This window comes from Bombina bombina, chromosome 2 (genome assembly GCF_027579735.1).
Source record: "Bombina bombina isolate aBomBom1 chromosome 2, aBomBom1.pri, whole genome shotgun sequence".
NCBI classification, from domain to species: domain Eukaryota; kingdom Metazoa; phylum Chordata; class Amphibia; order Anura; family Bombinatoridae; genus Bombina; species Bombina bombina.
The window spans coordinates 1,165,777,273-1,165,849,361 of record NC_069500.1 but is presented as its reverse complement, the minus strand read 5'-3'; positions in this window follow the sequence as shown (position 1 = coordinate 1,165,849,361).

Sequence of the window (72,089 nt, the reverse complement as noted above, 5' to 3'; positions counted from 1 at the left end):
TTCACTTTTTTACCCTGTTTGACACGATGTATTTGATATGGTTAAAATATTTGAAATGTTATATATGTTGTTTTTACTCTACTTTTCTAGTATTGAACAGATTCACCTCCTTCAATAGTTATTACCCTTCATGTGTATTACCGCCCCTAAGTTACTTTCCTAATTTACTTCCCCTCTTACTGATCTTAATCCATTAAGTGAAGCAGAACCCTAATCAGGCACCCCCCCTCTCCCTTAGTTCTCCATAATATACTAACATTGTCCCCTCCCTCTTGCACTTAGCCCCGCTCACATTGGTCACGGTAGGACCCCATCCCCCTGAAATCCCGCTGATAATAGTTACCACGGATAACACATCACAGTAAATATCCTTACCCTCCCCCCTTTCAGTACTAGGCCATCTCGTGGACACCTTCTTACCTCTCCCCTCTCTTATATCTTTTCTTCCACTTTAAGGTCTGCATCTCTATCTCTACATCACGAAACACACTAATTAAAAGTCCATTATCTAAGCAACTCCAACCTCCCATTGCTTCCCCCTCCTATCACCCTTTATCCCCCAATTCGAGCGGCTCTTGTCCGCTGCTTCCCTCTCCCCTCACTCTTATAAGTGGGCTCTTCACAGTTAAACCAGTGACTCTTCTCTAACCATACCGCTCTCATAGTTACACAAACTAGGAACCGGAGACATATAGTTTTCTTTCCATGATGTCAGAATTGAAATTTTTAACCCTTAACACTCAAGGACTTAATTCCCCGACCAAACGTAGTTTATTACTTAACATGTTATTGCGCAATAAGATTGATGTGGCTTTTATTCAGGAGACACATTGGCTAGTTAACAAAGATTCCGCATACACATACAGAAAATTCCCAACAGTAGTTACATCATCTTTCCATTCCAAGGCTCGAGGGGTCGCCATTCTAATCGGCTCCTCTACCCTATATGAAGCAATTTATATTGAAAAAGATTCCCAGGCACGCTTTATTATTTTAATCTGTAAACTCAACCACAGACTATTTACACTAGTAAACGCATATGCACCTAACTCGGGGCAAATTCGATTTCTTAGATCACTGCTTGAGTCGGTGGCAGCCGTGACCCAAGGAGAACTGATTTTGGAAGGAGATCTCAATCTTATCTGGAATCCCTTAGTAGACAGGACAGATCCCCCGATCTCCACTTCAGAGAGGACATTGCGCCCATTATCTTGCGTCTTCCAAAACCTAGTCAAACAGTATGATCTCTATGATGTTTGGAGAGCTGTACATCCAAATAGACGAGAACACACTTTCTATTCAGCTCCTCACAAGTCCCATACACGGATTGATTTCTTCTTCTCAGGCTCACGTCTCTTAGATATGATCTCAGATGCAACGATATCGGCAATCTCTTGGTCGGACCATGACTCCTTGACAATCGAACTAGGCAACCCTCCCCTACATGGGGTAGGCATGTCATGGCGCCTTAAAGATTTTCTGGTCACTACCCCTGAAGTTAGGGCGGAGACTTTATCCACACTCGCCACTTTGAGTACTAATCGCACTCCCCTTATTTCGGAAGAGGTGTTATGGGCCACACTTAAGACATACCTCAGAGGTTTCTATATTGACAAATTTACCCAGATTAGAAAGGCACGAGGAACCTCACTTGCGTCACTTAACTGTCGACTCAGGACCTTGAAACTTGAGCTTTCTAACTCTTATTCCGCTACAACTAATGCTCAACTATCGGAGATTACTAAACAGATCAAGGAGTTGGAAGTTGGCGAATCCCAGCGCATGTTAGACAGACTTAAACAGGTCTACTATCATAATAACAATAAGGTCTCTACTTTATTAGCCAGAAAACTAAGAAATCGGACGGCACAAGCTAAAATTACTTCCATAAAAACCTCAGGTGGCCACGTGACCTCTCCAACAGCTATAGGGGAAGCTTTTAGACATTTTTACCACCAGTTGTACAATTTGGGCTCTTCAGACCCCGCGAAAACTCTTGATCCTATTAGCATTCGTAGATATCTCTCCTCTCTTGATCTCCCTCGATTAGACCAGAACGAAATATTGACTCTGACATCACACATCTCTCTTGAAGAAGTCACCTTAGCCATTAAAGACCTTAAAATCGGGAAGTCTCCGGGTCCAGATGGATTCACAAGTCGATTTTATAAATCCTATTCCCTTCAAATCTCCCCAATTCTCTGTAAGGTCTTTAACAAAGTGTTTATCAAAGGTAGTTTCCGAAGAGAATTTCTTGAAGCCTTCATCACCACTATACTAAAAGCTGGCAAGGACCCTCAGGACTGTGGGAGCTATCGCCCAATTTCTTTGCTTAATATCGACACCAAACTCTACGCAAAGATAATAGCAAATCGACTTGCCCACATCACCCCCACTCTGATACACCCAGATCAAGTGGGATTTATTCCTCAGAGAGAAGGTCCGGATGCCACAAGGCGCATCCTAGACATACTAATGGAGAGCGCAAAGGGAGATACCCCCACGTTAGCCCTATCATTGGACGCTGAGAAAGCTTTTGATAGGGTGAGGTGGGAGTACTTATGGGAAACTCTGCGTGTTTTTGGGATCCCTGAAAAATTCGTTGTTGCTATTCAGGCTCTATACTCCAGTCCATCCGCTAGGGTCAAGGGAATAGGGTTTCAATCTAAGAGCTTCAATATAACCAATGGGACGAGACAAGGTTGTCCCCTTTCCCCGCTCTTGTTTGCTTTCTCCATTGAGCCATTAGCCCAAGCCATGAGGACAGCCCCGGATATTCTCGGTGTTACCATTGGCCCACACCAGCACACCATTTCCCTATATGCGGATGATGTAACTCTCCTGCTGACTAGCCCTCTCAAGTCACTCCCTCCCGTCTTCAAAATCATTTCTCAATTTAAGGCCCTAAGCTACTATAAATTAAATGTTGCCAAAACCGAAGCATTACATGTCAATGTCACACCCCGAGATCTTCTCATTCTGCGTGAAAGATATCGGTTCCAATGGTCACCCCACTCCTTAAAAATTCTAGGTATCCACCTCTCCCCAAATGTTTCCACTGTCATTCTTAGGAATTTCACAGAGAGACTCCCTGATTGGAAAAAATTATTAGAATCTTGGGACTTTCGAGATATCTCATGGACTGGCAGAATTGCCGCCATTAAAATGTCTTGTATTCCGAAAATTATCTATCTATTCCACACTATTCCACTGAATCTGCCTCGCCCAATTTTGAATAAGCTTCAGAGTCTTATTACAGGTTATGTCTGGAAGGGCAAGCACCCCCGAACGTTGAGACAAACACTTCAAAGAACGAGTGATAGAGGAGGCCTAGGAATGCCTAATATCATCCTCTACTATCAAGCGGCGCGCCTAACCCACCTGATCGACTGGGGTCGCACTGATGACCCTCCCCGATGGAGAGAAGTTGAACAGTCTTTACTCCCTCTGGGAACGGGGTTATCTGACCTCCCTTGGATCCCCTCTCACTATTGGAAAAACCTGGGTACTGCACACCCAGTGATACTAGACACCCTTAAGTTCTGGGATCAGACGAGACACTTAGATTCGATTGCCCCCCACCCCTCCCCGTGTCAAACCATAGCTAGTGCTCTTTTCTGCCTTCCTGATACTCATATCTCCAGCTGGTCCTCTCTTGGAGCGGACCGTGTTGCTGACCTCTATGGACATACCGGAGGTATCTCTCATGCATCGATTTGTAGTAAATTACGGATCCCAACCCCGTTGAAGTTTGAGGCCTTCCGACTCTCTTCCATTATCAGATCATGGGGATTCCCCAGAGAGCGCCTTAGAACTGACACAAAATGGGAACAACGATGGTCCCTTCCTCACAAGCTCAAAGGAACCTTATCGTTCCATTACGAGATATTATTGGATCCCTCCTCTCAACAAAAAGTCTCACAGTTTATAGCTTGGGAAACTGAACTTAACTTCACGGTTGACGCCGACTCTTCGTACAGAGAACTCAAGTTTACTAGAAAGTTATTACACTCCACATCCCTTTGGGAACTCCACTATAAAATCACAGTGAGATGGCATCTAGTCCCAGTTACCCTTCATAGGATATATAATTCTCACTCTCCTGTCTGCTGGAGGGGCTGTGGACAAATTGGAACTCAGGCACATATTTGGTGGTTTTGCCCGAGACTCTCCTCTACATGGCTCTGGGTAACTAACTTACTTAACTCTCTAGGCATAATTATACAGCTTAACCCCCCAAATTGGTCTACACCACCTCAACTTCCCGGCCCTCACACCTACACAGAAAGCCTTGTCCATTTATGTTCTGATGGCCACTAAACTAGAAATCGCAAAAGCCTGGAAACAAGTCTCTCCTCCTAGCACCCCACAGATCTTAGCTACAGTTAACTACATATCTAAGATGGAAGCCCACTCCCACTCAGCCCTAGATAAACTAGATTTTTATCATGCAACTTGGGCCCCTTGGTGGGAAAAATTCTCTGATTAAACTAATTCTACATTGCTTAGACCTTGACCACTTCTCTCTGACACCATACACCATCAACATTAGATACTACTGCCTTGTTATAGTAATCACCCTCTTCTTATTCCCTTTCCTAACCCGCTACTTTCTCCTTATCCTCTTCTCCGTTCCTCGCCTCATTAACCTTCTCCAGACTACCCTATGAGAGCATATATCCCCACTTACTTACTATTAATATAAAATTGAGGAAGATACTTTCTCTTTCTTCTTTTCGCTTTACGTGAAATGTCATACAACATTAGATTAGAGCGTTAATGATTGTTGTTATTTCCCTGTATTTATATTTTTCAAAATGTTGCCTTTGTATGATATTTTTGTATTATGTGTTTTCCTCAAACAAATAAAAATATTTAAAAAAAAAAAAAATGGCTGCAATCAATTTAATAAACTCATGTGTTTAAATAAAAAATAGAAAAAAGGTGCTTTTTGAAAACAGTGACCCCCTAGAAAAAATCCCACATAAGTAATTTATCTATAGGAAAAACAAATTCTATAAAAGGTTTCATTTAAAGTAATATTTTAGTGCTTGAACTAAAAAGCTAGGGTGCGTTAACATCAGCAAGTTAGATAGCACTGGTGAGCTTAATTGCCCCGCATAATATGAGGGTGCACTGAAAAACTAAATTTTTGGCTATTTGAGCACTAAGCTGAAAGTGTACTAAACTACAGTTCATATAGTGGAGTTCTTTAATTACTTTTAAACCATGGATTTGTATTAAAATATGTTTCAAACTTGCACACATACATAGAAATAGATGTACACACAAATACTCACACATACATATACACCTTTGATCCCTTCCTAGTCCAGCACCTGATCATAGACCAAATCACTTTAAAGCACTGTTAAAACATATTTTGTTATAATAAACCATGATTGTATGTATAATATGTATTTAAATACTTTATTTGAATGTATTTTATGTGTGTTGTAAGATAAATTCAAGCATTAACACTCCAGTTCTATTTGTGTTGTGCTCAAATTAAACACTTTATTACCACTAATAACTAGTAATATAAGTGCTAATAGCACACCCTGTGTTATGCATTAAATGTGTAGAGTGCACTAAAAATAATGGCTGTGCTAAGATTCTTTTTTTTACCATCCACTTGTATACAAGATCGTGTGGTACTTTTTGCAGACGTTTGCACTAAGGATAACACGACCTGTGGTATTGGTTGTGCTACACTTGTAAGCAACCAAAAACTATTTAGCTATTAATTCACAAAACTTTAGGTATATATATATTTATATTAAACAAAAATAATGCACATACATTTTTTTAAAAAATATTGAACATTCTTCACCACTATGTTGTTGGTTAAAGGAACATAAAATAAAAATGTTCTTTCATAATTCAGATAGAGCATACAATTTTAAACAACTTTCCAAATTTTTCCTATTAACAATTGTGCTTCATTCTCTTGGTATCCTTGATTGAAGGAGCAACAATTTACTACTGGGAGCTAGTTAAACACATCAGTAAGCCAATGACAACAGGCATAAATGTGCAGCCACCAATCAGAAGCTAGCTCCCAGTTCTTGAGCCTACCATGGTTTGCTTTTCAACAAAGAATACAAAAAGAACAAGCAAATTAGATAATAGAATTAAATGGGAAAGTTGTTTAAAATTGTGTGCTCTATCCAAATGAGGAAAGAAAAAAAATTGGGTTTTATGTCCATTTAACCCCTTAACGACGCATCTTAAAAGACCAGCGACGTACCCTGTACGACATTAGGGGTTTAAAGCGGCTCGCTTCCAGCCGCTTTCCGGTTATTGCAGTGATGCCTCGATATTGAGGCATCCTGCAATAACACCCCTTGGCCATCCGATGCAGAGAGAGCCACTCTGTGGCCCTCTCTGCACCGGACATCGATGGCCGGTATCGTTGGTGGGTGGGAGCAGACTTGGAAGGCGGGTGGGCGGCCATCGATGGGCCGGGTAATGTAGAGGGGGGTGGCGGGTGGGCGCGTGCATGGGGCGGGAGCGGGTGGGAACCTCTACACTACAGAAAAGTTTTGGTTATAAAAGAGGGAGAAAGGGGTATTTTTTTTTTTTAAAACAATTGAAGGTATCTAGGAGGGGTGGGGGGTTTGTCTTTGGTGGGGGGGGGAGCTACACTACAGAAAAGGGGAAAAAAATTAAAAAAACAACAATTTTATTCTAAACTGGGTACTGGTAGACAGCTGCCAGTACCCAAGATGGCGCCCATTAAGGCAGAGGGGGAGGGTTAGAGAGCTGTTTGGTGGGGGATCAGTCAGGTTGAGGGCTAAGGGGGGGTCCTACACAGCAGCATATTTAAATATGCTTTAAAAAAAAAAGCCTAAATGTACCTTTTATTTTAGTACTGGCAGAGTTGCTGCCAGTACTTAAGATGGCGGGAACAATTGTGGGGTGGGGGAGGGAAGAGAGCTGTTTGGAAGGGACCAGGGGTCTGCTGTTTCAGGTGGGAGGCTGAGCTCTACACTAAAGCTAAAATTAACCCTGCAAGCTCCCTACAAGCTACCTAATTAACACCTTCACTGCTAACCATAATACACGTGTGATGCGCAGCGGCATTTAGCGGCCTTCTAAGTACCAAAAAGCAATGCCAAAGCCATATATGTCTGCTATTTCTGAACAAAGGGGATCCCAGAGAAGCATTTACAACCATTTGTGCTATAATTGCACAAGCTGTTTGTAAATGATTTCAGTGAGAAACCTAAAGATGTGAAAACATTTTTTTTTTTTAATTTGAACAGATTTGGCGGTGAAATGGTGGCATGAAATATACCAAAATGGGCCTATATCAATACTTGAGGTTGTCTACTACACTACACTAAAGCTAAAATTACCCCAAAAAGCTCCCTACAAGCTCCCTAATTAATCCCTTGACTGCTGGGCATAATACACTGTGGTGCACAGTGGCATTTAGCGGCCTTCTAATTGCCAAAAAGCAACGCCAAAGCCATATATGTCTGCTATTTCTGAACAAAGGGGATCCCAGAGAAAAATTTACAACCATTTATGCCATAATTGCACAAGCTGTTTGTAAATAATTTCAGTGAGAAACCGAAAGTTTGTGAAAAAATTTGTGAAAAAGTTAACTATTTTTTGTATTTGATCGCATTAGGCGGTGAAATGGTGGCATGAAATATACCAAAATTGGCCTAGATCAATACTTTGAGATGTCTACTAAAAAAAATATATATATACATGTCAAGGGATATTCAGGGATTCCTGAAAGATATTAGTGTTCTAATGTAACTAGCACTAATATTGAAAAAAAAATGGTTTGGAAATAGCAAAGTGCTACTTGTATTTATGGCCCTATAACTTGCAAAAAAAGCAAGGAACATGTAAACATTGGGTATTTTTAAACTAAGGATAAAATTTAGAAACTATTTAGCATGGGTGCTTTTTGGTGGTTGTAGATGTGTAACAGATTTTGGGGGTCAAAGTTAGAAAAAGTATTTTTTTTCCATTTTTTTCTCATATTTTATAATTTTTTTATAGTAAATTATAAGATATGATGAAAATAATGGTATCTTTAGAAAGTCCATTTAATGGTGAGAAAAACGGTACATAATATGTGTGGGTACAGTAAATGAGTAAGAGGAAAATTACAGCTAAACACAAACACCGCAAAAATGTAAAAATAGCCTTGGTCCCAAACGGACAGAAAATGGAAAAGTGCTGTGGTCATTAAGGAGTTAAACATAATGGGTTGATCACAATTATTTAATGATTTTTCTACCAAATTCACCATTAAAGTATATGACATTTTTGTAGATTAATTATTTAATAAGCTTTTTCAAAGAATTGTGATCGACCACAATAGGAATTGTAGACTTGTTCCCATACCTTCAGTAGTTCCTTTGATTTTGTTTCTGTTATACCATTTATTTCTAAATTATGCACCAGGAGTAACTTTTATATTTACTATGTCTTGCTGGGAACTGAGCAATATACCTTGAAAGTCTCAGTACCTAAGTTACCACAGCACAACCTAAATACTGGGCATGCTTTACATTACTTCCATATTTAGCTGTTGGCATGTTTGGTTTCAATCTGCCTCCAGAGGGCAGTATAGCTATGCAATTTGGCACTTCCTGTTAGTTGATGATAGCTTTGCAAATAACTAACTCAAATAGTATCCAGAAAATTACCCCATCTAAGAGCAACTCAAGCAACAAATCAGCAATTTTCATTGTTTATCAGAAGCCCTTTTTCACATTATTGGTTCAGTGAAACTGGTCCCATTCTTAAAATATACCTGTCCTATTTTGTTGATCACAATCCAAGTTCTGGATACTCAACACATTTACACAACTAATTTTTAACCGAATTCCACAGCTAAAATTAAACATTGCTTTTGCGCATGGGCAAAATACACTGACGTCAATATATAGGACCTTTAACCTGTGATAAAATAACTAAACTAAATCAACATTTTGTCTATACTTAATCCTAGACCTAGAAAAAGCTAAAATGCATTTGTTTATTCCCTGGTTCTTATGTATGTTTTTTTTAATATCTTATCTGAATCAATTTCAATCCTTTCTCCCATAAATCCTATTTCTAATTGCCGTTTTAAATATTTATTTATTCTTTCAGCGACATTGACAATGTATAGACAATACACTTTAAATATAATACAATAGCAATCATTGTTGTTTTGGTTCGTTTCTGTCAATGTTCGATACAATAGTCCTTCCTGTAAGGATTGAAGCGTAAAATTAAAGCCAATGTCTTCTGAGGTTTTTAGTTTAGTATACAAACAAACAAAACCTATTTCTAATTGCTATTCTCTCTGAGTACCTTATGATTAAAAGGTTTTCCAGTTTGGAGAGAAATTGTAGTGCAGATTTCACAGTAGCTGAGTTCACCGAACGCTCAAAAAGAAAAAAGGGTGGAGCTCTCCAGTACTGCGAGATCTCTCTCATTTCTGTATATGAAGGAAAGACAAGCCCAGTGCAATATAGCACTGTGTGATATGAGTTTTGCTACATTTACACTTTGTGCTTTGTATTTTATAGTACTTTACACTTCAGATTTAGTCCTTTCAGTATTTTTACATTTAAGCTTTGCACTATTTTATATTTTAATACATTTAGATTTAGATCCAGCAGTGATTTTACAAATTCTGATTATGTTTTGAAAGTTTCCGTGTTACTTCAGTGAGAGCAACATATATGCTTACACTGTTGCATTTGTACTACACCGGACTGTGCAGAGCTTGGGACTCACCCAGGCATTCATTTGTTATACAGGTCAGACTGAGGCTAGTAAGAGTGACGAGCCAAAAAACTGCCCTGTGTTTGTGTATTGTGCTTATATATATCTTATAATTGCTTGAGGGTGGAAAGTGTAAGTGCAAATTTTAAAGATACGGTTTGAACCAATAAACTATTTATATATGTTTTAATGCACTTAGATCTGTTTTTTGCGCTATTGTTTTCTTCTTTTTCTGTATCTTTACCAGCACCACCTGTACCTGACTTGTGGCTACTACGAAGTAGCAAGGTGGTAGTGTGATCTGAATATTTACGTGTCCAAGCAGCATAAATATATCCTTTCAATATTGGATTAATTTTTTTGATTATATGATAAACACTATACATGTTATGAATATGTCATGAACCTGCTATAGAGTTATGTAAGACAAAAAGAAAAGAGCGCAACCCACTCTAAGAGTAAAATTATTTAATACACAGAAAAATAGGGCATATAAAAAAAAAACTACCAGATAATACAGTAAAATGTGCACTGAATATGAGTCACAAAAAGTCCTCCGCTTTAAGCCCGGTCAGTGTCAGTTCTTAGACCACTTGTTCTTTTCCAGGTAATCCTTCCACTGAGTAGCGGAACAGTTCACAATAGTAGATGTCTGTATTGGCAGGACCTAAGGACTCTAAAAATCCTCAACGCATTTCCTCAAGTTCCGACCCGACTTTCTCAAGAAAGCTCTACTTTTTCTTTTTTGGTGCTATAGAGTTATACTGCAGATAAAAACTGTTTTTTGTATATGCTATATATCTGTGTATAAATTATACAAGAGGTAATCTTAAAGCGCTCCTTGGTGATTATGTATCACAACACGTTTTTTAAATTAGGATCGTACTTTGCAACTTACATTGCACTTTGCATTTGCTCCATTGCAAAACTAACAGGGCATTTATAGGACTGCACAGGAGAGTTCCTAGGGTTTTTATGAAGCGCTCTCACAACTACTGTGAAATTATGTAAGCATTTTAAACAAGCTAATCTCACTAATTTATATCGCCAGCTGTATGCAGGTGAAATTTACAATACACTTATTTTAACTAACAGAAAAGTAATATGTACTTAAATAGACAAAAGCAAGTTAAATTGTAGTGAAAAAAGTTTAATTTGATGCAAACCGAGCATTTATATCAGCCCCAGGGGTTCTCCAGTTACCCGCTCTCTCCCATGTGAAATTTTTTGTATCCCAGAGAGCTGCATTAATTTCTATGGAAGTCATATCTCATCTCTCTGGGACTTCCAGGTCCCGCCCCTTTTCTTTGAAAATTCAGTAAATTCAGCCCCAGTGAAGTCTGCATTATAGCTGTAACAAAAGCAAACTGCTTTCCAGGCCAGGAGCAGGAGACACTGGCATTAGATGGTGAGACTGAGGTTCTATAATAAATCCAAGCAGAAATCAATAACTAAGTGGCCCAGGAGGTAAAAGAGTGATAATGACCAAAATTGTTAACTGAACTCTCGCAAATGCTTTAATCAGAAACCTTTAAAGCAAAAAAAGAAACTAATCAATATCAAAAAGAGTAATCTAAGAGAATATGCAATTTCTATTACATATATCTATAGCTGTCTCTCTCTCTGTCTATCTATCCATAAAAAAACACAATGAAATGCACTCTCACTTAAATTAACAACTTGTGAGAGTGTCTGTAAGGTTATTCAAACAGCATAAAAAAATGGGTTGGCACTCACTGGTCCTTTATAAATGACAGTGTTTAATAATGTGACATTTCCTCAGACAAATACGCACTGTGAGCAAGTGAATATTAAATGCAATTATATCCCACCCCCTGCGTAGCAACCAACAAAGTTGATATACAAAGTAATATAAAGCAAATGCATATGGTTATAGTAGAAACAAATCAAAACATAATTCCTATTGGTAATATGCTGTGAAAACAATTGTGGCACATTAAAGAACACGTATTCATAACGGAAGTAAAGAAATACCTTTCCATAATGCTACATTAATAAGTTTAAGCAGCTACTCACATCAGAAATAGGGACCAAATAAGCTTTATTATGTAGTAAATTCGGTGTTGTGAAACATCCAATAACTTCAAACATAAGGGTAATAATTGACATACCAAAAAAAGAAGAAACAGATAAATCAAAGCTAATAAAATAAGAGGCATATAAATCAAAAGAGACAAAATTTAGAAAAAACGTATTAATGAATACAGTTATAACCGTGGCCAATGTAGAGCCATATTATAACTAGGACTAATGTTCAGACGGCTCTAACAAACAACGGAAGAAAGCAGTACCAATTCAAGGCACTGTTCAATCCGTGAAGGTGTGTAGTAGCGTGAAGATCCAGTGGGCCTCTAATTGTAACAACATTCTGTAACAGTCGTCACCGCTCTTTAGAGGGGGGATGTGGTCAATAAGTATAAATCTTAAGTCCCTGATTTTATGTCCAACAGCACAACATTTTGAGCCACTGGTTGTTCACTGTGGCCAGATTTGATGGCAGCATTTAGAGCGGATCTGTTATTTGCCATGCGAGTCTGTGCGCCATCAGTGGTATATGTATATATGCTTATATGCATATAATGTATATTTAAAAAAAAAAGGATGCACATATTTATATTTTATTTTAATGTCATCTATTTTGGGGGCAATTGGGGCAACTTTTTATTTTTAAATGAGAGGGCTGAACTTTGGTTAATTGCGCTTAGAGCAAAGTGAAACTGCTAGTTTTCTTTAGCATTAACCAGCTTTTTGTAATGGCTGGTTAATTAACGTGTGGCCATAAACAGGCAAATTTTCCCCTTTATGGGTGTATTTTAACATAGCCATCCACTCCTAATCTGGCTCTTTGTGTTTTAGCGCTCTCTATTAACTGATTGCTTAATGATATTGTAGTCATATTTTTTTTCTTTGTTTTATTAGTAATAGGGGAAGTTGTCCTTATCAGTTATTAATAATTAGAAGGAATTATAAAAGCAATACTGCACTACTAATATTTTACATTTAATGTAATAGCTTTAACTTGGCAATTTTGCTCTTTCAAAGATATTATGGAAAATGTGAGTATAGTGTCCCTTTAATTAGCCTATCACATTTATCCTGTGTTACTGGCTTTTTTTAACTGCTAATATTTTTCAGTATCTACTTCCCAAAGTTTAAAAGTTGAATTAATATCCTACATTTTTTCTCCAGCTAATGAATAAATTGTCTGCTTCCCCTATCTTGTATATGTATTGTACCCACTGTATAGCACTGGGAATCTGTTGGTGCATTATAAATGATAATGATGATGAATAGTGTAGCCTCAGTTATTGGGGCTGATTTATCATGTCCAACAGACATCGATGAATTCTGACAGCATACGCTGTCTGCATTTATCATTGCACAAGCAGTTCTTGTAAACTGCTTGTGCAATGCCGCCCCCTGATTTGCCAATTGGCTGCTAGCAGGGGGTGTCAATCAACCCGATCGTATGAGATAGGGGCGGATTGATGTCCGCAGCCTCAGAGCAGACGGACCAGTTATGGAGCATCGGTCTTAAGACTACTGCTTCATAACTGCTGTTTCCGGCGAGCCTGCAGGCCCTATTGTCCTTATTGCTCCTTTATTCTTATCTCATTAAGTACAATATATATAATGGACTTCCAGAAACAATTCTGTTGAATAACCCCCTTAACCTTAACTAATCTTACATTTTTATTGAGTTTATAGAGATTTAACTTTAAAATGAATATTTATTTTTACAGTTCACTTTTTTACTAACTATTTATACTGCCTCTAGTCTCAAAAACGTAGTGTTCCTTAAGCTTACAACTTACTTGAAGATGTCTCTATTACTTAAGTTTACCTGTACTTAGAATGTAAGCTCATGAGTTCACCTGTTCTGTCAATCATTTTATGTAAAGATGGTTTACAGTGTGCAGTGACTCAAGGGCAGAGCCCTCCATGATATATTTAATTGTCTTCTTAACATTGTACTCAATAACTGTATACTTATGATACATGTAAATGTCTTCAGTTTATTGTACCCCACACCTGTATACCATATGTTACATCGCTGACTTAGTATGTTGGCACTATACAAATAAATGATAATAATAATAACTATACCTACTTATAATACTGAGTATGTAAATATCTATATATTACAATTATACATTATAATATATAATTGCTGTTTACTTTAAATGTTATTTACAGTTGTGTGAGTATTGCCTGTCTGTAAATGTAGCTTAATAATGGAACATTAAAATGACATATTCAGTATTCGTTAGATATAACAGTCTATGTACAATAGTAATATGTAATACATTGTCCAACCTACTTACTGTAATGTCAATGGTTTCACAACTCTGTCAACCAAGAAAGCTTTGGAATAACAAATCAAATTATGGATCAGTTCATGAGCACCCTTAACAGCATCAATGATATGTTACTCCAAAAACAAGCACTGCAGGAAATACCTTAACTGCAAACTTTCAGGGTCAAAGAATCAATAGACAGTTTGTTATTTTGAGGAGTGACCTTAGTTCAGTTCTGTTCCAAACAAACTTTCAGATGTTATCTTTGTAGTCTCTGAAGATATCTTATAACATACCCTCCACAGATCAACAGTAGCACATTCACTAATGTTTACTGCCTCACATGACTAAATCATGTATACATACAGCAGAAGTTATACTTACATTAGTGTGAATATTCAGTCACATTAATATACAGAAAAATTAACCATATTGGAGTACTAGCACTGGCATCCATTAAATATATTATTAGGGTTTAGTTAGATATGATTAAACTATAATAGATATTTAAAAATAAATGTTTAACAAAACTCTACATAGCAATGTTATGTGAAATATACTTTACTAGTCCTTAAGAGCTGCAAATTTCTTTTGACTGTTTTATTCATATTTGCAACCAGTATCCCAATTCTTCAGAGTATTTTATTATTTTTTATTGTAAAGCATCAACAGATTCCACAGTGCTATATATACTATTATTTTATCACTAAATATTAATAATTGTGAAAACAATTATATAACAATTTATATTTAAATTTCTATATAAACAGTATACACATCTACATATGATCTTATTTAATGTTGACTGTTAAATATCCTAGATGTTTTCAGCATCAACCCTTTATATTTTTATACCATTTTAAAAAGCGAATTTTTAAGAATGAGGCAGAACAGTTACAAATGATTCTAATTGTCCCATTTCTATGCTTGTTAAATTCCAGCTGCTGTGTATTCCCCTTGATGTTGCTGAATTTTTTAGGGGATAATAAAACCTGTTGTCAGATAACTATCAGTGACAGAGTGATATGTTTGACAATATGTTACATGGTTTAACTAAATAATGATTAAAATATGTTGTAATCCTCATTTTTTTATGTAAACTGAGTTATTGTCCCTAGAAAAAGCTTGGCTCTTGTGTTTGTTATTATATAGCCACCATAAAATATGTAACATGTTATGGTACTTTAGAAAATCATGGTATATTTAATATGAAAGCAAAAACAATTCATGCTATAAATTAGATATTTAACTTTCTTTTTAAATAATTCTTCAAGACAATATGTTGTCTTTCAAGAAAAATACCCAAATATATATATATATATATATATATTCTTATTAGGACCAATCATAACTAAACTAGCAAATTTCAAATTTATAAAAATGTAAGTTATTAAATAAATACATAAATTAAACAAATAATAATGAAACATAATAAAATGCTAATCTTAAGTACTACAATTTTCATTTCACTGCCATTACTGTATGGAGGTTTTCTCCATAGTAACCTGATCCATTCCCTATCTGTATATAGTGCCTTAACACAGTTGATTTGTGCAATCTACTGTCTAAGCAGTGTAATTTGTCATTCTTATCTCTGATAATATGAAACTTATACAACAAAATTGTTTGACAAACATATCTAAAGTTGATATAAACCAATGTGGTTTTTATTTATATATATGTTATTTTTTAGTTTTTGAAATAAATCAAAACATAGATTTATAGCTCTGCATTATAAGTTAAAATAGGCATTTTATGTCTAAATGGCTTCTAAACAGGATGTCATTTAACAGTTTGGCCATCCAAATTCTCCCATAGGATCTAACCTCCAACCTCTACTTCCAAACCAACCCCCACGTCTAAACACAAACGTTCAACTTCAATAAAGACAGATAAAGTGCTTTATTGAATGTGTAAGCTTTTATTACAGTAAAACAATTTGGTCTCATTAAATGGGAAACACCTCTATAATTTTGTGCAGTTTCTTAGAATACCATAAGAAATACAGAAGTTCCTCTATGAGAAAGTTGCTATAGCAAATACAGCCTATAATATTAGTAAAAAATCCTCTTGAAAGTAACATACACACGGATAACATCTGTTTTCTTTATAAATGACTGTCGGTTAGTACCAATTTCTTTAAGAACAAATTACACCTATTTATAATTATATTTATCAAGTTTGTGTACCTCTTTCATGGCAACAAAAACTTATCTTTCAGATTTATTTTCACTTTTGTATCTTAGTTTGCAGTATTTTCATTGTCATTTATAGATAAGTTGGACTACTATTGATAATTTCTAAATATTCAACACTTCCTCTCAAACCTTTTGACCCATTGGATGCTAGAGAGTGCTGCAACATATGGCCTAATAATGCAGATATGGATAGCGCCTCCCAATAGGATAATGGGGATTTGCAAAACCTATTTTGTACACAGCAGTTGGGAATGCTTATGAGCGTTACTTCTTAGTGACTTAAATCCTTTGACATACAGATCCCAAGGAAAACAAAATCAGTTATGTAATATTACTTTATTTTAAGCCAAAAGCATTTAGTCTATTTATTCAGTAAAATATGTTCCTCTGGTTATACACTATTCTAAAAATGTGGGTGCTGTAAGAAAACAATAAGATGCAAACAAAGCACACAAGGGCAAATAAAGGATTCTAAAATATTACTATATGTAAAGATCAGCAATATATGGCAATAATACATTGTGTGGCATTTGCAATGGAACTTAGAACTGCACTAAAGGGTGACAAGGCTTTTAATACGTCAATAGTCATATCTTCTTGACAGTTAGGCAGTGTGGCAACTAAACCAAGCTGTGTCCATCTCCTCTTACACAGACTCTGCATGCATCACTTTAGAGATAGAACACCCCAATCAAAAGAAACCAATACAGCAGACTGATGGTCAGGGCCACCATCAGGGGGTGACTCCCCTCAGGGGCCCGATGGTTCAGGGGGGCCCCATGAGGCAAGAACTAAAAAGAAATGTGTTTTTTTTTTTAAATTTTGGCAGCCACCAGTGGGTACTACAGCAGAGTGCTAATTGAGTATGGGAAATGTTATTACAAGGAGTAGAGTATTAGCATTTGAGAGGATTTCTGAGTGTGTACTAAACCACTATGCACAGTCTGAGACAGACTTGGCACTTTGTTTGTACAGTGTGTGCCTTAGTCAGACTGCAGATCACTTTCATTTTCAGAGGTGGTAGGACTTACTTAGTAGTTGTATGGTGGGGCCAGGGGTCCATAAAAACACATTTTTTTTAGCAGCAGTGTATTGATGATTATTTGACAATGCTGTCGAAATTCTATATTTAAAACCATGCAGAAATGTTTCCTCCTCAATACACAAATGATAGGTGCCCTTTTGTCAGATATGCATTATATATATATATATATATATATATATATATATACATATATACATACATATATACATATATATATATATATATATATACACACACATATATATATATATTACATTCCAGTTTACTGCCCCTTTATGCAAGGACTTTCCAGAGGCAAGGAGGAATTTTATCTAAGATTTTTACATCTGCATAGCATGTTATACTCTAAAACTAAGATTGCTCAGTGTTTGAAATGAGACAGACTAACTTAAAACTGTCCAGTTTACACTACAGCTGACTTAATTTTGAAATACATACCAACAAGCCTAAATCCTGCATTTAACCATATCTAATGGTATGAGTACCACAGCTTATGGTTCCACCAAGACCATATAGAGTACAGCATTTTCAAAATCCATAAGTACAGCTGACAGATGGGAACATTTGTACACTATATTTGAAGTGGTGCTCTTGGTTGGGGAAAATGGGGGAAAAATCAAACAAACATATGTCAACTTTTTAAAAGTACTTTTCTTCATCTAGCCATCTACCCAGATCATTAATGTACAATTTTGAATTCACAGATTTATTTTTGTTTGCATATTTACAAATATGATTGTTTAAAAAGTGATCTCTTAATTTCTGCAATTTTTTTGTCATGCATGTCACACACTGTTGATTTAGGGGATGCAAGGTGAATAAATGTTTCCTCATGTGAGTGTTTCTGTGGGTGTCTGTGTTTATGTTGTTGTGATTTGGTTTGTGTCTCTATTAGTGTGTATGTATTTTTTTTCTGTGGGTCTCTCTGTGAGAGTGGGTGTGTATGTCTTTGAGCATTTTCTGTGGATGTCTGCGAGGGTGTGTGCATATGCCTGAGTTTTTTCTATGGGTGTCTCTGTGAGGGTGTGTGTATGTTTGTCTTTGTGTATTTTTTCTGCATGCCTCTGTGAGGGTGGGTGTGTATGTCTGTGTTCTCTGTGGATGTCTCTGTGAGGGTGTGTGTATGCATGTCTTTCTGTGTTTTATGTGGTTGTCTCTCTGTGTGTATGTCTGTGTGTTTTCTGTGGGTGTCTCTGTCGGTGTTTCCTTGGGTGTATGTGCAAATTTGAGTGTGTGTGTGCGTGTCCATTGTCTGTTCCTTTTTAGGACATTTTGACATTACTACTGATTATTCACATCTTTCTACAGACTTTGAGACTAATGAGACCTTTCCGGAAGTCGCCAATCTACCATTTAACCTTTAAATTATTGTTTAGGCAGTTCAGGGCCCTTCCTTTCAGCCACTGCATGCTGTTATCATTTAGTTGGCATCTTCCTTTACAGAAAGATAATCAGAACTCCATATTTTGTTTTCTAAATCTCCTTTTTTTTACAAAACTGTAGTTTACCTCATTACTTGTCAGGTTAATGTAAACAAGTGCTGAGTATCTGTTTGGGTGTCTGTGTCTGAGTGTGTTTCTTTGCGTGTCTGCTGGAGTGTCTATATGTGAATCCTTATGTGTGAGTGTGTGTGTGTGTTTCAGTGTATGAGTGTGTCTGTAGGTTACTACCTTTACAACATTTCCTAGTTTAAATAGACACTTAAGAATAAAGTGCATATACGTTTTAGTCACTTGGTCAAAAATTGCACATGTCAAAGGAGGGGGGGGGGGTGGCCTGATCAATGGTTAAGTCAGGGGCCCCAACATTTCTAGTGGTGGCTCTGAACATGGGCATTTTATTTTTCACATCTTTTTCAAGCCACTTGATACAAAGAAACAACTGAGTAAAAGTTTCAACAACTCATCAAATTAGTAAGTTATTTAATCAACCATAAACAACCTACATGTATAGTGCCCCTGTAGGTATCAAGATGCAAACATTATAACAAAAATACAAATGCATACACATTTAGAGTAAATGCAAACTTAGTTCTCAGTAAAAATATTGAATAGCCAGTTCTTTAAGCACTCAAATACTCTTTTTACTTGTTGGAATAATATTTCCTTTTAAGGTATTCAAACCAAACAAATAAAGAGGTGCACCTTGTTATGCTAGAATCATTTAGGGAACTGTATGAGAAATATAACCGTGGTTCTATTGCCTGCTGACTGCGGCTTTCGCCGCACACAAGGTCTATAGGCTTCAATCTTTCAGATTACCTTATGACTTTTGTTCATTTTGTGATTCCTCACAATCAGCGGATCATACTTTGTTAAACAAGAAGTATATTATGGCACATACCACCTCCACCAGAAGGCCTTTTTTCGTCTTGTTTCAGGTTTGTTGCAAGAACAACAGTGATCTCACTGCTCACCATGACCTTGCTGGATTCCCACAGCTTTGTTTGATGCAGTTTGCTGCTGTTAACTCAAGGACGATTCCGTCTTTACTTTAGATCTTGTGGTCCACCAAAGAATGCCCGGTTTGTGACATCATCTCTGCTAGTGTGCCTGCTTGTAAGTCACGGAGATCCTGCTGTTGCTAAGAGCTAACAGATTGCTTCTTGCCTGTTTTGCTCCATAAGGGTTCCCTTTATTTCTTGCTCAGTTTGTTTCTCAAGCTCTGTCAATTCTTCTTGAGAAAAAAATGTTTGCATCTTGCTTAGACGTAGCCTTTATTCAAAGACTGTTTTAGCCAATGACATGTTTGTTTCACCCCTGCATACAACCTGAATGGGGCTTCATCAGGGCTTACTCATCACCTGTGCGTAATTATTTAAACATTTAGGCCCTGTTCAAATCAGCCAATAGGATTTAAGCAGCTCTCATTCTATTGGCTGGAGTCACTCACAGAGAAATAACAGAAGGAACCCCTACTCTAGAGGTAGATCACACAGTAGAAATAGAAGAGGTAATAATCATAGATTATTTAGTAACAATCAAAAAGCAGTCTCAGATAGTGAGGTAGAATCTGGGGAAGATACAGAAGCTTCAGGGGGTGAAGATACACCCAAAGTTCAGACAGGTATCCTTAAGAATACAGGGAAACAAAAAGTGAGAACTAACAAGGTACCCATTATACAAGTTGTAAGGCCAAAAGAAATTAAACAACAACACAAGAAAACACATACACAGAGTTCTAAATATATTAATCACATTGATTCTCCCATAGTAGATAATATGGTTAATCCTTCTGAAGACAAAAGAGTATTTGAACAGGTTTTTTACAGGGCAGTAAAAAACAGGGATAGGCCAAGAACAGAACAGGTATCAGTTGAGGGGCCAGAAGGCAGCCTCAAAATACCAATGAATAATGTGATCAATTTGTCCAGTTGTAGACTTTCTGAGACACTTAGTTAGAGTGCTTAGTTTGGGTCTAAACTTTGGACCAACATGTAATTTTGATATGTTTAAATGATGTTAGACTTAAATAAACTGATTGGACATATCACCCCTGATTCAAACATCAGATGTGACATTTTGATTTTAGAGACGCATGCAATGTCACAACACTTGAATCTCTCAGTACACCCCCTGACTACACTATTAACAGTTTTAGTGGCTTCAAGAATAGCTCAGAGTTCTATCCCATACAAAGCAGGGGACCAATACTTGAAACATTTTACAAAAGAGTGTAAAATGATCTCATGCATTTGTCACATAGACATGAATCAAATGGTTCTAAACACCATCCAAAACAAAATCTTTCTAGGAAAGCGAGCCAAGCTATACATGAGCTTAAATCTAATAATGATATAGTTATACGCTCAGCTGATAAGGGGGGCTCAATAGTAGTTATGGACAGACAGGACTATGTGGGAGAAGCCCTTAGACAGTTACAAGATTCAACTAACTATGTATGCCTTCCTACTGACCCTACTAGAGCCTTCCAGAAAGAGATGAAGTCTCTTCTTGGTGATGGTTTAGAAAGTGGCTTCTTTGATCTTGCCACCTTTGAATACTTATATGCAGACCACCCAGTTGTACCCATTTTTCATCATTTTCCCAAAGTGCACAAAAGCTTTGTCCAATGTTCAGGGACGCCTAATAGTCAGTGGGATAGGCTCTCTGTCTGAGCGCCTGTCCCAGTGGCTTGATGCCATTTTACATCCCTTTGTCAGTGCACTACAAAGTTATCTTAAAGACACAAAACATGTCATCAGCCTTATGTAAACCATCTCTATGAATAAGGAAAGCGATGTTTGGGTGACTGTGGACATCGTAGCCCTCTATTCTTCAGTCCCACATGACAAGGGATTAAAAGCAATGGAATCTTTTCTCATCCACTACTCGAATTTCTCTAAAGAATTTGGAGAATTTGTTTTGAGGGCTGCTGCATTCTTGCTCACCCACAATTACTTTCATTTCGAGGACCAGGAAGTCCAGAGATGTGGGACAGCTATGGGGCAAAATTTGCCCCATTGTACGCCAACCTTTTTATGAGTTAGTGGGAGCTGTCCCACATTTTTGGAGATGGAAATATATACAAGGAACATATAGCCTTTTTCAAACTCTATATAGACAATCTGCTCTTTATCTGGAGGGAACCAGCTTGTTTACTAAATAATTTCTTGGAGAATCTTAATAATGATTTTGGTCTCAGATTCACCTTTGATACACAAAGAGAATGTATCAATTATCTAGATCTCACCCTTACAGTGAGTGAACAGGGACATATCCTTTGGGACAGCTATAGGAAACCCATCACAAAAAAACACACTCCTTCATGCTAGGAGTTGTCAACTTAAACACGTACCTTTTGCAGTTGCAAAAGGTCAATTGATTAGAGTAAAAAAGGAATTGTACCCAAGATTCGGTATAAAGAGAACAAAGTAATGTGATGAGAACTCGTTAACAGAGAGGATACCTTAAATATGTGATAGATAGGGCACAAAAACAGGTGGATTTAATAAATAGGAAGACTCTCCTGTCGAATTCCTCTAAATCACACAAAGTTCAGACGTGTAATAAAGTCACCTTTGTTACAGATTTCAGCAATGAATATAATGCTATTTGTAGAATAGTCAAGAAAAATTTCAACATGCTGTCAGCTGATGACAAATTGGTTAACTGTGTTAATGATGGTCTACGCTGCTCCTATTGGAGATGTAAAACTTTGGGTAATCTTCTTGCTCCATCTGAATTACCTCGATTGTCTCCTTCACCGAGTGGCTCTTGGTTGACCCATAAAGGGATGTACAGGTGTGGTAGGTTAAGATGCAGACCCTGTAAATTCAATATTTTCTCCAAGAGCTTTCGCTCTGAGGTTACAGGAGAGACCTTCAGTATAGACACTTGTCTGAACTGTACCGCATCTTACGTCATTTATTTGTTAACCTGCATACAATGCCATCTTCAATATGTAGGTTTAACCACTACTGATGTAAACACGTATAAGGAATCACCTCTCTACCATTAAAATAGGAGAAGCAAGTACTCCTTTGGTTAAAGGGATATTAAACCCATATTTTTTCTTTCATGATTTTGATAGAGCATACAATTTTAAACAACTTTCTAATTTACTTCTATTATCTAATATGCTTCATTCTCTTGATATCCTTTGCTGAAAAGCATATCTAGATAGGCACAGTAGCTGTTGATTGGCGGTTGCACATAGATGCCTCTTCCATATGCATTGATATTTCTTCAACAAAGGATATCTGAAAAAAAAGCAAATTAAATAATACAAGTACATTGGAAAGTTGTTTAAAATTGTATTCCCTATCTGTATCATGAAAGAAATTTTTTGAGTTTAATATCCCTTTAAGCATTTAACCCACACACACCAGAAGGGTAATACAACATTTAGATGGCAAATAATTGAACAAATAGGTTACCTCTCCAGGGGAGGAGACAGAGGTAAGATGCTTGGTTAGAGAGATGTTTTGGATCTTTAAACTGCGGACACGGGTTCCTACAGGCTTGAATTCCAAATATGATTTAATCAATTACTGGAAAAAAGATCCTATTCTGATATGTATACATCTCTCTCTTCCCAACCTCACCTCCAAACTGTCTGATTAGTATGGTTGCATATTTATATATGCACGTATATTTCATCTGACTATATATATGTTATTCTCATACCCATTACATTTACAGTTTGGCACTGTCATAGTCTTTGTACAAATCTATGGCTAAATGTACATTTGCCTCTTTATGTATGTACCAACTAAATATATATATGTGTATGCTGCTTGTTTCCCCCATCAAATCATTCCTCTTCATTGTATGTTTATATATACTAATCATTGGTTGATATTGCTTTATTAGTCTATTGTGTTTTTAATATAATTTAGTTATTGTCCTCTATTTCACCAGGGGCTATTAACTTCTAGTGGTCTTTTATACTATTATGGTATAATGGGTTTTTGGTAACAATAATATTGATTCTAATCCCATGGCTCTACAAGCTTTATGCCTTATGTCAAGGGCGTATTAATGTAATCTGCCGCACAAGGCCGGTGCCTAGAGCGACAGATTTTGGGGGGCAGCACTTGGCTGGACGACTTAGTTTGATTTATAACTTTATTTTTTATGTTCCTGATTTTCCCGTGTGCAGGCTGTAACTATTGCGCGCAGGCTTCTACAAACACAAGAAGAGCCGGGGGTGTGAGCAGGAAGTCAGTGTGCCTTTGAAATGAAGCTCCGATGCGGAGGTATGTAAATTATTTTTCCTGTAATTAAACAGAGATGTAGTTGATGATTGAGAGCTGCTCACTTGGGCATCCCAGGCAGGGACAGATTACTTCAAACTCCGTTGTTTTAGGCTGATGTACTTATCACCAAGCATTTCCAGCACAGCTGTCATTCACCTCCTTAGTGATAGCGTGGAGAGTAGACCTCCTGCAAAGCTGCAGTGAGTCCAGAACTAACTGCAGCTTTGCAAGGTCTATGCTCCATGCTATCACTAAGCAAGTTGATTGCAGCTGTGCTTGAAATGTTTGCGGTCATAAGTACATCAGCCCAAGCAGACGACGGAGGTTTGAAGTAATCTGGGATGCCCAAGTGAGAATCTCTCAATCGGCTACATCCCTGTTTAATTACAGTTCCAAGAGCTGCCTGTCTCCCATACGCTCCCTAGTCTCCTCTGCACAGTGCTCTGTATGGCTGGTGGGGCTGGAAGGAATTCAGGTTCCCGGCAGTAAGGTAATAAATCCAGAGGCTGACGAAGACAGTTTTTTTTTATTGTTATAGCGTTGCTCACAGCCTGAGCACGCAGCCGTACTGGCAAAGTATCTCAGCAGATACAGTGAACAACAAGCCTGCAAATGTTTATGCTTTGAACTTGCATAAGAGATCTGCAGAGATACTTTGCCAGTCGTAAATCAGGAAGTGTCTCTGTTCACGCCTCATTTCCCAATAGGCAGTTTGAGGCAGTCTGTCCCTGTGATGCCCAAGTGAACAGCTCTCTGTCAAAAACATCCCTGTTTCTTTAGATTTTATCTTATCAATTACTGATTAGATTTTTTTCATGCAGTGAATTTATTGCCTTGCAAAAATGCTGTGGTTGTAGCCCACCAATTAACCCTTGTCTGGAACTACACACTATGTTTTTTTCTAACATTTCTGAGCAGCAGAGCCTTTGCCTCAAAGCACAATACAATAAATATATATATGTATGTGTGTGTGTATATAATAATAATATAATATAATAATTTGCGATTTATATAGCGCTATTCTCACTGTGAGACTCAAAGCACTTTACAAATATACAAACATAAGACATAAAAGTTAGGAGTTTCTGAAGGTCAGATAAGCGGACTGAATGCCTGATGGAAGAGGTGGGTCTTTAGCTTTTTTTTTAAAAGTCTGTAAGGACGGTGCCTCTCTGATTGCGCACGTTAAAAAGTTCCAGAAAGTAGGGGCAGCATGGCAGAATGCTCTGCAGCCTGAGTTTGTCCTTATTCTTGGCACTAAGAGGAGGGATGTGTTGGCTAACCTAAGTGAATGGGATGGGATGTAGGGTTTCAGGAGCTCTTTCAGGTACTGTGGGCCTTGGTTGTTTAAGGCTTTGAAGGTCAGCAGGCCAATTTTAAAATATGTTCACCATTTAATTGGAAGCCAATGCAGGGAGTGGAGAACAGGTGTTATGTGGCAGGAGCGAGTTTGATTGGTCAATAGTCTGGCTGCTGTGTTTTGTACTGTCTGAAGGTGATGGAGTTCTTTTTTTGGGAGGCCCAAGTAAAGTGCATTGCAGTAATCTAGCCTAGAGGATACAAATGCATGGATTAATGTTGGTATATCATCCGGTGGAATTAAGTGTTGTATCCTGGCTATGTTTTTCAGATGATAGTAGGCAGATTTTATTACGGAGGAAATCTGCTGTTTAAAAGATAGTCCAGCGTCAATCAGCACTGCGAGGTTTCGTACTTTTGCTAAACTAACGAGTTCAGAGCCTCCAAGCTCCATGCCAGTTGGGTGATCGTGGGATATTTTTAATGCCCGGGGTCCCCTCACCAAGAGTAACTCTGTTTTGTCCGGGTTCACTTTGAGACAGCTAGCATTCATCCATGAGGTCTGTTAAGCAACTGTTTATGCGGCATGCTGGGTCTGTAGTATCTGGAGCAAAGGAGAAGTAGAGTTGTGTGTCATCAGCGTAACAATGATACCTTAGGCTATGTCTGTTAATGATGTCCCTCAGTGGTAGTAAGTAAATTGCGAATAGCATGGGAGACAGGATAGATCCTTGTGGAACTCCGCAGGCCAGTTCTGTTGGTGCTGATGAGCTTGATCCTGATATTACTCTCTGTGTGTGTGTGTGTATATATATATATATATATATATATACACTGTGTGTGTTTGTGTATGTATATATATATATATATATATATATATATAGATATAGATATACACACTGTGTGTGTGTGTGTGTGTGTGTATATATATATATATATATATATATATATATATATATATACACACACACACTGTGTGTGTTTGTGTGTGTGTATATATATATATATTGAGAAAAAGAACACTCAGAATGGAACCAAGTGCTGCTATAAAGCACTCTGCAAACTGTGTCAACACGTTTGTGAAAGCAGCACAGCAAATCACAATAATAAATCCTATAACATTAAAGGGGCATATTCATGTATATCTGCAAATGTGGTATACATGATACATTGCACTGCATGTGAAATGGGATGCTATATTGGAGAAACAAGCAAAAAACTGCACCTTCGAATGAACTTAGACAGACACTCAATCAAAAACCACTGTGAAACAAAATACTGCACCCCTGTTGGTCACCATTTCACCCAACCTGACCACTCCATCCAAAACCTCAAAATCAAAATTCTCAGAGGCAACTTCAAAAACACCATGGAAAGAAAAACCTTTGAAATGAAAATGATAATGCACTTCAACCTGTTTAATTCTGGACTATATGTGGACTCTGGATTCCCCCTGTATATACAATTTCACATCTTTATAGATATTGATTCAATGTTGATATACAGGGAGTGCAGAATTATTAGGCAAATGAGTATTTTGACCACATCATCCTCTTTATGCATGTTGTCTTACTCCAAGCTGTATAGGCTCGAAAGCCTACTACCAATTAGCATATTAGGTGATGTGCATCTCTGTAATGAGAAGGGGTGTGGTCTAATGACATCAACACCCTATATCAGGTGTGCATAATTATTAGGCAATTTCCTTTCCTTTGGCAAAATGGGTCAAAAGAAGGACTTGACAGGCTCAGAAAAGTCAAAAATAGTGAGATATCTTGCAGAGGGATGCAGCACTCTTAAAATTGCAAAGCTTCTGAAGCGTGATCATCGAACAATCAAGCGTTTCATTCAAAATAGTCAACAGGGTCGCAAGAAGCGTGTGGAAAAACCAAGGCGCAAAATAACTGCCCATGAACTGAGAAAAGTCAAGCGTGCAGCTGCCAAGATGCCACTTGCCACCAGTTTGGCCATATTTCAGAGCTGCAACATCACTGGAGTGCCCAAAAGCACAAGGTGTGCAATACTCAGAGATATGGCCAAGGTAAGAAAGGCTGAAAGACGACCACCACTGAACAAGACACACAAGCTGAAACGTCAAGACTGGGCCAAGAAATATCTCAAGACTGATTTTTCTAAGGTTTTATGGACTGATGAAATGAGAGTGAGTCTTGATGGTCCAGATGGATGGGCCTGTGGCTGGATTGGTAAAGGGCAGAGAGCTCCAGTCCGACTCAGACGCCAGCAAGGTGGAGGTGGAGTACTGGTTTGGGCTGGTATCATCAAAGATGAGCTTGTGGGCCCTTTTCGGGTTGAGGATGGAGTCAAGCTCAACTCCCAGTCCTACTGCCAGTTTCTGGAAGACACCTTCTTCAAGCAGTGGTACAGGAAGAAGTCTGCATCCTTCAAGAAAAACATGATTTTCATGCAGGACAATGCTCCATCACACGCGTCCAAGTACTCCACAGCGTGGCTGGCAAGAAAGGGTATAAAAGAAGAAAATCTAATGACATGGCCTCCTTGTTCACCTGATCTGAACTCCATTGAGAACCTGTGGTCCATCATCAAATGTGAGATTTACAAGGAGGGAAAACAGTAAACCTCTCTGAACAGTGTCTGGGAGGCTGTGGCTGCTGCTGCACGCAATGTTGATGGTGAACAGATCAAAACACTGACAGAATCCATGGATGGCAGGCTTTTGAGCGTCCTTGCAAAGAAAGGTGGCTATATTGGTCACTGATTTGTTTTTGAATGTCAGAAATGTATATTTGTGAATGTTGAGATGTTATATTGGTTTCACTGGTAAAAATAAATAATTGAAATGGGTATATATTTGTTTTTTGTTAAGTTGCTTAATAATTATGCACAGTAATAGTCACCTGCACACACAGATATCCCCCTAAAATAGCTAAAACTAAAAACAAACTAAAAACTACTTCCAAAACTATTCAGCTTTGATATTAATGAGTTTTTTGGGTTCATTGAGAACATGGTTGTTGTTCAATAATAAAATTAATCCTCAAAAATACAACTTGCCTAATAATTCTGCACTCCCTGTATAACTTTATGTCAGTATATGCTCTATGTATAGCTATATATTTCCCCTGTCTGTTCTCCTACACTGGACACTGTCTGCCTGTTACCTAAGCCCCCCTCATGATTTTTATGACACCTCCTCCTCTCCCTGCACTGTCTTCTTAGCTATTCTGTGTTTTAAGATACAATCTGTAAATTCCATTGAATTGGTCAGTATTGCTTCAGACTTGATAAAGGAAGGAACTCTTCCGAAAGCTTGTCATCTTATAAATGTATAGTTAATCCAATAAAAAAAGTATCATTGCTCAATGCAATACTCTTGTTATTTTGATATATATATATATATATTTATATATATATATATATATATATATATATATATATATATATATATATATATATATATATATATATATATATATATATATATATATATATATATAAACCTGGGTGTATGCAGACCTTTTTGGCAATAATATTTTTAGGTCAGGGACCGGACCTAAAAATATTATGGCCAAAAAACAATCTAAAACCTAGGGGGGTGGGGGGTTGGGGGACAGCAGAATTTTGAGTGCCTAGGGCAGCACAAAACCTAAATACACCACTGCCTTATGTAGATACATCCATTAAACAGACACCATACAAATACAATTAGATGTCCAGTATTGTCCACATTTATATTGTCCCCATCTATTTTGGGTGTCATACACTATTTTGACTTTTTAGGTTGTATACACATATATATGTAGTTATGCACGTGCTTGGTATAATCTATATGATACACCTATATCAATGCATTGATCCATTGCCAGATATTTACATACAAATATATTTACATATAAATATATCTATTGAATCTTCATTTCGTAGACTCTGTCATATTATAGCTATGATGTTACTTATCGAAAATATATATATATACATTTTCACATTTATTGTGGAATCCTTTATTAAGGTTTAAAGTTGTAATATGCTGACATAGCTTAATAGTTAGTGCTTAATTTTTGGTAATGTGCACACCCAAACTGACTGCTATCAGATTGAATAGCAGCCTACCAATTAGCTCAGAGTATTGTTCTTAAATTTTTAACACAGGTGTATTTGTTAGCTACAATTACGGCCTTGTGTCAAAACATGTTAGCATACTTGTACTCCCTGTAAGTGTGCACTGTTTTACTTGGACCTCCTGGTTTTATTTTATCTGATTTGGAATTTGCAATAAAGAAAGAATTTTACTTCACCCTTGCCTCTGTATACTTTTTCCGAAAAAGTTTAGGCACCCCTGACAATTTACATGATTTTCATTTATAAATAATTGGGTGTTTGGATCAACAATTTAATTTTGATCTATCAAATAACTAAAGGACACAGTAATATTTCAGTAGTGAAATGAGGGTTATTGGATTAACAGAAAATGGCAATATGCATCCAAAGGAAATTAGACAGGTGCATAAACTTGGGCACTCCAACAGAAATATTGCATCAATATTTAGTAGAGCCTCCTTTAGCAGAAATAACAGCCTCTAGATGCTTCCTATAGCCTGTAATGAGTGTCTGGATTCAGGATGAAGGTATTTTGGACCATTCCTATTTGCAAAACATCTCCAGTTCAGTTAGGTTTGATGGTTGCTGAGCATGGACAGCCTGCTTCAAATCAACCCATAGATTTTCAATGATTTTCAGGTCTGGGGACTGGGATGGCCATTCCAGAACATTGTACATGTTCCTCTGCAGAAATACCAAAGTAGATTTTGAGCAGTGTTTTGGGTCGTTGTATTGTTGAAATATTCAGCCCCGGCGTAACTTCAACTTTGTGACTAATTCCTCAATATTATTCTCAAGTATCTGCTGAGTGGAATCCATGCGACCCTCAACTTTAACAAGATTCACAGTACCGGCATTGGCCACACAGCCCCACAGCATGATGGAACATCCACCAAATTTTACTGTGGGTAGCAAGTGCTTATCTTGGAACGCGTTCTCTTGCCGCCATGCTTAACGCGCCCCTTGTTACGACCAAATAACTAAATTTTTGTTTCATCAGTCCACAGCACCTTCTTCCAAAATGAAGCTGGCTTGTCCAAATATGCGTTTGCATACCTCAAGCGACTCTGTTTGTGGCATTTGTGCACTCTCCCATACAGCTTCTCCTTGTGAAAAGTGCGCTGAATTGTTGAACAATGCAAAGTGACACCATCTGCAGCAAGATGCTGTTGTAGGTCTTTGGAGGTTGTCTGCGTTCTGTTTTTGACTGTTCTCACCATCCTTTGCCTTTCCGATATTTTACTTGGCCTGCCACTTCTGGCCTTAACAAGAACTGAGCCTGTGGTCTTCCATTTCCTCACTATGTTCCTCATAGTATGCAAGTCCAGTCTTTCAAAAGTCAAATCTTTGCAGGTTTAAACAGCTGATTGCTTCCAGGACCAGTAATGTATGCAGATCCTTTTGAAATCTTTTAGCTTAAAACTCTTTAACTCTACGCGTTTCATCTGCCTTCTAAGCAGACTTTGTCAAGAGATTTCCAAACAGAACATAACTTTTTCTCCCAAACATGCTCTCTTTATGCCATTAGTAAGGTACACTCCCCCTCAGATTATTGTAGAACAACATTAATGATGTAGCCAATTAGAAGGCTTGGAGGAACACACCCTCATGTTCATTAGTTAGATATGCACTTGCACAGGGGTAGTGTGTATGTTACTTAACTAAAGCATGCAACCAAATTTATAAAGATATATCAAATATACAATGTAAGTAATTTCACAGTGTGGTGTATGTTGATATATGCTAATGTGTATGACAAGCTCATATATTATATTATTTTTTTATATAGGAATAATGAAGTGTTTACTCCATTTATTATGTATCAGTTTGTGTGTATAACTTATTCTGTGTAATAGGGATATAGTATCCCAAATTAATTTATTTAGTTGTATGGGTTAAACATGCACTGAATTTGCTAGATATTAATTATCAACATTTATTTTGTTTTTTTGTTTTATGGGTCTAGCTTGTATCACACTTGTTGGGTATTTAGTATTAATAATAATCAGCTATTTTGTAAGGGTTAACATACAGGGAGTCTATAACAAGGTCTGTAAATGGTAATTATTTTACCCCATTATGGTTGATAGCTGTAAGATGTTAAAAGTACATTCTGATCTTGTCATACACATTAGCATATATCAACATACACCATGCTGTGATATTAATTACATTGTATATTTGATATATCTTATAAATTTGGTTGCATGCTTTAGTTAAGTAACATACACATTACCCCTAGCTGGGTGAGTGCATATCTAATTAATGAACATGAGGGTGTGTTCCTCCATCCAAGCCTTCTAATTGGCTACATCACTCATGTTGTTCTCCAATCATCTGAGGGGGAGTGTACCTTACTAATGGCATAAAGAGCGCATGTTTGGGAGAAAAAGTTATGTTCTGTTTGGAAATTTCTTGACAAAGTCTGCTTAGAAGGCAGATGAAACGCCTAGAGTTAAATAGTTTTAAGCTAAAAGATTTCCAAAGCATCTGCATACATTACTGGTCCTGGAAGCAATCAGCTGTTTAAACCTGCAAAGATTTGACTTTTGAAAGACTGGACTTGCAGTGGATCCTGATATGTCAGTGAAGCTGTTTATGGCCAGGATATCTCTGATGTGCCTGTTTTTACCTGCAATCTTGTAAGTGCAATATAGCAAGCTGTGTTTTAATAAATTTTGTTTTACTTCCTTGAATCTAGGTTGCGCTTGTGTTTTTCCCCAGAGTTTGTTCCATTTGATGAAACAGCAGCAACTTGTTTCCTAATTCAAGCAGCACCCAGGGATAAGTCCATTGGATAATATTGTTATTTGAAAATATTGCAATTGATCAGACATATCTACTAGCAAGTTCCTTTTGGATATCATTCTCTCAGAATTGGAGCTTTCCTTAAAGCATTATACCACATTGGTGACTATGAATCTGTTTGTCCTATTCTAATTCATGGACATTTTTTAATACATATATATTTTTCATACACACATTTTTAAAGGCTAATAGTGGTATCTACTAATATCCATGTGTGCTTCTTCTTATATATTAAGCATTATAGTTATCCTATATAGTGTGATGTCGCGAACCTAAAATTTCGCGAACGTAGAACGCAAAACATTCCTAAATTGTTTGGAATAACGTGCTTTAAAACATCAGGTATGATGTTGTATCGATAAGGTAGTGTAAGGGTTACGCCAACTTCACAGTGCGCAGTGTAGGTGATATACCTGCCCTGACCATGCTTTGCAGACCAGCTATCAGTGGTCAGATGGACCCTTGCCCCAACGCTGTGTGCCAGACATGCCATTACTTCCTTTTGCACAATCGAGTACAGGTTGGGGATTGCCTTTTGTGAAAAGAAATTTCGGCCAGGTACCTTCCACTGCGGTGTCCCAATAGATTCAAATTTTTTGATCGCCTCAGACTCCACCAGCTTGTATGGTAAAAGCTGGCGGGCTAAGAGTTCAGACAAGCCAGCTGTCAGACGCCGGGCAAGGGGGTGACTTTGGGAAATTGGCTTCTTACACTCAAACATGTCCTTGACAGACACCTGACTGTGGGCAGATGACCAGGAACTGCTACGTAAGAGAGACTGAGTGGCGGATGGTTGAGAGGGGGCAAGGAGGACAGCAGTGGTTGACGTGGCTGAAGATGCTGGACCAGGAGGAGGATGGCGGCTTTGAGTTTGTGTGCTGCTTCTACTCATGTGTTCATCCCATCGGCGTTTGTGATGTGAGACCATGTGCCTCTGCAAAGCAGTTGTACCTAGGTGGGTGTTGGACTTCCCATGACTCAGTTTCTTTTGGCACAGGTTGCAAATGGCATCGCTGTTGTCAGAGGCAGACACACAAAAAAAATGCCACACTGCTGAGCTCTGCGATGATGGCATTCTGGTGGTGGCAACAGCATGCGTTGATTGGCTTGCTGTCTGGTTGACCCCGGGTGCCAATGCATGCTGTCTGACTGTGCCACTATCTCCTTGCGATGACCTCCCCCTGCTTCCAACTCGTCTCCTCCTCTCTGTCTCCCCATCTGAACTTTCCCCCTCTTCTTCTTCTCTTCTAGCGGGCACTCACGTGACATCCACGGACGCATCATCATCAACCGCCTCACTTGTATCTGACAAATCAACAAAGGAAGCAGCAGCGGGTACAACATCACCATCATCATCACACCATACGTCCATGTCTGTAATGCTGCCTGACTGAGACATATCACTGTTATTTACATCCTCTGTCAATGATGGTTGCGCATCACTCATTTCTTCCAAATGATGTGTCAATAACTTCTCTGTCAGATCAAGTGAAGCGGCTGTGGTGCTAGTGTTGGTGGTGGCGGCAGGCGGGCGAGTGGCACTGGTCACTTGAGAGGTGCCCGAAGCTAAGCTGGAGGTGGATGGTGCGTCAAGGTTAGGAGCGGAAGCTGTAGAAGATTGGATGTCCTGTGTTAGCCATTCAACTAGGTCCTCCTCAGAACTTTTCGCGTTCATGTCACGTGGCCTCTGAACACTGTGCATAGTTGTAGGGTCAAAGGGAATCACAGCACCACGACCACGACGGCACCTGCGGGGTGGCCTGCCTCTGCCTATCATTTTTTTTTAAATGTACAATTACACTACTTTTAAACAAAATATGAGTGGTGGCACTTGGCAAGTGGGCACAGTATACGCTGTGAGCCTGACACAAAAAAGCAGACTGATGTTTCACAGTCAAAAATGTTTATTTTTTAAATATTTAAACTACTGTTACAGCAAATATGAGTGGTGCCACTAACTTGGCAAGTGGGCCTGGCACACATGCTGGCAGGCAGGCAAATGCAATAAGATTACAATAGCAGACTGATGTTTCACATTATTTTAAATATTTACACTACTGTTACAACAAATATGATTGGTGGCACTAGTTGGCAAGTGGGCCTGGCACACACGCTGGCAGGCAGGCAGGCAACTTCAATTAGATTACACTAGCAGACTGATGTTTTCACAGTCAAAATTTTTTTTTACAAAAATATTTACACTACTGTTATAACAAATATGATTGGTGGCACTAGTTGGCAAGTGGGCCTGGCACACACGCTGGCAGGCAGGCAACTGCAATTAGATTATACTAGCTGACTGATGTTTCACAGTCAAAAAATTTTTTTAAAAAATATTTAAAATACTGCTATAACAAATATGATTGGTGGCACTAGTTGGCAAGTGGGCCTGGCAGGCAACTGCAATTCAATTGCACTAGAAGACAGATGTTTCACAGTCAAAAAAGTTTTTATTTAAATATTTACACTACTGTTACAACAAATTTGAGTGGTGCCACTAACTTGGCAAGTGGGCCTGGCACACACGCTGGCAGGCAGGCAACTTCAATTAGATTACACTAGCAGACTGATGTTTCACAGTCAAAAAAAATTTTAAAAAATATTTACACTACTGTTATAACAAATATGATTGGTGGCACTAGTTGGCAAGTGGGCCTGGCACACACGCTGGCAACTGCAATTAGATTACACTAACTGACTGATGTTTCACAGTCAATTTTTTTTTTTTTAAATATTTAAAATACTGTTATAACAAATATGATTGGTGGCACGGCACACACGCTGGCAGGCAGGCAACTGCAATTCAATTGCACTAGCAGACAGATGTTTCACAGTCAAAAAAGTTTTTATTTTAAATATTTACACTACTGTTACAACAAATATGAGTGGTGCCACTAACTTGGCAAGTGGGCCTGGCACACACACTGGCAGGCAGGCAACTTCAATTAAATTACACTAACAGACAAAGTTTTTTTTTTTTAAATTTACACTAATGTTAACCAGATATAAGTGGTGGCACAGAGCAATTAATCACAATATATGCTGTGGGCCTGACACACAGGCCTGATGGAAAATGAAATTAGATTACACTAGCAAAATGATGTAAAAGTTGTTTTTTTTTAAATTTACACTAATGTTAACCAGAAATAAGTGGTGGCACAGAACAAGTAATCACAGTATATGCTGTGAGCCTCACACGCAGGCTGACAGGCAGGCAAATGCAATTAGATTACAAAAAAAAAAAAAAACGACTGAAGTTCTAGCCCTAAAAAGGGCTTTTTGGGCTGAAGTTCTAGCCCTAAAAGGGGCTTTTTGGGGTGCTGTCCTTACAGCAGAGATCAGATGAGTCCTTCAGGACTGTAGTGGACACTGAATACACTAGCCTAGCTATCGATTTCCCTATAAAATAAACAGCAGCAGCACTAACCCTCCTCTCACTAAGAATGAAGGATCGTAATGAATCTAAAATTGCTGCTGCCCAGGAGCTGGGAGGGTCTGGGAGGGAGTGTCTGCTGCTGATTGGCTGAAATGTGTCTGCAGACTGTGAGATACAGGGTCAAAGTTTACTCAATGACGACAAATAGGGGGCGGATCGAACATCGCATATGTTCGCCCGCCGCGGCGAACAAGCTAAGATTGCCGGGAACTGTTCTCAGGCGAACAGTTCGCGACATCACTAATCCTATACAGTTTGATTCCTGGTTGCCTTTTCAGCTCTGTGTTTTTTGTTTGTTTATATATATATATATATATATATATATATATATATATACTGTATCAAAATAACATTAGTATTGTGTTGTGCAATGATACTTTTTTATTATTAACACGGCTACTCCAATCAACGTATATATACTGTATACATATATACATATTTAGACATGTATATGTATGTATCTCTATGTTAAAGCTCTTTGGAGTTTCTTTCAACTTAAAGTACCGCGCTACTTCCGACACGTACAAAGAGCCATGATGAACCCCTTTTTGCAACAACAGTAAGTGCGCCACTTGTAATTTAGCCCCGTGGCTTTACTTCAGGAAGATCATGTCAGACTATTTTAACTGACTTTTTTGACTATGTAACTAAAGTGATAGTCCCAGGAGGAATAGTAGATGTGGCTGCATGGCCCATCTTTGGTAAAGGAATCAGGGCCAGTGCAGGTGCAGTGTCTGGCAGTTTATTTGTCATATATGTGTCTAAGGAATGTGCCAGATGTGCACAGTGAATCACCATATAGGGGAATTACAGTGCAGTAATATTTTCTCCCTGACAGAAATACACACACATATATGCTCTGTCTCACAGACACACATTCATATATGCTCTCTCTCACAGACACACACGCTTCCTCACAGACACGCACAGTGAGTGTGTTTCAGTGAATGAGTGTGTCTGTGTGTTTCTGTCTTTGTGTGGTACTACCTTTACAACATTTCCAAGTTTGACTACACTTAAGAATAAAGTGCATATACGTTTTAGTCACTTGGTCAAAAATTGCACGTGTCAAAGGGGGGGGGGGGGGGGCCCCGATCATTTTATTTTTCACATCTTTTTCAAGTTAGCCACTTGATACAAAGAAACACCTGCGTAAAAGTTACAACAACTCATCAAATTAGTAAGTTACTTAATCAACCATAAGAGGGGGCCCTGATCAATGTGGCGGCCATGCTGATGGTGAGAGGATGTTAAGGTAAAGGACTGATAGATGAATCTCAAGGCCAAGGTTCAGAAATCTGAGATTGGATTTGGGAATGGTGCTGGCAGGCTTTCTTCAGATTAGGTCACACTGGAATACTATTTGTTTTTAGAGGGTTCTCATGTTTTTAAAGGGACACTAAAGTCCAAATTAAACTTTCATGGTTCAGATAGAGCAGGTAGTTAAGAGAGAATTTCCAATTTACTTTGATTATTAAAAGTTGCAGTCTTTTTATATATACACTAGTTGCTACTGAGTATGTGCACAAGTTCACAGTGCATACACATACTACTCTGTGATTGGCTGATGATTGTCACATGATACAGAGGTCAGCAAATGGGGGAAAAATTGTCAGTAAAAAAAAATCTAAATTTTTCCGATGTAACAAATAAGTACCGCAGGAAGGGGTTAAAGGGATAGTAAAATCAAAATTAAACTTACATTTATTGCCTAGCTTGTGAAGTCATAAACAACTTTCCAATTTACTTTTTATAATATTGCATAGTTTTCTTGGTATCTTTTATTAAAGAGTAATTCTAGAAGAGTTCAGCAGCATGCATGTATCTTGAATCATTTGGCAGCATTGTTAATAGCAATGCTATATAAGGTTCAAAACACTGCTGCCATATACTGCTAAAGACACATGCAAACGTCTGAACTCTTATCAGCCTACCTAGATTTACTCTTACACAAAGGATACCAAGTGAACAACATTTTGAATATACTGTCCCTTTAAATCTAAAAAGTAGCAAAGTATCAGCTTTTTTCCCTAAAGTGCTCAAAAACTCTACTTTAAAACATACAATGATTAATAAAACGGGTAGATTATGAGTTTTGCGGTATGAGTAAAAAAGCAGCGTTAAGGCTCATAACGCTGCTTTTTCACTACCTCTGGTATTACGAGTCGTGTAGGTACAGCTGACCTTCACACTTTTTTGGCCGTACCGCAATTAACTTACGCAATTTTCGTAAAGTCTTTTTTCAATGGGACTTCTATTGTGCCAGTATTACAAGCTTTTTTTTTAGGCCAAAAAGTGAGCGGTACAGCCTATCCCGCAAGATTCGTAACGCATTCTAAAGTCAGTAGTTATGAGTTTTACACTACAGAGTTGTAGCATAACACTCATAACTAAAGTGTTAAAAAGTACACTAACACCGATAAACTACCTATTAACCCCTAAACCGAGGCCCTCCCGCATAGCAAACACTAAAATAAAATTATTAACCCCTAATCTGCCGCTCCGGACATCGCCGCCACGAGAATAAACATATTAACCCCTAAAGTGCCGCACTTCCGCCTCCCAAACACTAGTTAAATATTATTAACCCCTAATCTGCTGTCCCTAACATCGCCGTCACCTACCTACATTTATTAACCCCTAATCTGCCGCTCCGGACATCGCCGCCACTAGAATAAATATATTAACCCCTAAACCGCCGCACTCCCGCCTCACAAATACTAGTTAAATATTATTAACCCCTAATCTGCTGTCCCTAACATCGCCGCAACCTACATTACAGTTATTAACCCCTAATCTGCCACCCCCAACGTCGCCGCCACTATACTAAATTTATTAACCCCTAATCCTAAGTCTAACTCTAACCCTAACACCCCCTAACTTTAATATAATTAAAATAAATCTAAATAAAACCTATTATTATTACCTAAATTATTCCTATTTAAAACTAAATACTTACCTATAAAATAAACCCTAAGCTAGCTACAATATAACTAATAGCTTAGGTTTTATTTTTATTTTACAGGTAAATTTGTATTTTAACTAGGTAGAATAGTTACTAAATAGTTATGAACTATTTACTAACTACCTAGCTAAAATAAATACAAATTTACCTGTAAAATAAAACCTAACCTGTCTTACACTAACAACTAACCTTACACTACAATTAAAAAAATTACCTAAATTAAATACAATTAATTAAATTAAATACAAATACCTACATTACAAAAACAAACAAACAAACACTAAATTACACAAAATAAAATACAAATTACAAGATATTTAAACTGATTGGAACAGCCAATAGAATGCAAGCTCAATCCTATTGGCTGATTGGATTAGCCAATAAGATTTTTTCAGCCTTAATTCCAATTGGCTGATAGAATTCTATCAGCCAATCGGAATCTAAGGGACGCCATCTTGGATGACGTCACTTAAAGAAACCTTCATTTGTCGGGAGTCGTCGTAAGAAGAGGATGTCTTGAAGATGGACGCGCTCCACGCCGGATGGATGAAGATAGAAGATGCCGTCTGGATGGACCACTTCTCCCGGCTTGGATGAAGACTTCTCCCGGCTTCATTGAAGATGGATGTCCGGTCTTCAAAACTCTAAGTGGATCTTTGGGGGTTAGTGTTAGTTTTTTTTTAAGGGTTTATTGTGTGGGTTTTAGTTTTAGATTAGGGTTTGGGCAGCAATAGAGCTAAATGCCCTTTTAAGGGCAATGCCCATCCAAATGCCCTTTTCAGGGTAATGGGGAGCTTAGGTTTTTTTATTTAGGGTTTTATTTGGGGGGTTGGTTGTGTGGGTTGTGGGTTTTACTGTTGGGGGTTGTTTGTATTTTTTTTTTTACAGGTAAAAGAGCTGATTTCTTTGGGACAATGCCACGCAAAAGGCCCTTTTAATGGCTATTGGTAGTTTAGTTTAGGCTAGGGTTTTTTTTTTTATTTTGGGGGGGGCTTTTTTATTTTGATAGGGCTATTAGATTAGGTGTAATTAGTTTAAATATCTTGTAATTTGTTTTTTATTTTGTGTAATTTAGTGTTTTTTTGTAATTTAGGTATTTGTATTTTATTTAGGTAATTTATTTAATTGTAGTGTAAGGTTAAGCGTTAGTGTAAGACAGGTTAGGTTTTATTTTACAGGTAAATTTGTATTTATTTTAGCTAGGTAGTTAGTAAATAGTTAACTATTTAGTAACTATTCTACCTAGTTAAAATAAATACAAACTTGCCTGTAAAAGAAAAATAAACCCTAAGCTAGATACAATCTAACTATTAGTTATATTGTAGCTAGCTTAGGGTTTATTTTACAGGTAAGTATTTCATTTTAAATAGGAATTATATAGTTATTAATAGTAGGTTTTCTCTAGATTTATTTTAATTATATTTAAGTTAGGGGGTGTTAGGGTTAGGGGTTAATAACTTTAGTATAGTGGTGGCGACGTTGGGGGCGGCATATTAGGGGTTAATAAATGTAGGTAGGTGGCAGCGTTGTTAGGTGTGGCAGATTAGGTGTTAATAATATTTAACTAGTGTTTGCGAGGTGGGAGTGCGGCGGTTAAGGGGTTAATATGTTTATTATAGTGGCAGCAATGTCCAGAGCGGCAGATTAGGGGTTAATAAGTGTAAGATTAAGGGTGTTTAGACTCAGGGTTCATGTTAGGGTGTTAGGTGTAAACATAAATTTTGTTTCGCCATAGGAATCAATGGGGCTGCGTTACGGAGCTTTACGCTGCTGTATTGCAGGTGTTAGGCTTTTTTCAGCCGGTTCTCCCCATTGATGTCTATGGGGAAATTGTGCACGAGCACGTACAACCAGCTCACCGCTGACTTAAGCAGCGCTGGTATTAGAGTGCGGTATGGAGCACAAGTTTGCTCTACGCTCACTTCTTGTCTTAACGCCGGGTTTATAAAAACCTGTAATACCAGTGCTGTAGGTAAGTGAGCGGTGAAAATATCGTGCAAGTTAGCACCACATCCCTCATAACGCAAAACTCGTAATCTAGCCGTATGTTTGTAAACATTAAACTATGTCATTATGAAATAGCAAATGTTTAGAGATTATTCAAACATATGACTGCGTGTTCTTTTAAAACAAATTATAATCTTACAAAATGTCAACCATAGTGATAACCAAATGATAAATACATCAATTGTTAAAGTCTGCTGAGCATCTTCTAGTTTTGGCCTCTGTGTTTATCAGCACTCATCAATTTCCCAAACATCTAATGTTTTAATACATAAAGTTGCATTCAGTGGACATTGTTTTGAAGTAATGTCAGATTATAAAGGCACCGTGTAAAAAAAGTTTTAAATAACTCTTTATAAATATTCCAAATCAATACTAATGTTACAGTAAACTTTGTCACTGCATCATCTTTATTCAATCTCTTAATGTCACTTTAATATAACTAGTTGTGGTTTTCTGAAATTAAAGATGTTTTATGTAGCTAAGAATTTAAATGGTTTTGTAACATGTGCAAGTAATTTAAAAAAAAAAGTTCCACAGTTTAAAGATAAAAACTGTTAAGAGTGCAAATGTAAGATGGAAGGAAGAATAAAGCTGATTAAAACTTTTAACATGTGAACTGATCCACAAAGTTCGACCACTGAGAACGTCTGCATTTCAAAATTAATTGTCCAAATCAAGTATCTGCAAAAAACAGTTGCACATTTTCCCAGAAAACTTTGCCAGCCTTATTCTATATATATATCTCATGCAAACACATCTAAAGGCTACTCCCATGCACTTGATGATAAAGTATTTGCCATATTACTTTGTTGAACTGACAGATTGCTCTACATATCACAGCCTCAGATACTTTTCTTGTAAGAATACAAATTTATGAAACACTCTTCAAACATCTGTTAAGCAATATCTGTTGCAGTGTAAGCTATGAAGATCCCTATGGTTTATAAATACATAACTGTTCCACAACATGTCATTTATTAATCATAATTTATGTTAAACATTGCAAGATAAGAGCCAGCAAAGACCTAGGGGAAGGTTATGTATTAGTTATCACTCACAATATCACTTTAAGGTAGGATTTTTTTATATATATATATATAGTTTTTTAGACTAAGGGTCCAATGATCAAAAACTTACTGACATGGATTAAAGTCACACAAAATCTTGTGTTTGTACTTTTGTTTTAGCTTTATATTATAATGTAGATGTCTCTATTTTACATTCCGAACACTGCACAGAGAAATAAACCCCTCTCAGGCTAAATTTTGACTTTATAAATTGTTTTGAGGGAACTTATAGTACTGACAAAACTTCTTAGATGATCTCAGAGTGAAGAGCTTTAAATCATTGGGCCTAAGGGCCTGATGATCAAAGATTCTCCTGCTTGGAAGGAAATTGTAGTGCAGACTTCACAGGGGCTGAACTCACTGAATTATTAATGAAAAAGGGTGGAACCCTGCATCACTGTGAGATCTCATTTCTGTATGCGGAGAGACAAGCCCATTGCAATATAGCACTGCATGATATTAGAGTTTTGTTACTCTATGTGTATTGTATTTTATATTACTTTATCGTTCAGATTGGGTCCTTTCAGTATTATTACATTTAAGTTTTGCATTTTATATTTTAATACCATTTAGAGTTAGATCCAGCAGTGATTTTATAAATTCTGATTATGTTTTGAAAGTTTGTGTTACTTTAACAAATTAGGATCCATATTTCTTTGCATCTTTTACAACTTACATTGCACTTGGTATTTTATCTATTGTAAAATAAAACTTCAAAAAGTGGGAGTAAAAGGGGAGTTCCCTCGACTGAACTGTGGAGTTCCCAGGGTATGTCTCTCAGAAGTCTTGTGAAATGCTGTATACATTTTAAACAAGTTGGTCTCACTGATTTTTCTTGTTGGTGCAAGTGAAATTTGCTAAAAAAAAAAGTAATACATATAAAGAAAAGTAATAGACAACTATAGGCAAAAGCTAGTTAAATTGTAGTTGTCTTCTCTCTCCCTGTGAAATTCTGTATTATTTTCTATGGAAGGCGTCACATCTCTCAGTGAGTTCAGCCCCCTGTGAAGTATACACTATAATTTCTCTCCAAACTATGGAATCTTTCCTTATCTGAAAGTAATTAAGCACTCTGGGAAAGCTTTAGTTTGTTAGTGTGAGTTCAGTTGCCTAATTGTGCTTGAAACCAATAATGTTAGCTACTAAGAACTTGTTTTTATTTGTGGTGCAACTTTTGAGCAGCAAGGTGGTAAACAATTTATCTGGTATAATGTATTTTTGCTTTTTGATTCTGCTGTAGGTTCACAAACATTTTGTCTGCAGTGGAGATAACAGAGATAAAGTGCTAGAGACAGTCACACAGACAGAGTGCTGCAAGCTGAGAGAGGGACATTGCCATAGACAGACATTGGTCCTTTAATCCCTTATGAAAGTGCAGGTCTCCAGATTAGCCAGTAACGTCTTAAGGGTTAATGATTCCAGGGAGAAGGAGTAAGTGTGGGCTGAGAGTTAGATTTGCAACATTGTTGCAGATCTAAGGGAGGGGTCTCTAATCACAGTTAAAATGGGGTTCCTGGGAGTTTTAGGCCCTCTTTTTGTTCATGGTCATCAGAGATCTTCTTGTAGCTGAAAAGTTCCATTCCGATTTCTCATAATGGATAGGTCCCGCAGGTCTTCACTCACTCCTCTCTGGTTGCAGGACGCCTGGGGAGAGATAAGTGACTTAGACATAGTTCCCCCTTCCCCCAGGTCCCAAGGGCCTTCCCTTAGACTAGGCCAAAGCTCCCTTCAGGCTTACCTTCTAGTTAGGGACACTGGGAGTGGGGGAGAACACCCAGCAGAGGCCTCTGCAGGGGTTGGCGACATCCAGGATAGTGAATCCAGGCCCCCTCCAGGCCTCTTACGGAGGGCTGAGGTTCAGGCCGCATCTGGGCATGCTTTAGGGCCTAGGCCTGAGCTGCAGGCCTCTGGAACCTACCCTGCTTGGCATCCTGGGGTAGCTTCTGCACCTCCTTTGGTCCCATAGGGACCTTTGCTGCTGGGGGCACTTCCACAGGACCAACTAGTGACCATATGGTCATTAGTTCAGTCCCTCTTGGTAGCTTTGGGGCCTGTATTTTCTGGACCTGGGCTGCATGTGGTCTGCCTGTACCTTTACCAATTAGTTTGACCACCACACCCACCTCCCGGTCCCACCCGAGGTTACATCCTACTCCCTTCCACCTCCATCTGCAACTAGCAGGCCTATCGCAGCCATGGATGAACAGGCCTCACAGTACTTCCGGTGGGCGGGACTTCTGGTCACGGCTCCGGACCACATGGAAGTGCGGCAATAGCGGCCAAGAGAAGAGCGCTCTCTCTGCATCCATCTCTCCACAAGGTAGGAGGGGGTGTCAGCTACTGGGGATTGCGAGTGGATGTGCGCAACGTGGGGCAATTGCACTTGCGAGGCCACACAAATTATTCTCAATCCTGGGAAAGGGGGGCTGGTTATATGAGCCCTGGGCCGTTGAGCCTAAGGGACACAGGTGACAACTTGCGAGGGCAGAGACCAGGGTCATATACAGGCACTCATTTCAGCGATAGTCCTAGGGATATGCCAGCATATCAGGAATTTGATAATTCAGTAGGGGATTTGAATCATGACTATCAGCATCATACATGGGGGCCTGTGAGTAGGATGTACACTGGAGGGATGCAAATGATGCAAGATAGGGAGCAGCAAGGAGCTAGCAGGGATTCGTATGGTGTGAATGTTGGTGCAGGTGTGAGTGGTGCTGCATCTTCCCATGCTGCCAGTACTCCTCTCCTCTCTATCTTTCCACAGATGGAAACTCAGGATGTTGCAGTATCAGGATCCAGAGAAGTAGCGGTCAGGTCAACCCTGGTGACAACTGCAATACCTTCCACATCCAGAGATGCAGCTTGGATTGCTCTGGGGGAATTGCAGCCCATGAAAACCAGTGAGCAAGCATTAGCAGTATACACACACGATGAGAGGTGATTCAAGCTCTACTGGGTCTGGATCAGAGAGTGACAGTGCATAAGGCCTACATAAAAAAGGGGAAAAACGCATGTATAGAATGTTTAGAACACTCGTTGCGGATAGAAACAAAACACGCAGTCAGGGCAATGCACAGTCTTATATAGTACCTGAAGAGGGCGTAGTCATGCAGGCAGGCAATAGGAAGTCTGCTTTGGAAGGAGATTAATTTTCATTTACAATTCATTCCTTATATGAGCATTTAAAATCTAACGGCTAGATTACGAGCTGTGCGTTAAGATGAAAAAGCAGCATTAACAGGTCCTAACGCTGCTTTTTCACTACCGCTGCTATTACGAGTCTTACAGGTTTAGGGGCCCGCACACTTTTTTGGCCTTACCGTAAAACGACTTACGTAAACTTCGTAAACCCTTTCTTCTATGGGACTTCCATAGCGTCGGTATTATGAGTCTGTCCTGGGAGGCCAAAAAGTAAGCGGTACACCCTCTACCTCCAAGGCATTCTAAAGTCAGTAGTTAAGAGTTTTATGGTACAACGCTGTAGCATAAAACTCATAACTTAAGTGCTAAAAAGTACACTAACACCCATAAACTACCTATTAACCCCTAAACCGAGGCCCTCCCGTATCGCAAACACTAAAAACATTTTTTTAATCCCTAATCTGCCGCTCCGGACATCGCCGCCACTATAATAAACATATTAACCCCTAAACCACCGCACTCGCAAACACTAAATAATATTAACCCCTAATCTTCCGCCCCTAACATTGCTGCACCCTACATTATATTTATTAACCCCTAATCTGCTACCCCAACATCGCCGACACTTACCTACATTTATTAACCCCTAATCTGCCGTCCCCAACGTCGCCGCCAATATATTAAATGTATTAACCCCTAAATCTAAGTCTAACCCTAACCCCCCCTAACTTAAATAGAATTTAAATAAATCTAAATAAAATTACTATCATTAACTAAATTATTCCTATTTAAACCTAAAAACTTATGCACTAATAGTTACATTGTAGCTAGCTTAGGGTTTATTTTTATTTTACAGGCAAGTTTGTAATTATTTTAACTAGGTAGAATAGTTATTAAATAGTTATTAACTATTGATTAACTACCTAGCTAAAATAAAGACAAATTTACCTGTAAAATAAAACCTAATCTAAGTTACACTAACACCTAACACTACACTACAATTAAATGAATTAACTAAATTAAATACAATTAACCCCTTAATGACCACAGCACTTTTACATTTTCTGTCCGTTTGGGACCAAGGCTATTTTTACATTTTTGCGGTGTTTGTGTTTAGCTGTAATTTTCCTCTTACTCATTTACTGTACCCACACATATTATATACCGTTTTTCTTGCCATTAAATGGACTTTCTAAAGATACCATTATTTTCATCATATCTTATCATTTACTATAAAAAAAATTATAAAATATGAGGAAAAAATGGAAAAAAACACACCTTTTCTCACTTTGACCCCCAAAATCTGTTACATATCTACAACCACCAAAAAACACCCATGCTAAATAGTTTCAAAATTTTATCCTGAGTTTAGAAATACCTAATGTTTACATGTTCTTTGCTTTTTTTGTAAGTTATAGGGCCATAAATACAAGTAGCACTTTGCTATTTCCAAACCATTTTTTATCAAAATTAGCGCTAGTTACATTGAAACCCTGATATCTATCAGGAATACCTGAATATCCATTGACAAGTATATATATTTTTTTTAGAAGACATCCTAAAGTATTGATCTAGACCCATTTTGGCATATTTCATGCCACCATTTCACCGCCAAATGTGATCAAATAAAGAAAATTGTTTACTTTTTCACAAATTTTTTCACAAACTTTAGGTTTCTCACTGAAATTATTTACAAACAACTTATGCAATTATGGCATAAATGATTGTAAATGCTTCTCTGGGATCCCCTTTCTTTAGAAATAGCAGACATGTTTGGCTTTGGCGTTGCTTTTTGGTAATTAGAAGGCTGCTAAATGCCACTGCGCACCAGTGTATTATGCCTAGCAGTGAATGGGTTAATTAGGGCGTATGTAGGGAGCTTCTAGGGTTAATTTTAGCTGTAGTGTAGTAGACAACCCCAAGTATTGATCTAGGCCCATTTTGGTATATTTCATGCCACTATTTCACCGCCAAATGCGATCAAATTAAAAAAAAACGTAAATTTTTTCAAAATTTTAGGTTTCTCACTGAAATTATTTACAAACAGCTTGTGCAATTATGGCACAAATGTTTGTAAATGCTTCTCTGGGATCCCCTTTGTTCAGAAATAGCAGACATACATGGTTTTGGCGTTGCTTTTTGGTAATAAGAAGGCCGTTAAATGCTGCTGCACATCACACGTGTTATATGGCTAGCAGTGAAGGGGTTAATTAGGTAGTTTGTAGGGAGCTTGCAGGGTTAATTTTAGTTTTAGTGTAGAGATCAGCCTCCCACCTGACACATCACACCCCCTGATCCCTCCCAAACAGCTCCCTTCCCTCCCCCACCCCACAATTGTCCCCGCCATCTTAAGTACTGGCAGAAAGTCTGCCAGTACTAAAATAAAAGGCATCTTTGAATATTCTTTTTAAAAAATTGAGCATATTTACATATGCTGCTATGTAGGATCCCCCCTTAGCCCCAACCTCCCTGATCCCCCCCAAAACAGCTCTCTAACCCCCCCTCTCTGCCTTATTGGGGGCCATCTTGGGTACTGGCAGCTGTCTGCCAGTACCCAGTTTGCAACAAAAAAAGGGTTTTATTATTTTTATTTTATTTTTTTTCTGTAGTGTAGCTTCCCCCCCACAGACTAACACCCCACCACACCGATCTTGCTACCCGATCTTGCTAAATTTTAAATAATATCCCCCTTTTCCCCCACTTCTACAAAAAATATTTCTGTAGTGTAGCGGTTCCCACCCGCTCCCTCCCCGTGCACGCTCCCGCCCCCGCCTCCCCGTGCACGTGCGAGCGTCTGCACGCGCGCCCTGACATCGCCGCCCACGATCCCGCCCCCCTCCGCATCAACCAGGGCCATCGATGGCCGCCACCCGCCTCCCGGTCCTGCTCCCACCCACCAACGGAGTAAGTCACCGATCTCCGGTGCAGAGAGGGCCACAGAGTGGCTCTCTCTGCATCGGATGGCTTCACAAGGTTATTGCAGGATGCCTCCATATCGAGGCATCACTGCAATAACCGGAAAGCAGCTGGAAGCGAGCAGGATCGCTTCCAGCTGCTTTCCACACCGAGGACGTGCAGGGTACGTTCTCAGGCGTTAACTGCCTTTTTTTTGAGGACGTACCCTGCACGTCCTCGGTCGTTAAGGGGTTAAATAAATTCAATTAGCTAAATCACAAAAGCAAACAAACACTAAATTACAGGGAAAAAAAAACAAATTACAGATCTTTAAACTAATTACACCTAATCTAATAGCCCTATCAAAATAAAAAAAGCCCCCCCAAAATTAAAAGAAAACCTAGCCTAAACTAAACTATCATTGCCCCAAAGAAATCAGCTCTTTTACCTGTAAATAAATAAATAAATAAATATAATAAAAACAACCCCACAACAGTAAAACCCACCACCCACACAAACAACCTCCCAAATAAAAAGCTAACTAAAAAAAACCTAAGCTCCCCATTGCCCTGAAAAGGGCATTTGGATGGGAATTGCCCTTAAAAGGGCATTTAGCTCTTTTGCAGGCCCAAAGTCCCTAACCTAAAAAAATAAACCCACCCAATACACCCTTAACAAAATCCTAACACTAACCCCCGAAGATTCACTTAAAGGGAAAAGTCTTCATCCAAGCGGCAAGATGTCCTTAAAGGAGCCGGCAGAAGTGGTCCTCTAGATGGGCAGAAGTGGTCCTCCAGACAGGCAGAAGTGGTCCTCCAGACAGGCAGAAGTCCTCATCATCCTTCCGGCGAGGAGCGGGTCCATCTTCAAGACATCCAGCGCAGAGCATCCTCTTCAAACGACGTCTTCTTCCGAATGAATATCACTTTAAGTGACGTCATCCAAGATGCTGTCCCTTAGATTCAGACTGGCTGATAGAATTCTATCAGCCAATTGGAATTAAGGTAGAAAAAAATCCTATTGGCTGATTGGATTGGGAGTGAATCTTTGGGGATTAGTTTTAGGATTTTTTTAAGGGTGTATTGGGTGGGTTTATTTTTTTTAGGTTAGGGACTTTGGGCCTGCAAAATAGCTAAATGCCCTTTAAAGGGCAATGCCCATCCAAATGCCCTTTTCAGGGCAATGGGGAGCTTAGTTTTTTTAGTTAGTTTTTTATTTGGGGGGTTGTTTGTGTGGGTGGTGGGTTTTACTGTTGGGGGGGTTGTTTGTATTTTTTTTTTACAGGTAAAAGAGCTGATTTCTTTGGGGCAATGCCCCACAATAGGCCCTTTTAAGGGCTATTGATAGTTTAGTTTAGGCTAGGGTTTTTTTTTATTTTGGGGGGGCTTTTTTTATTTTGATAGGGCTATTAGATTAGGTGTAATTAGTTTAAAGATCTGTCATTTGTTTTTTATTTTCTGTAATTTAGTGGTTTTTTTGTGATTTAGCTAATTTAATTTAATTAATTTAATTGTATTTAATTTAGTCAATTTATTTAATTGTAGTGTAGTGTTAGATGTTAGAGTAACTTAGGTTAGGTTTTATTTTACAGGTAAATTTTTCTTTATTTTAGCGGCAGTTTAGGGGTTAATAAATATAATGTAGGTGTCGGCGATGTTGGGGGCAGCAGATTAGGGGTTAATAAGTATAATGTAGGTGGTGGCGGTGTCCGGAGCGGCAGATTAGGAGTTAAGTATATTATACTGCAGAGGCTCAAAAGCAAAAAGGATGGCATGGGCCCTAAAAAGATCAAAAGGCCAGACTCATATGAGGAGTGGGTGAGCTGTTTTAGGGTGCTGGGTTCTTGTTGTCTAGTTAGATGGCCAGATCAAGGGGCAGACATATTGAAGTATCAGGACACAATTGAGAGAGTATACAAATGTCATAAAGAGGGAGCCTGGTGGGATTATGACATTGGATACCGCAGAAAAATGGCAGCAAACCCCGTCCTATCATTTGGGGCCATTGAATTGACCTTATGGTCAAAGCTCGGCCTGGAGGTGGTGAGAGCTCCTCCTCCTACTCAGAGTAGTCAGCCCTTTTGGTCGGGCTTGTACGCTTGAAGAAAAGGGTGGGAATGCTGGAATTATCAAGACAAACAGTGCGAGAAGGGATCCGTATGTTCCTTTCGACACATATGTCGATATTGCGGTGGCCAGCACCCAGGAGTCGAATGCTCAAAAAAATGTGATCAGCCGGGTAACCACGGTGGGGGAAAATCTTCCGCGGCTGGGAAGGGCAGCCACCCCACTGAAGGTGGACGTCCTTCAGATGTGGTTATCAGGATACCCAGACTGGTCAGCAGCAGGATTGCTGTTTTCAGGGTTACGGGATGGGTTTATTATTCCTGTACAGGGTTGGGTGAAAGTATCTTTAACATATCGCAACTTAAAATCTGCCTATCAATTTCCAGGCGTGGTGCACGAGAAGCTCGGTAAGGAAGTGGGTTTGGGGCACATGGCCGGGCCATTTGACCACTCGCCAATAGTAGGACTAGTGGTGTCTCCACTTGGGGTGATGCCGAAGAAGGAGAAAGGTAAATTATTCAACACCCCTTATTCAACTCCTCTTGTTTCCGAAAGGAAGGTCAGTCAATGTTTGAGGCAGTGGTTGATATTGTGAGGCAGGTGGGCGTCGGGACTCTGATGGCAAAGGTTAGTGGGTTGCTATTTTGACGGTAAATACTATGTGGACAAGTGCCTTCCTATGGGATGCTCCATATCATGCGCGTACTTCGAGGCATTGAGTTAATTCCTTCATTGGGCAGTAGCACAGTATAGGAAACTGATCATATCGCCCACCATCTGGACGATTTTCTATTAGTGGGAGCTCCGAATTCCAAGCAGTGCGCAGACCTTATGAAGGGCATGACTGTCCTCATGCAGACGTTCGGGATTCCTCTTGTGGGGGAAAAAACAGAGGGTCCATGCATGCATCTGACTTTCCTAGGGATCGAGATAGACTCTGTGGCTGAGCTTTGTCGGTTGCCGGAGGATAAGCTGATACGCTTGCTGGATGCTGTGCTTTGTACCAGGAGAGCACAATGTTTGTCGGTGCGAGACTAGCAATCCTTGCTGGGGCTTCTAAACTTTGCTGGCCCTATGGGGCAGATTTTCAATCACAGATTGGAAGCGCAACTAGGAGGACCAAAATCCCAAAAGGCTAGGGTGAGAATCTCAGAGGAGATGGAGGATATGGGTGTCTGGGAAGTGTTTCTTTAAGATTTTAATGGTGTTTGTATTTGGAGAACACCCGCAGAATCCAATCAGTCGCTCCATCTGTTCACAGATACAATGGGTTCCATGGGGTATGGGGCAATTCTAGGTGAAGAGTGGAGCACGGAGGCGTGGCCAACAACTTTGGTCCAAGCAGGTCTCACCAGGAACTTGTATTTCCTGGAGCTATTCCCCATAATTGAGGCAGTGGAGGTATGAGCGGGTAGGTTAGCGAATAAATCTGTGATTTTCTGGTGCGATAACTAGAACATGGTTTTCTCAATTAACCGGCTGTCTGCAACATCTGCAGGGGTTGTCAGGCTTTTAAGACATTTAGTGTTTCGATGCCTGCAACAAAATATTAATTTCACAGCGAGGCATGTGCCAGGGGTACTAAACATTATGGCTGACGCACTGTCTAGGGGGAAGTGGGAGGAAATTAGAAAGATAGCTCCTTGTACGTCTCCTCATAGCAAGCCTTGCCCGTTTTATCTCTGGCAACTCGCGTTCCCTGGGAATCTGTCTTCCCCCTAGTTAAGGCTTCATTGGCTCCTGCTACTTGGAGGGCTTACATTGACGTTCTGAGAGAGCAAGAAGTTAGGAAATCTATGGTGCAAGGAAAACTGGCAGCGTTGTCCTTCAGCAAACTGTTCCTAATGAGAGACTATTCTGGTACTTTTTTAGTGAGACGTCAGTAAGGGGCTACGGTCACAGAGAGTTGCAGAATAGGGATCTTAGGGAGCCAATTACCATAGCACGCCTAATACTTATGCAAGTGCTGGAGTCCATATGCACAGGTCAATATGAGGTGGCACTGTTTAAAGCAGCTTTTGCACTTGCATTCCATGGCGCACTGTGGGTTGGTGAATTAGTTTTTCCCTCTAGAAACTTCCCTCAAGCCGGGGTTCAAAGTCAGTATGTTAGGCTGTCAAATGAGGCCATTCTATTATTCATTCTGCGATCAAAGACAGATCAGGAAGGAAAGGGAGTATGGTTGCATCTTCCGAAACTGGATGACAACAGTATTTACCCAGTGGCAGTGCTGGCTGAATTTCAAGCTCGGGGGCCATATCTGATCCATCGAGATGGTCTGGGGATAACTACGTTTCAGTTTCGCAGGAAATTAGCAAAAGCAGCGAAAAAGGCAGGGCTGGATACATTGTGCATTGCCCCTCATTAATTCAGAGTGGGCCCGGCGACCATTGCAGCAGCATTAGGTTGGTCAGCGGATAGGATTAAGGCGCTAGGGCGTTGGAGATCGCAGTGTTACAGGACATGTGTCAGGCCTACCGAAGATCCTTGCATTTAAACTTAGGAGAGGTAGTACATAGTGTAAAAAAAAGAGGGGGTTTAGTTATTCTTTCGCTTAATTGGTTGTACGGTGGATAACATTGTTCTGTGTTTTTCCAGGTAGAGACAAGAACCCACTAAAAGTCTGGATTGTAGTGCATTCGTTTGTCCATTGGGGCTCCATCAGAGAGTTAGCAGTCCCAGATGGGAGCCGTCTTGGCTTTCACCCCTCCCGGGAGTACATCAGATTGCTAGGGCGCAGAGGTCTATGTTGGTACAACTTACAAGCACTAATCCAGTAGGCTCATCGGAGATGTGGTCGTCCAAATATACTGTTGTTACATCTAGGAGGCAACAACTTGGGTGCGTTGCCTACCCTTGAGTTGATAAAAATAATGAGCGCAGATATTAAATGGTTGCATGAATGGTTGCCTGGATTAAAAGTTGGGTGGTCTCAAGTTATACCTAGGTTACACTGGAGGCATATGGCGTGTCACAAAGCTGGCTTCGATGTTAGGAAGAAAGTTAATAGGGACATTGGCAAAGTCGTAACTGAGTTAGGAGGTTTTGTCGTGAGGCACTCTGACATCTCGGCTGGGGATAAAAGCCTTTATAGATAGGATGGCGTCTATCTAATGGACGTTGGATTGGACAGATTTAACGCTAACATTAAAAGGGCTTTAGCATTGCTACTTTAGTAGGATCGTTAAAAGTAGTTAATTTTGTTAGGTTGGCAGCAAGAATCAGTCAGTGCAGGATGATTTCTTGTGGCGGGTGGTAGTGTCCCAGGCGGCAGATAGAAAGTGTGGAGGAGTGACGGCCATTGCAGGGGGAGTGATGTACACAGGCGCGTGCCTGGCAAAATCTCCCCCAATGGCACGACATTGGTCCTTTAATCCCTTATGAAAGTGCAGGGCTCCAGATTAGCCAGTAAGGTCTTAAGGGTTAAGGATTCCAGGGAGGAGGAGTGAGTGTGGGCTGAGAGTTAGATTTGCAACATTGGGTGGGGTCTCTACTCACAGTTAAAAAGGTGTTCCTGTGAGTTTTAGGCCCTCTCTCTGTTCCTGGTCATCACAGATCTTCTCCCACCCTTTATAGCGGCAATTTAGTTTAATTAATTAGTTGTTAGTCCCCCTGGCTCCGGACAGGGTTAGTCAACCTATAGTCTTTTTGGGTCAGTCCAGAGTTTTTAATCTTTGCAGCTCCCCTCGGTGCTGACTTGGTGATTGCCTGGCCGGACCGGGGGCCCATTAAGGTTTAAGCAGTGTAACACCTTAAAGGCGGGTGATATTGTCCCAAGCGGCAGATAGAAAGCGGGGAGGAGTGACGGCCATTGCAGTGGGAGTAACGTACACAGGCGCGTGCCGGGGGAAATCTCCCCCTGGTTTGCAGAGGGCTGAACAGCTCGAGTAGATCCTTCTGTCTGGTACCGGGTTGTAGCTGGGCTCCGCTTTGTTTCAGTTTGCCTGGGCCTGCTTCCCGCTTCATATGGGTTTACTTAGTTAAGCATTGCCGCCTAGTAGTTATAAGTTAAAATAAATTAATTTACATGTAATCATGTAAATAAGTTAATGTTGAAAGTTATATGAAAAGCCTTGATGTTTTTATGATAAAATCATACAAGGAGTGCCTCTTGTTTAATAAATGACCTACCTTTATTTACTTAGATTAAGTTAGGTTAAGTATGTTATGTTATATCCGCATAACATTGGTCCTTTAATCCAAACACACAACCCAAGCCGCTGCAGATCCAGAAACCCTGATGTCATGGTTGGAGAGGAGGTGGGCTAAACCAACATGTAGGCAGCAGGGGTGCTATCTGTAAAACGGCCTGTGAAGCCGTAGAAAATACAAAATAGGAAATTTGTAGCAGCACTTAAAGAGGAATCAGAGGGCTAATATAAAAAAGTATATCATCTTTATTAAACATCCATTAAAAAGCGATACAAGGCTAGCAAACGCCCTCTAAGTGTTGGTCCTTTTATCCCTTAAGAGAGAGCACTGCCTTCTGGGATAGGGACCAATAGATGCTACTAGAGGCACCCTTATCACAACACTGAGTGATGTATGCCAGGATATATTGTTTGGGTTACTGCAGCTGGAAGTGGCAATATATTTAGCATAAAAGTGCTGAATAGCAAAAACTGCATCACATTTGTAACCACAAGTCTGAGCTTATAACTGCTGTATGACCAGTGAACATAAAGATTGTCAGGAGTTTCCCAGATAAAGGAATGCTGAATTTCTAAATCATGTATTGTGTTTGAAACATGATAAAAGCTGAGCATTTTACTCATACACAAGAGCTTACCCACTACCAGCATATTCTCCACAGTCTGTGGCATTACAAGAAAAGTGCTCATCAGCATGTCCCCACAGTATGTGGCATAGTATGTGACGCAAGCCTCTTTCTCTCTCTCTCTACAGAAAGCCGCAGGCAGGTAATAAGGGACATACATAAAAGATGCATCATTAAAGGACCAGTAAATACAGTAGATTTGCACAATCAACAAATGGATAAGACAATTCTATAGCTCGCCGCTCAGGTGAAATGATCTAAGAGGTCTCGTCAGTACGGAGATGCCCCTAAAAAATGTTAGAGAAATTTTAATTTGTAAGATGTTTATCTCACTATGCAAGGTTCTTGATGTGAAGTAGAGACACCAGCATTACAATATAAGGTGTAAAAAAAAAATCCTAAAGGTTTTTGCATGATTTCTCTCCATGCCAACATGTTTTTTAATATCAGGCCATGAGTTTGAACTTAAAATGAGTAGCAGATTTTTTTTTCTGTCAAATTTCAAAGTTATATCTATTTCCACTCTGTCTGCATTATGCCAATCACAAATGCATATATGTGCTGGTGACTCAAAAAGTGTAGATATAAAAATACAGTGCACATTTTGTTAAGTAAATTAAAAAGTTATTTAAAACTGCATGCTCTATCTGAATCATAAGTTTAATTTTGAATTGAGTGTCCCTTTAAGTGAAAATTTAAAAAGTTGCAAACACTGCAAATTTCAAACCTGCAAGCTTAGATTTCTATTCTTCAAGTGGACTAGTGGATTTTTCAAGCCTTGATAATAAGGATGGGAACCACTAACTGGTCTGATATTGGTACCCAGATTTACTTACAGAGGCAAAGGTTTAATACACCCCTTACATTAACTGTATGGATGACATCAGCATCAAATTAGTCAGACAATAGATGTTCTTAGGAATGTGATACTGTAGGCCTGTCCATAAAGGTCACTTGTGGTTGTCTCTTAGCTCATATGAATAGCAATTTTACGTGTCCCATAGGAAGTAGAGACACCAGCATTACAATATAAGGTGTAAAAAAAAAAATCCTAAAGCTGCAAAAGCTGTCAGTCATTTTTGCGAGGAAGTTTATATTGCTGTTAGTAACAATGAGTCGTCATTACACCTGTCAGTAAACCTAACTCTAAAATGTTATTTACATAGCAAGATGTTATTCTAGATCATTTTATTGTTCTATACAGTGGGATTGATTCTAAAAAGTCCTGAAATAACGAGTGACATAGAACTCTCACATTATCTTACTTAGCTGATGTATGAAGTCACATGATTTTTTTAACATCTCAGTGAATTAGTGCAACAGGAATTAGTTAAAAGAAACTGTAGGTGTCAAAACTCTTAAACTACATGAAATTGTATTTCTTGTATATGAATAAGCAGTCGGTACATTGTTAAACACAAATGACATGTATTGAATTTAGAAATATTTATCTGAATTGCTGCCATTAGTATTGTTTACATTGATATGTTTTAGTTCATTAATCAAACGTTCCTTGACAGAAAACTGGAATAGTTCTTATATAGAAAGAGAAACAGCACCAGATTCCCAAGGTAATATATATATTTCTTTTAGGAAGAAATTACTATTTGATTATTCTTTTGCTTCAGTGAGAATTTCAAAAACAACTCTCAGTATGAAAAAATCTGGATGTTTTAATGTATAAGTAATACTCAGTCTCCAAGGAGATTATTTTAATGAGTTATGGAGAGAAACAGAAAATGTATGTACACTCAGACTAATGTTTTTTGGATAAGTAAGAAGAAACAATGTAAAATGAATTGGTTTTCCCATACTAATAATTTTGTTTATATTGTGTCAATAATATATGCAACAGCTTTAAATATTTGAACAGGTGTAGGTAGGAAATAGAAAAAGTATTGCAACTGATTTATGATACAATACATTCTTATGATAAAAAACATGTACTAAATGAAAAGGTTAAACCTTGAAACAATTTTTAACTCTTATCTGTCTTAAGTTAAATATAAAGGCGTAAAATAGTTCATATAACAAGTAGGAATTATCTAATGCTATTTAATGTATAAGAAAAACACACTGGTGGACATGTAAGAACAACATTTTGTTATGCAAAGTGCTTTCTGCTGAGGCTGCATTATATTGTTTTAACAATATATCGGTGTTCATATAAATAATCAGTATGCAGGCACTGAAATGTAGGTATGCACTGTGCTTGATGCTCGGAGATCAGCACCGTATACATGCCAAACTTTGCGTTAAATAACAAATATATGCACAGGGATGCATTATGATTTACAGGGCCATAGGGATTTTTGCCTTCATTCTCCATAAAAAATATTAAAAAGTCCTGTTATAATTGCCACTGACACCTGTCTTGCACATGGCTCGGGACCTGATAAGATGGGGCTTAAGCCCCCCTTATCTATTTGTTTGTTTACTTATTACAGCACCCCCCCCCCTTTCCTTATCTGCTCTACTCAATATCAAAGATTAGAGCACATTTTGGCTGTATTTTATATCACAGACCTCTTTGACCATATAGACACTTAAACGTCCACCATTCTCACTCAAAAAGGTCGATAGGACCACTTGTTGCTCACCTAACCCCGCCCTCCTCCCTTTTTTTTTTCTTTCTGTGATGTCTCTAAAAATCGCCAACCTTAATGCACAAGGTCTGAACTCACCTACCAAAAGAAGCCTGGTTCTTACTAAAAACTAATGTAAAGCTTGCCTTTATTGAAGAGACACATTGGCCTCAGGGATTTCCATTCCTTCAAAATTCTAAACTATTCCCCATTTGTTACATGGCTTCTCTTCCATCTAAAAAATGAGGGGTAGCCTTCATGGTACACAAATATGTTACCTGTTACATCCTATACATAGAAAAAGACCTGGAGGACAGATTCCTAATATTAGTCTGTCAGCTAGACAATGTCCAATACACCCTGCTTTCTCTTTATGCCCCTAACACTAAACAGCTCCCTTTCTTGAGAAAACTATTACCATTAATAGACCAAATATGCAGAGGGACATTAATCATAGGCAGGGACTTTAACATCACATGGGACCCGACCTTAGACCAAAAAAGCTCACAAACACAAACCATTGGATAAAGGGACCACCTCTCAATTCCACTTATTTAGGTCAATGTTTCTATACGACTCCTGGAAATGTCTTTCCCCCATTGAGAGGGACTACACGTTTTACTCGAACCCTCACCACTGTTACTCTCGCATAGATTAGCTTTTGTGTCACTCCACGTTGATTGATAAACTCTCCCGCCAAAAAATCACAACATTCCCATGGTCGGACCATGATTGGTCTTGTTTGAGATCTCTTCCATACCCTCGCACTTCAGTCGCCCCCTCTTTGAAACATGCCCCTACACTGATCTTCCATTTCCACAGCTAAGATCATTAACAATAGGGAGACAGATGACCCCACTTTGTGGGAAGCCACCAAGGCATTCTTAAGAGGTCACTTGATTAAGCAGACTGCTACAGACCGTAGACTACAAGCACAGTCCCTTGCCCAAATGTACTCAGACCTTCGCACATTAGAGTGTACCAAAAAAGAAACCCCCACCAGGCAGACGGCACAACAGATTGCCTCAATCGGATCTAAGAAAAACTCCATAGAGGAAAAGAGAGTCCAATCTAATATATTTGCCCTCAAACAACTATATTATTACAAGAGTAACAGAGCGGACCGTCTCTTAGCTCATAAGCTGCGCATCCTACGCACCCAACAACGACATATCCAGACAGTCAAAACCCAATCAGGGCCGATATTATCCCCCAAAGAAATAGCAAAGGCCTTCGATCACTACTACAAGTCTTTATATAATCTGGATAGGTCACCATTAACAACTTAATCGCCCCTGCTCCCCAAATCAAACAGTTCTTATCATCCCTAGCCCTTCTGACTTTATCTGAAGATGAGGCCCAAAGCCTCACAAACCCACCCACTGCAGAAGAACTCAAAAGGGTGATAAAATCATTACAGATAAACAAAGCCCCAGGCTCGGATGGGTTTACTGCATTATTTTATAAGACCTTCTCAAAACAATTATCCCCAGTCTTACTATATGTAAAGAGCGCCTAACAAAAAAAGGCTAAGGTGACTAAAGGTAGTACATTTTCTGGATACAGAAATTGAAAGCGCTCTCCAGAAGTTAAAAGCGCTATATAGAGAGAACAATGGAATGCTGATAAAAATGCTATATTTTAAAAAGCTAAAGTTAAAAAGCAAAAGCAAAAAATTAGAAACATGGATCCATGTGGTTATTTATAATATAAAAAATGTTGCTAACTTGCCGTGATTAGGTTAACTTGGTTCAGAACATTTGGTATAGACCTATCTTATAAAATGTTACTGGTATAAATGGATACAAAATAGACTGCAGATAGATAAAAAAAAACATCTCCACCTCTCCAGTCTTGCCTGACTTTTTGAATCCCAATGTAGCTCATTTCTTTGATATTACCTTGGTGTTTGGTCGTAAAGTGTTTATATAGTTGTGTCTCCATATTGTTTTTTTTTTTGTTTTAGTTTTCAAAAGAGCTTTATTTTGATAAACATTTACATACACGGCACACATTAAATGTGCACTTCATACATCAAAGCGGTACAGTGTAATACATTGTCACGATAATCCATAGTAAAAACTGCAAAAAAGGTGTAAAGCATGCTTATGCACTTTCACTTCAGCATTTGATGACTCCTTCATAAATTTAGTGTACGTCTTAACTGGTCCCAATTGTCTAACTATATAAACCACTCTTGGGTCTGAAACAAGTACACAAGTTAACAATATTGGGTATAATTAACAATGTAGGGGAAAACTGGAGGTAAGGGAAACTATCAATTGTAGTATAGTGAGAAACATAGGACTTATATATTTTTTAGCCTGGGTTGAGCTTACAGATATTAAAACTAGATTGTATAAGAACGGGAGTTGAAGTTTCATGTAGAGTTGATAAGGGTAATTTCTAGGAGGTATACGAGTCATTAACATAAATACATTAGGATATTATGTGAAATCTGAGGCTATGGAGCCATAATGATAAGTTAAGACCACAAGTTAGTTCTCATTTAACAATATTCTATAATAAAACAATATCTCAGTCCTGCTGGCATAAATTAACGTAAATGAATAGATGTAAATTTAGAGAGCACACGTTACATAAATACAATAGGAGTAGAGTTATTATGCAGTAAGTTATATTTTTTTCTTTCAATGCTCTGGCGCATATCCTTATTTCCCTCTGATTTTAATAAGAAGAGATGTGTGGTAATGATCTTAAAGCGAGGTATTTAATAAAATGGGGTTTAGGTATTATTGTACAAGTTCTACAGAATAATTGCACAGGTTGCAAGCTTGTTTTTGAAATATGATATTTAACCTTCCACTGGCCTGGGCCGGCTGACCAGTTTTCAAGGGTTTTATGACCTATGCCACCCTGCTTTAACTGTCCACTGACGTGCGACATACTAATTACAAATCATTTGACTAGGTGACGCTGCTCTTCATGCCCCCTCACAACAACATGATCCAAGTGGGGTATGATATCTATGTATATAGTGAAAGTTAGTGTACAAAGGTATTACTCTCTGTCCACAGTGTGAATTATATTGCTAGTTGCTACGCTTATACAACCAACAAGAGAGTAGCGTGTTAAGCATATGGGCAAAAAATAAACTTAAAACAATTCTAGAAGCAACACCCCCATATATGGTTTTTGAGAATGTTAACAATGGTGACAATGAAACCTAAACTTCCCATACTTCCCAAAAATCCAATAAAAAGCAGAGGATACACTCAACCTGCCAAACATATGAACAGAAATAAACTTATGGCGTTTCAACACATCGCATTGTAAAATTAGTCATATATTTCAAGAAGTTACCAGAGTCTATTTTGTGTGGCATTAGCTGATGGTAACAATGGCATCTGAGGGTAAAGCCAGCTACATTCTGTCTAAAAGGAGCATTTACAGGCTACCCCTCTCCTTTCTTCGGGGCATGACCATCGCTGTGGGGATCATAGATGTTATGCCAAGAGCCGACTTGGAATATAGTCAGTGTGTCCCCGGATCTGCAAGAACTGTCTCCGTTGTAATGGTAGGTATTAGGCTTGCCCGGCTTATGATGTTGCTCATTCGGGTGGGCCCCCCGAACATCTGTTCTAATTCTGCCTGTGCCGGCATCATCCTTTTCCTCAGCAAATCAATCCAGGCATTATCAAGTGATCAAGTCCTTGTTTTAGTGTATGAGGAGTGGGGATCCTCCTTGAAGATTATAGCCAGATCTGTCAGCTCCGGTGATTTCTGCAAGCAAAGAGGCCAATGCTCCTGCAATCCTGGATGCAGCTGTACTTTGTGTATGCCACTCGGCACATCAGCAGCTGGATGGTCATGCTTAGAGATATGCTATTCCCACAGCATGCGCATGATGTCGTCGGCTCTAGGGGGGCTAATGTACCCCTCTCCTTCAAGTGAATCTCTCAGATATGTTGTAGTCTCACTCTCAAGTGCTAAGCAATTCATCAAATGGTCATACGGTGCTCTCTCCATTAGCCTGTACATGGAGTTTTCGAATTTGGCAAAAAGTTCCTCATGTTGTGTCAGGCAACTCCCTGCCTCCATGCTTGTTATAGTCCACTGCATAAATATGTCTTGTCTCTGTAACAGCGATCTTTAAGCTTTTCAGCTAAATAAGTCAATATGCTAGATTGATGACTGGGTAGTGATAGTTTGTGAAGAGGTTCAGTAAGTCAGATTGCCTGACAGCACTAATAACCAGGCTCTTCCCGGAGGGAGGTGAATGCCTATTAGGCCGCCACCTTAGACCTTTATGTTCCGATCTGGGTCCCCAGCATCATATATACAGCTAATTAAGTAAATATGGATCACAATTACCAGGATTGCAAAACCTTTGTGTGAAATAAGCTTAATTTTGCTGTTAAATAGTAATAATCGGCGGATTATTAATGCTTCTGCTTGGAGCTTTCAGGTTGTGCGTCCGATCCAGAAAGCTGCTCGGACACGCCCCCTCCATATTGTTTTTGTCAATGAGCAGTTGGTGTTCTCTTATTCGGTCTCAAAGTGGTCTAGACGTCTGGCCTACATACTGTAAACCATATGTACATTGTATTATGTATATCACCCCTTTGTCCTGGCATCTTATAAACGTCACTTCCGTTTTTTTAGTTTCTGGTTCAACCATATGACACTGGACAAAGAAAGGGGGCAGCTACGCAAACATTTAGCACTCAAACACCAATTAACAATTAATCAAAGCCCCTATAAATGGCTACCAGGACTACCTAGTTTTCAGTCTTGATAAAGGCCTTAGGATATAGGCAGAAACACGTTGACTTTAAACTGGTAAGCCAATTTTTTATACTTCCACTATTTCGGTTACACTTTACACTATTGTGATTTATTGTTCACAGGACACAAATAACTTTAGGACACTGAAGAACATTTCCCTGCAAGATATCTTTTATATTATTTATTATTATCAGGTATTTGTAGAGCGCCAACAGATTCCGCAGCGCTGAATTTACAATTTGTAAACACATATTGGAACACCACCTAATATTACATATATTTTTCATATGATTTTTTGTGCGCACTTTTTTTCTTTTTTACACTTAAAACATTTTTTAGGAATTTTTTTTGCTTCTTGGATGTTTCACTTGCATTTTTAACTTTCCTTTTGATTTTTGGAAACCCCACACTTAGACATTTCAACTGAGTGTATATCCTTTTGTGTTTTTTGTATCTAACTGCAGTCTATTTTGTATCAATTTATACCAGTAACATTGTATAAGATAGGTCTATAACAAATGTTCTGAGCCAAGTTAACCTAATCACAGCAAGTTAGCAACGTTTTTTATATTATAAATAACCACATGGATCCATGTTTCTAATTTTTGCTTTTAATTTTTAACTTTAGCTTTTTTAAATATAGGATTTTTATCAGCATTCCATTGTTCTCTCTATATAGTGCTTTGAATTTCTGGAGAGCGCTTTCAATTTCTGTATCCATTTTTTAATAAATGTACTACCTTTAGTCACCTTAGTCTTTTTTGTTAGGCGCTATTTACATATCCTGTATTATCACTTCGTTCCACTGGTTAACTAGGTAATAGTTTGTTTAGATCTATAGGTGCACTCTTGGTCTTAGCACTAAGTCCCAATACATATAAAAAAACTTTATCCCAGGTAGGAAAGGTTTGGATAACAGAAGACGTCTTCTCAATATTTTTACTGAGGTCACGAATGTGGGAATACCCCTCCTCACCCTGTGTTGGACAGGGTGAGGTGGGAGTACATGTTTGCTACCCTTCAGGCTTTTGGCCTCCCAGATGATTTTATCAAAGCAATACAGACACTATACTCCTCCCCCAAAGCCAGGGTCCAGGCTTCTGCTCCAATTTAATCAATATAAACAGAACAAGACAGCGATGCCCCCTGTCCCCCTACTCTTCGCCCTCTCCATCAAACCCCTGGTTACTGCAATTAGAAATTCCATCCAAATCCAGGGCCTCCTATTACATAATTCCCACCAAAAACTAGCTCTGTACGCAGATGACCTAAATCTGTTCATCACCGATTCAGAAACTTCCCTCCCTGCCCCCTGTTTAACCTATTAGAACTTTTTGGAAACGTCTCCTTCTATAAGCTAAACACAGGTAAAATGGAGGCTTTCCCTTTGAACCTAGCACCTGGTCCCCAAGCACCTGGTCCCCAAGCAGACTAAAACATCTAGGAGTATTTTTTTTATTTTTTTTATTTTTATTGAGATTCAATTTAAGGCACATATACATTCTATGTCAATAAAGTGTGTTCAGAAAATGTTTTCCCATATATACAATCTCAAATAAGGAACAGATGAATACATTACATGCAGTACACTAAACATATTTATGCAGTATTAGAATTGAACAATCTTTGTGCCAGGTAAACTATACGCCCTCCAAATGTTCTCTGAGGCCACTCTTGGGCCTCAGTACAACGTTGTGATGTTACAGAGGGCATGCATGTACAAGAGGAGGCCACTCTTGGACCTCAAACAATGAATCTCAGTTTTTTCTTTTTTAGTGAGACCATAGCATAGTTATTTGCTTAAATATATATATATGCTTAACAAATGAGACAACACTTTAAACTCGTACAGGAATTATATAAAGTTAATAGACTTTTAGCTCAAACAATAATAACAATAGAAGACAAGCAGGCCCAGAGTACATATGTCATGCTAGATAGAAAGGGAGCAAACCCATACACCAAGATGGAAGCCAGTAAAGATTTTACATGGTTTAACTTATATGCAAATGGTAATGCAAAAAGTCCCGGAGCTCATTAATTTATATAATAGGGTGGTGGGCATGGTATCTTAGGGGTACTAGTTGGAACTTTAGTGAGGGGAAGTGCACCAAATTATATCTCTTGACACATGCAACCCACTACATAACCCAAAAAACACTTGTTCCCTTAGAATGGTATATGAAGATTCGTAGTGTTTAGCTAGAATATATACTGGGCCGCAGGTCAAGCGACGGCATGAGGATTTAATTAATAGGCTATGTAGCGATATCAACTACTATATACAAACTACTACAATATACATTGTGCTCATAACAAGTATTATTTTCAAGAACAAATGATTGAGGTAAAGAGGTACCTGCATAGTATGAAAAAATGTAGTGCCTTATGGTATAGGCTCTATCAGGTAAATATTAGAAGGGGGTATACCAGTGCTCACAGAGCAGAAATATATATAGGCCAGTCTGCTAAATGTGGAAAATCACCTTATTACCTTACCAATAAAGCTGTATGAGAGGAGGTAATAGTAATGCTATCATCAGCTATTATAAGCACTATTGCCCTGGCCACAGGCAACCGAACAGAGGCTAATGTGGGAGGAGTAATGATGGTCATATACCAACCCCGGGTTCCAGCAGCTTAAAGTATAACATACCCCAACCAATGCATACATCGCTAGCATTCTCCCCCGATATTAATCGGACATTTATGGTGTAGCTACATTAGTGATCTTAGTAAAGAGAGGAAACTATTTATCAGCACAGCGGAAAAAACGTTAGCAGAAAATGAGTTTAAGATTAAAGGGTGATATATATGTACACAATGACACGCATTACCGGAATGTGACTAGGATCTAAGCAGGTCCAATTACAGCAACTGAACACAGTCGAGTAGTTTAGTAGTATATAATCATAAATATCCCAGGTCTCTACTTAAAAATACAGCGTAATCAAAAAGTGTGGAGTTGAAGCTAAACACCAAGTCTTTTCTGAGGGAAGTTATATACATACTACATCCTCCAAGCCATCATAAGTGAGGTGGAATATAGCACAGAGTTCCATACTCTGTGGCTGTACTCTGTACTGTCAATTCAGCCGACAATGTGCTCCTTCTGTTCCCCAATGCATGCTCAGCGTCATGACAGGCTTGTTAAAGTATGGAAACTTGTCTGGGAGCCCCCAGGGTCAAACGGCCGGCAGAAGTAAAGTGCGTCTGCACAATCCATGGGGTGGCAAAAAGTTCTCTGAGTGGTGTCCCAGACCGATGCTCGATCTCTCGATCTCACTCTTTTCAAAGGGAGGCAACGCTGCGCAGCTAAAGACCCCACCGCTGGGACCCAAGTCTCAACTGAAGCATTCTTCTCCCGGTAAGCTGGTTTCATCCCGGGTTGTTTCAGTTCCCCCAATGTCACCTTCCTCTCGCTGGTAACCTTAATGTAGTGTGAGAGGTGAGTTAATTCTAGGCATGGGGATGCAGCAATCACTTCAGCGCTGGCTGCCCTTGCAGTTTTAGATGTGATCAGCTGTTGTCTGGAGGTTTGTAGGTGCCGCTCGCTCATGCCCGGGACACCCCCTGGGTATTCTTTTGCTGCTGTAGGGTTCCTGACAGGTGGGCTCAAGTGCGGTGCTACCGTAGTCAGAGTTCGGGTTTGAGGTGCTGTGCCCGACAAGCTTGAGATAGGCTCCTGAAGGTCAGTAGCTTTGTCCGTTTTCTCTGCAGGATCTCCTGGTTTCATATGGTGGTGCCCAACTTGTCTAACCAGCTCATGGAGGCCATCACATTCAGCTTCCCAGGTCTGCTGTATCTTCACATGATGATCATGCAGCAGCCTTGTCACGGCGGCAAGTATCATTTCAGCGCCAGACGCCATCTTTAATAGTTGCGTGCTGGTGAGGAAGGCACTGAAGTCTTCTGCTATCTATCCTGTATAGCAACGGTTATGCAAAATAAACATAGATAGTGTTGGTTTCACTGTCACATGAAATATATCTTGATCTGTAGTATGAAGATAGTATAACTGGATGGTCATTTAATTCACTGATATTAGGCAGATTAACAGTGATCCACACGGAGCTCCCAATATTGCTACCACTCAAGGTGCTGCCCAGAGACACGCCCCCATCTAGGAGTATTTTATCCCACAATACCAAAATAATCCTACTTAAAAATCTCAATGACCTGACTCCAGCAAGACTTAAACTCCAGGAGATATGATGAGATCTCCTGGTTTGGCAGAATAGCTGCTGTCAAAATGATGCAGCTACCCAAATTGACCTATTTATTTAGATGCCTCCCTATTAAAATTCCAATAACATTACTTAATAAATTTTAAGAGGTGATCAACAAGTATGTGGGAAATGGCAAGTGCCCAAGAATAGCAGCCACTCTTCTTCAACGTCCCCTTTAGAGCAGGTGGACTGGGACTCCCAAATGTTAGTCTATACTATGAGGCAGCAATGCTCACCCACATCTCAGCGTGGAACACTTCTATCTCCCCTCTCTGCTGTTTAGAAATAGAAACAAGCCTCTTTAACAGCTCATATGACCTTACTGGACCTCCTTTGGATCCCCCCCACGGCACCTCTTCCATCCCCCTACATAAGATAGTCACTCACTGCAGGGACTCTTGGCTCTGACTTTGCCATTAGCCACTAATATCTCCTCACCCTCCCCAATCCACTCCATTAGAGGCCTGCTCCATGGCCTTCCACTAACAGGTCCCACAGTGAGACATACATTTTCTGACCTCAAACTCTGACTTCTGAGCTTAATTGAAAGTGTTTCTGCCCCGATCAAATGCCAGTTTGACCTCATGAGGCTCTGTTCCCTAATGAAGTTAAGGGGATTTCTTGCCGGCTCTCCCAGACCCCTAATCTCACTAGGAACTTTGCATGAAAACAAGCACCCATCTCAGGTCCCCACTATGACATCACTATCAATTCCTCCTAAACTCACAGACAATGACAAAGACAAGACACATGCATGACTGGGAACAAGACTGGAAAATGACACTCATAAAAATGTTGGAGCGATGCAATCACTCATACGTAACAAACCATACACTGTATGACTTTATATGAACTTTACTACAGTATCCTCACTAGGTGGCACTACGTACCACTCATACTGCACAGAATGTTCCCTGATACTTCCCCCTGTGCTGGCGAAGGTGTTCACAGATTGGAGACCCATTTCACATTTGGTGGAGTTGCCCAACCATCAAACCTTTTTGGTCCAAATTGCTCAAATTATGTTAACTTTTGGGTTTAGTTGGGGATCTGCCGTCCGAATCCGAACTCCTACATCTAAACCTTCAATGCCGCCCCCTACCTAAGGGTTGCCTACTGATAAGGATCCTAATGGCAGCAAAACTTATAATAGCTAGAAACTGGAAGAAGCCTAACCCACTACAATGGCAGACCATAGTGCATCTAATCACCTACCTTAAATCTATGGAGAGCTATGTCTACCGTTCATGTTAACAAATCGATTTGTATTTCCTGATTTGGAAACCCTGGGAGACAGTTAGGAGGGGGTAGTAAGTGCGCTAAAAGAAAGCTAAAGGTATCCTAAAAAAATTATCTATAGTATATATATTAAAATTGTAAAAAGTATCTAAGTGCAAAAAGTATCTTATGTGATAAAGTGAATGGATATCTATCCAAGTGTTAGGTGAAAAACCATATAATATTTCTGATCCCTACAATGGGAAACTATAAAAAACTCAAAACTGTGTTCTATTCTAAAAGGAAATTGCTGAAAATATATGGCATTTAACAGTGTTACAATATACTGGTGGGAAATAATCTATAATCCTATGAAGTAGATTAGTATAGTTACTTTATAACTAAAGTGTCAGACAGAAACAATGTATATTTGCTATAGTGCCACAAAATAATGTTAGAAACAAATATACGCTAATAATATATAATATATATCCAAAAGTGAATGCTTGAATAATAATCTAAAAATACTTAAGACCTTGTTTTGATATAAAAAGATATTTTTATTTAGTAACACCAAAAAATCAAAGTTTAATTTAAACTAAAAATAAGGGGACGTCTCCCCAAAGATAAAATGTTAAAATCAATATTGAGCAGGTTGATATTCCACAGCAGATATGATATAAGCAAAAATGCTTAGCTGAAAAATGTGTTTGTAATCCACTCTGTTTATACAGGGAAAGTCAGTCTCTTTATATTGCATCAAGTATTTGTGAAATGCCGTTGCCTTGTAAATAGGCTTTGCTGACCAGGCTCGAAGCTGAGCGATAAAACAATGGTAAGACTTCTTATAACACGATACAGCCAGTGTACCTTATTAATCTTAGTATTTTAAGGTTCTTTTTACTCACTTCACCTCTCGTGTAAGACTGATGCCGTCTGTTAGGATCCAAATTCCAAACCGAATCAGTGCGCCGCGTGTGTCTTGGCGTCTGACATGTTTGAGTCAGAATTTAGAAACATTTCAACAGCTTTTAAACCCTTGGAATGGTCAATTACCGTATATAACGATGTGACATCGCACGTTGCTAGAAACATCCCCTCCTCCCAATGTATATATTTAAGTGTGTTTAAAACTTGTGTAGAATCTTTAATGTATGAATTCAGACTTTTGACATGTTTCTGAAGAAAATTGTCTACATATTTGGACAAACATCGTTATATACGGTAATTGACCATTCCAAGGGTTTAAAAGCTGTTGAAATGTTTCTAAATTCTGATTCAAACATGACTGATCAACATAGGGCTTTCATCTTAAAAAGCATTAAATACATACTTGACAATAATTATTTTTCTTTTAATGATAAATTTTATTTACAGATAGAGGGTACAGCTATGGGCACAAGGTTTGCACCTAGCTATGCCAATCTTTTCATGGGTGCCTGGGAAAATGATTTCTTTGGCACCGGCAGCTATGGTGCAAACCTTGTGCTCTACAAAAGGTATATAGATGACCTTCTAATAGTATGGAAAGGCACTGAAAATGAACTTAAAAATATGTTTGATGAAATGAATAATAACACCTGGGGTTTAAATTTTACATATAGTTATAGTAGAGATTCAGTGGTGTTTCTTGACTTAGAAATAATGAAAGCAGAAAATAAACTTGAAACCAAGACCCATTTTAAAAAGGTCGACTGCAGTAATTATATACATGCAAAGAGTTGCCATCTAGATGTATGGAAAAAGAACATCCCGGTAGGACAATTTTTACGTATAAGAAAGAACTGCTCCAGGATGATAGACTTTGAACAGCAATCTGAAATATTATTGGAAAGATTCAAGGTGAGAGGATATAAAAATGGCATCACAGACAAAGCCATAGAGAGAGCTAAGAACACAGATAGAGAGTCCCTGCTAATCTATAAAGAGAAACAAAAAGATACTAATGATAAAATCATGGTTCCTTTTATAACAGACTATAGTGCTGATCAAAATATTATTAAAAGAATAATAAAAAAGCACTGGCACCTGATAAGAGAAGATGACCTTCTAGGGGACAAAATTACCGATAACCCTAGATTTGTTTTCAAAAAGGTAGCAAACCTCAAAACACTTTTGGCACCTAGTGAACTAAAAACTAAAAAGAAAACTATACTAAAACAAAAAGACTTAATTGGGAAAAATATTATGGGTTTCTTTCCATGCTACTCATGTAAGGCATGTGGCCATAGCAATAAATTGAGTAATATTATAATTAATAATATAGAGAAACCCATTACTATTAAAGAAACTATAAGATGCACTAATAAAAATATAATCTACGTTCTAAAGTGCTCTTGTAACCTCTTTTATTTTGGGGAAACAAAAAGAATGGTAAGGGATCGGGTAAGAGAACATATTGGGAACATAAAAAATGGCAGAGATGATACTCATCTATACAAACATTTTAAATCAGTCCATAAAGGTAAAACGAAGGATCTAAAGTATTGGGGTATACAGAAAGTACATAAACATTGGAGAGGTGGGAATATAGAGAAAAAAATATTAATAAAAGAGGCTGAGTTAATCTATAAATATGATACTCTATACCCAAAAGGTCTAAACTCCGAACTAGACCTCTCACCTTTTCTTTCTGATTAATTAGAAATAAGATCAACTCCATACGGGTAGAGACCATCTACATTTTATTGTTTGATCTCCTAGTCATAACTGACAAACTGCTTCATATGTTATGATTTAAACTCTATGGCCACCTAAGAAAAATTCCAAAAAACTTTTTATGTAATTTTTAAATGTCTGTTGTATATATTTTTATTACCATACCATCATTACCAATCTTATGAATAGTACAAATTTTAATAATATCACCAATAAATCACAGTAGTAAATATAAGAAGTATTATCCTTTAAGAAAATACCTGAATTAGTATAATAGTAAGACATAAGCCGGAATGAAGAAAGGTATTCCTCTTTTAAGCTGAAAAAGAAAAAATATTCCACCTTAACAAGTCAGAACACATACAGAGAAAACACTGATATGAAGCATCTCTGAAATTCCACCTTAAAAAATATCAATCAAGGAACTTCCAATCAGAACCATCTGATACCTTTATAAGGATACACCTGACCAGTCACCTCTATCTTGAAAAAGCTCCCTGGTGAGCGAAACGCGTTGATCTGAGTGGCTGTGTTATTTGCTAAAATATCACTTGAATGAGGACATTTCATTTCTGAAGTTTCTCCAGAGCATTTCATTATAACCCGGGTTATCCACGTATCTAACAACCTCTTATACCTTCTTTTTTTCCTGCGTGCATCAAGCACTAAGTGCAGGGAATCATATCTGGCTACAATAGAAGAGGTAACTATCTCTATAACATCTAAAGATTTGAACATCCAGAAAGCCGATAACCAGCCTTGAAAGCTGTCAAGTATACCGATGACGTCAGACGCCAAGACACACGCGGCGCACTGATTCGGTTTGGAATTTGGATCCTAACAGACGGCATCGGTCTTACACGAGAGGTGAAGTGAGTAAAAAGAACCTTAAAATACTAAGATTAATAAGGTACACTGACTGTATCGTGTTATAAGAAGTCTTACCATTGTTTTATCGCTCAGCTTCGAGCCTGGTCAGCAAAGCCTATTTACAAGGCAACGGCATTTCACAAATACTTGATGCAATATAAAGAGACTGACTTTCCCTGTATAAACAGAGTGGATTACAAACACATTTTTCAGCTAAGCATTTTTGCTTATATCATATCTGCTGTGGAATATCAACCTGCTCAATATTGATTTTAACATTTTATCTTTGGGGAGACGTCCCCTTATTTTTAGTTTAAATTAAACTTTGATTTTTTGGTGTTACTAAATAAAAATATCTTTTTATATCAAAACAAGGTCTTAAGTATTTTTAGATTATTATTCAAGCATTCACTTTTGGATATATAGTATATATTATTAGCGTATATTTGTTTCTAACATTATTTTGTGGCACTATAGCAAATATACATTGTTTCTGTCTGACACTTTAGTTATAAAGTAACTACACTAATCTACTACATAGGATTATAGATTATTTCCCACCAGTATATTGTAACACTGTTAAATGCCATATATTTTCAGCAATTTCCTTTTAGAATAGAACACAGTTTTGAGTTTTTTATAGTTTCCCATTGTAGGGATCAGAAATATTATATGGTTTTTCACCTAACACTTGGATAGATATCCATTCACTTTATCACATAAGATACTTTTTGCACTTAGATACTTTTTACAATTTTAATATATATACTATAGATAATTTTTTTAGGATACCTTTAGCTTTCTTTTAGCGCACTTACTACCCCCTCCTAACTTCATTCTATTTGGAAAGATAGAAGGATCTTTCCTCTTTTTAAGTTGTGTGGTATCCTCCCTCTAACCAGCGCTCTGCTTAAACACTTATAATACTAACCCTGGGAGACAGTTGGCGAAAACCGGATACTTTCTCTTAAGAGAAAAAAATAAAAACTCATACTACCAACATCCTATCTCTGGGGTTTTTTCTGTTTTTTCCCCTCTCTCCCTTCCCCCATCCTCTAGTCCTACCGTTCAAGTGAAAACTTGTATATTTCATACACAAATACTTTAATGAAAGGTTTTAAGAATTGACCACATTTGCTACTTACTTTTCAGTTAAAATTAAAATATTGTATCATAGCCCAAAAGCGGCTTAAAGTTTCATTAGATTCCCTATTTTGAGCCTAAAGAGTGTAC